Genomic DNA, 72,089 nt, shown 5'->3' on the forward strand with positions numbered 1-72,089 from the left:
GAGATAGAGGATCGGATGAAAGAGATGTATCCATGCTTGTTTTATGATTATTAGTGGATGTACTGGTTGTGTATAATTTCGAGGATGAAATTTTATAAGGTGGGTAGATTGTCACAACCCGTCCCGAATATTTAATTCCGACAATGTGAATTGACTATGATACCCTTGAACGTGAGTGTTGTGGTGTGTATTATGCATGATAGGGGTGGTTCAAACTTGCATTTCTCCTTAATCTTTGGACAAAAATTGGACTAAGTTTATGTGGTTTTGGTTGGTGAACCACGTGGACCACTCACACACACACACCCTTCCTCTCTCTTCTCTCCCGTGCTCTTTCTTCTCTCATGTGCTCTCTCCTCTCTCAGACTCATTCTCTTTCTCCTTCCCTCATGTACGAACAACATCAAATTCAAAAGAAAACTTGCAGATCGAAGGTTTAAAGGACACCATTGTGTTCTTGAGGTCCATACGAGTTGAATGGTACCATTTCTAGGTAAGGACTCATTCAAAAACCCTAGTTTCCTCGTTCTCCGATTATGGAACTATTCATGCAAACGTAAAATCTTATGTTTTTGGGAATTTGGAGCTTATAGGTAGCTAAAGGAGGTCCTCGCGAGGTTAGGAGTTTGTTGGAAGAAATTGGACGTCAGAATAGCGAGAACAGCGAGTTGCAGATTTTGGCCGGAATATCGAAGAGTTTTATGGCATAAAATTGGTATGGGATTTAGGTCCTAAAACTGGTATGGGTTTGTTCTAATTGTTCTAAGCTTCATTTTGACATAAAATTCGTGAAATTTGGTTGAATATCGAGTAAGATATCAAGGTTGCAAGTTTTGCCCAGTTTCTGGCGCCAGCGACGGTCGCCAGAGGTTTGAGGTTAGGGATGACGGAATATTCCGTCAACGTTGACGGAATATTCCATGGCGTCAGTTAACTATAACGATTTCTGTTACTATTTAACAGAATATTCCTAACGGCGTCACTGTTGCCGTTGGTGTGCCGACACGTGCCCGCGCGTGGGTGCGCGTGGGTGGTCAGAAAATTATTCTAAAAATATGGTGATGTTCATGGAGTTATGTAGATCACATTGTTATATTCAAACACCTCATTTGAGCATTGTATGAGAAGTTATTAGCTAGTTTTGCCAATGTGCTTTAAATAACATTTTTATAGATAATTCGCATATAGGTGAGACTTATCCCGAGGACAAGCGCGTTCAAGGGAAACTCGGGGGCTACGACCCTTCGACATACCAGTGAGTGGGCTTTTGGTTTTTAGTATATATTAATATACTTGATATTTTCCCAGAAAATATGTTTAAATAAGAGTATGCCTTAAATGCCATGCATATAAATTTATAATCCATATATGAATTGATATATGATGCATTATATATATAATTGTGGTGATGTGGACGCTCAGGTAAGCTCAGGTGAGTTATGTTTGGTTATGTGAATTATCGATGATGTGATATGTGATTGAATAACGTTGAGCTCATAAAACTGCACCTAGGGTGATAGTGATTTAGCCAGAGATATGGCACAGGCCTGTTTATAATGTCACATCCCGCACCATATGCTCATATTGGATCCAATTTAGATGCACAGTCTTGTCGTATAGACCTTTACTTTGGTTCCGACTCGTAGGTGACTGGCGCTTTATCGCCCAGCTATTATGTGAGAATAGTATTAAGCATAATTATATTACACCCAGTATTGTCGTAGAGACCTTTTCATTTGGTTCCGACTCTTGTGCAGTATAGTGCCGTGTAGGTCATTGTAGTGACTCCGGCTAGATTGACTTTTGAGCTATGAATTTAACCGTACAGACTACCACAGGGGTTCCGGCTAATATATTACATTTCTATGAAATTATTCTCACCTAAATTACTTACTCTGTTATATTTTGGCATGGCATACATATGAATATGATTATGTGAAGCATGATTTGAATTGAGATATTTACATATATATTTATGTATATGCTTATATTCTAATTCTGGGAAAAATTATACATGTTTTACAGCGAGGGGTTAGAAATGTTGATAAATGAATTGGTTTTGTAAAACATTTGTTTTTGCCCACTCACGTTTTCTGTTTGCGCCCCTCCAGGTTTTAGGTAAGCTTGCTGTTGGTGGCCTTGAGGATTTCGGCGGTTCTGACATATCAAAATAATTGTAGGACATCTTATGGTACTGTATAACTAGTATTTGTCCTATTGGACTGCACCTAGACTTTCTATGCTCTGATTAGGTGTACTTACTTTTGTATCTTACTCCTAACACTTCTCGTTTTCTAGTGCACTCTAGTAGTTTCGGTTTTTAATTATTCGTATATTTCTTATCCTTAATGCTTCCACACTGTGCACATGGCTACGTCACCCTCACGTGACAGCCAGCATGCCTTGATCTCGGTCGGGGTGTGTCAGACATCCAGGGTCGAGGTGTGTCAATTGTGACAAAATGACCACATTAATTTGTGACACCCATTTTTAAGGATTACACTGATTGATTTTCAATTTCAAGACCACCTTGATGGGATAGTTCAATTTCAATGACCATTTGTGATAGAAACGGAAATAAAATGATAATCCATGGACATAAACAAATAAAGGTGTGCAATAGGCAAAAAATATGTGCGGAAATCACTTGCAATATCATACAAAATTACCTAATAAAAAACACACATTGTATACATTCATATATGAATATATATATATATATGGCGAATTGGTGTCGATCGGACCCACAAGAAGTAGCCAGCAACAAAAGCGGAAGGGAATTTTGGTATTTGACAATCGAAGGAGTGCTGGTGTGGAAGAATAGCAGTGGGTCAGTGTTGTGGTGGTGCAGTTTGAAAGAATAGTAGTGGTGCGGTTTGGAGGATGTACGACTCCATTGGTCGCCATGGCGGAGATGCCGAGATAGACGAAGGGTTTTGGGTTTTGGATTCTGGATTGGATCTGGGGTTGCAGGAGTTGGGGATTGTGAATGTCGTCTCGCCGGATCTAAGTTGTGAGGGAAGGGATTTCCGAGATGAGTTTCGAGATGGGTTTCGACTATGCAGATGATGTTCTAGGTACTGATATGAAGGTGGCGACGACAGGACGGGGGATGAAGGACGACGGGTCGTTAGACGGGAGAGAGTAAAGAATTTTATTTTATTTTTATGTTTTTCAAAAATTTTAATTATACAAAAAAATTGTTTTTTATTAATTAATCTTTTTTATTTCTTTTTTATTCACATGGTGCAAAATTGGCTGCCACGTCAACACAAATATGGTCTCCATATTATTTCCTGGGGACCCCTCATACTCAAAGACGATGGCCAATGCAGGCTGTAGCGGTGGCGTCTTCACGAAGAAGATGACCATGCAAAGAAGAAAGACAATTTTTCTATTTTTAAGACTTGGCCTATGATGCTTGTTTCGGCCAATTGTTTGATTTCTTTGGTTTGCTGTTTGTTTGCGGGCCTAATCTTTTGCTTACGGTTTTGGTGTGCTGGTTGGTGTGTTGCTTGTCTTCTTGTTTTCAAGGCCCATTTTTTCTTCGTGTAACTTTTTTGGGTCTTTATTTTGTAACTTTTCTTGGTAACTAATGAATTTTACCTTTGTATCATTAACAAAAAATAATAAAAATAAAATAAAACTTGATATTTATATTCATTTTCAAGGGTTTGATAGTAATTTTTCTCAACTGAGGGGGACTAACAATCTTGGTAAAAAAAAATGTGGAAGAAAGGGTTGCATCAAACATTTACATTTGTATATTTGCTTATTCAATTGACTTTTGTTTTACCCATTGCAACTGCTTAAGTGGAGAGCATATTTTTCGCTATGAATATCATTGAAGGTTTACTCTGCAACAAAATGGGGGATCAATGGTTCCATGGAGAGGCCATTTTTTTATCTTTATTATTGGGACCCCCCACTCTAAAATCTTAGATCCGCCACTATATGTGTGTGTATTTCGTATTTTCTCCCTCTACAATTTTAGGGACTACCTCTACATCTACTTCATCAAACACAATGGGTTTGCATTTCCCATCTCTGTTGTGGTAAATAGACCACAACCAAAGATTGCAGTGTACGGAGACCAGATCATTGAATTTTTCCAGCTCTGCTCGGTTGCGTTTCTTGCTGTGCATGCTCTCGAAGGCGGTTCAGTTCCAACAGCACCAATGGGAGCTACATGGTTGGCTCAGTATCCGCACATCTCTGGATTGTAGGGATTTTATAACCATAACCTGCCCATCAATCTCCTGTAAATGTATGATGAAATGTTGGGTACATACCCCACGTTTTTAAACAAATATAGACCAAAATAACAAACACGAGCCGGTCTTTAAAGCTCGTTTGGGACTGTTATAGGAAAAACTTTCGCTTATAAACGCTTTTACGAGAAGTCTTTTTCTTAGAAACAAGTTGAATTTTTTTATTAGGAATTCAAGCTCTTCCTTGAAAAGCACTTGGAAAGTGCTTCTCTATATAGCACTTCTATAAAACAAAAGAATTTTTTTTAAGTCAATGCCATACGTAATCAAAAGCACTTTTTGTTGTTAGATTACGCTTAATATCATTCAAGAAGCATCACAAATAAGCCCTTAAAGGGGAAATGAGAAAGTAAATGTTCAATACTCAAAATGGTCTGTCAAACATGCTTCACTTCAAGCAAAAATGAAAACGAATAACGAAAAACGAAATAGTAATCAAGCAGCCCACGAGCAGCCAAATTGCATTATGTTGGCAACCATAATTATATAGCCAGCACATACTTCAATAGATTTCTACACTTCTCCTTTGACAAAGAATAATGCTCGGGAGATTAAATTTTGGAAACTAAAGGACATGGAAGTTGATGATTAGTTATTACTTAAACGTTGATAAACGTGCTCATTTTTATTAGTGACACATCATTTAGTTTGCAAATTTAGTCTCCAAATTTAGTCTCTTTAGCATTATCCCTTGACAAAAAAGAATGTAAAAATCACTTTCCCTTATAAAATTGAGCTCGAAAAACATTGAGCTTAGAAATATGTGATCCAACTTACTAATGATAACATTGAGATTAGAAATCACTTCCTTTACGATATTTATAGATAGAAATTGGATGCATATGTAGGTGGTTTATTGTAATAATGTTTTAATTTTTGGTGGTGTTTAGCATTTGTTTTAGTTAAGATGGTAAATACAAAATAATGAAAAATTCCAGGTGTCATTGAGTAAGGAGGCAACATTTAGCAACATTTCTTCATTTCAAAAACCACATGTTTCCTGAAAAAAAAAATTAAGGTTAAAACAACTGTTCAACAATTAATTAAGTTAAAGGTATTAAGCTTTAGGTATTGGAGGAATACTAAGTTGATATAAGTACAGTTGGTAGTAAGATTGTGCTTGCAGGATATGGCTGCTTTAGAGTTTTGTAGACATGTAAATTTCATTGCATACAAATGATGCATCACAAAGCTCCACGTGACATATGACTCATCACAAATGGACAAGTCGTCAACGACATGTGGCACAAATCAAGCAAATGAAGCTTAAAACTGCCCAGAATTCGGCCAAAGAGAGAAAACCTCTCTTAAAAAAAAGGGCAAGGTTTCAAAGTGTTCTCAAAACCGGAAAGAAAGTTAAGGCATGTTAATAACATAAGCAAGAATTGAAGATTGCTCACAAAATAGGCAACAAAGACCCTATAATTCAGCCATGGGAGTAAAGATGACTGAAATTAAGAAACAAAACATCCCTAAATTCTCCCATGGACAAATTAGGACATAAAACAAAGCCAAATCCACCCAAAGGTAAGCCTTGAGAAGCCTATAAATACAAGGTCCTCCCACAAGCATAAGGTCAAAAATTCTACATTGAGAAGAACCTCTACACAAATCTTTGCAGACTAATATGCTACCAAAACTCTCTTCGAAGAACGTTCAACCAAAGCCCAAGCTTTCTTTCAACCAAAGCCGAAGCCCTCCCTTGAAGAATCAACAAGCACTTGTGCTGATTCCTTCAAGACTTTGTTGCAAGCTCAAAACTTGTAACAACGTTTGTTTCAAGATCAAGTCGCCAAGACCCTTGAATCAACAAAATCCTGCATCAACATCACCCTTTGCCGTAACTTTGAGGTGAAGACCATCAAACATCATTTCAAGCTTAAAACTTGAAGCAATCGTTATTCCAAGATCAAGCCATCATGACCCTTGGATCAACAACCTACGCATCTACGTCAAATTTGAATACTGAATCAGAGGAAAATTGTAAACATAAATTGTACCTACAAATTCAAATCAATACAAATCTACTTTGTACATGTGTTATCGTTTCATTCGTTACAGATTTTTTATGTTTACAAGCAGGCAGACGCTTTGCAAGGCTTTCTTCAATATCATCTCATATTCTCTTTTCATCTTTCCTATATGATACAATAACCCATTCAAATTCAGATGTAAATAAGAGAATTTGCCATTGTACTATTTCAGTTGCTAATTCTGAACAATAATGCAAGTGCAATTGCTCTTAATCGAGAATTTCATCAAATAAACAATAATAAAATCTAATGTAATCTGTCCAAAAAAAAAAGAAGAGAATTTCATCATTTGAAGGCAACGCAGTGCCTTCACAATCGTACACTTGCAGCATGTAATTGATGCATCTGTTAAATACAATAAATATAATGATATCCACTTTATGAGAAATCATGTAGAAGCAAATGTAAATGATAATGGAATCATGAATGCAAATGAGAAACATAAACTTGGCAAAAAGAAAACCTATTATAGCATGCAAAGATACTCGCTTCGTTTTTTTTAATTTTTTATTGCATCATCCATTTCACAACACATTTAAAAAAGTTTGCTTGAAAAAGCTTTGCTATGATGATTAAGTTTTGTGGAAAAAAAAATAAAGAAACAATTACTGAAAAGACAGAATAATGGCCTAGTAATCACAAAATACACTCATCAACAATGCACACGAACATGTGAGTTGAGATTTTGAAACATTTGACAACAAAAAGAAGGAAGAAAAATTAGAAGAAAAGAAAGATTGCTCTCTAAAAAAAAAAGAAGAAACAATACCAGGCGTATTTCCTTCTGCATCCAGAATTCCATCGTTGACTCCTTCAACCTTAAATGTATTTAAAATATAAAATAGAAAAAACCCAGAAGAAATCATCACATAGAATTAAATCACCCAAGTAAAATTAGGCCATGGACACAAAAAGAAATGAAGGCAATTTAATATGAATTAATCAGTGACTATTGAATAACCTTGGAATCTGTCCTACACATGCGTTTGACTTCAACCCCCATCGTCGTTGCCCCTGTAATATGTAGACATAAAGAAAAAGAAATCAACTTTAAGTTATCAATCAAATCATTTGCTTGGCTAAAAAGGTTAAAATACAATAAATATATTCACATCTATTGCAGTCATATTTAGAATAGGAATGTGATTGTGTAAATCCTAGTGTATCTACGCATATCTTTGAATATTCCATTTGGTAGTTTATATCCTATTAGAGTTGTAATCCTAAAAGGGCAAGGATTTAACCTATTATACTACTAAGGAACTGAAGGATCATATGAGGAGGTTTTCTTCTACAACATTCAAAGGCTTTTATTTGTTTTCTGCCAATCATGTACGCTTAAAATAAAGTAAGATATTTGAAACGTTCATGAAGCATGAAAACATACTTTCAATACACACACACACACACACACACACACACACACATACGTTTCATGCATTACACAATTATTTTGCTATGTGGAATTTCTGAGTCAAAGCATATAAATAAATTAAAAGCAATTTAGGGTTTTTTCAAACCCTAAACATGTCGGAAAAAAAAAAAAATACCAAATCTTGGAATTTTATGCTGCACTGCCGCTGGCACCACCACCGAGCACCATGCTGGCCTGTAGCCTAGCCACATCGATGCACGCCACCACAACAACGTTGTTGTGACGTCTAGACTATGACAGCAGCCTTTTGGGCTTTGTTGTGCCTACACGAACACCAGGCTTCGGCATGGTCAAGGTTACCATGGGCTTGCAACCCTTCCAAGCCCAAAACCAACAACTTTTGAGTTACTTGGCTTTTTCCTTAGTTCCTAGCCCAAACCTTCAACAAACTCGTAGCTTGCTAGGCCCAACCCATGCCCCAAGCTTGCCTGCATCGAGTCCGTGTTGCTTGTTGGGCTTCGTCATCATTCGGCCCACTTGCCTGCAGCTTTTGTTGCTGGGCTTAACCAGCCCCGACCTAAAAACCAAAAACCCAGCTCAACTGGTCTTCCACGTACCAAACCACAGGCTTACACACGTTGGGCTTGCACCCATGTTCTATTTTTAGCCTAAAACCAGCATCTTTTGTTGCTAGGCTCACCCAGACCACACGACCTGAGGTCTGCAACCCTCCCCGATGCCCAATAGCTTGCAACTGACCTACAAGGGCTAGCCTTGTGTTGTTACCAGCCCACTTTTGTCTGGGCCATGTTATTTTTTCAACCCAATGCCAATTTTTGGCATCCCCGTGTTATAAATCATGCCCAAATAATTTTTTTGGGGAACTTTGGTTTACGCTAATTAATTCTAATTTAATTATCACTTGGTTTATCACCAACTGAAGCTAATATGACCCGTCTGTCATTATTTTGCTTCAACGATCGACCCCGTTTGGTCCCAATTTATTGAATTAATTAAAAGTGACCTGAAGTCCATTAATCTAATAATTAATCCAAAATTATTGACCTGAATATCACTTTTGGACATTAACGATTCAATAATTTATTTTTCTACTTTGAACTGTTGACATCCTTTCGTAGTCTCGAAGCTCTCACACTTGAATTTCCGAAGCAACTCAAATTCATTACACTTAAATCAGCATATGCATTCCGTGTTCTTGTAGGAACCTCTCCTTTATGAACTGATCATTAATAAAACAAAATTGAACCCACAGCTTCATATTTAGTGCCTTTGAAACCCAAAGTTTTTCATTCAAAACTTACCACATGAAACCTCTAGCTTTCATGCTTAAATTAAACCAATACATGTCTATAGAACCTGAATATTCTACGATGTATGTCTATAAATTACCATATGACTAATCACATTTTATTGTACCCTCCATTTTAAGGACATGTCAAACTTGAACAAGCTCGTTTTCATCGCTCTGGAAGCATCTAGAAGAAACTACCTGAAGTGAGTTCAGGACGTGAAGGTCCATTTTACTGCAAAGGGTATTAGAGCCACCATCGAGGCACCTATCGATGCCAACCCTATCGATAAAGTTCAGAAAGTTACTACAATGATCTTCATTCGAAGACACATCCATGATTCACTGCAAACCAAGTACCTTGCTGAGGAGGACCTACGCACCCTCTGGCTTGCTCTAGCCAACCATTTCGATCACCAAAAAGACATTTACTTACCTGCAGCAAGACATGACTAGCAGTATCTACACTTCCAAGACTTTCAGTCCGTGAATGAATAAAACTCTGAAGTTTGTAGAATCTGATCACTGCTTAAGTTCTGTAAAGTGGACTTAACAGATGCAGATCTCTTGGAGAAGACCTATTCGACCTTCATGCCACCAATATTATCATGCAGTAACAATATAGGGCATTGAAGTTCACCAAATTTTCATATTTGATCCCCATTTTACTTCTCGCTGAAAAGCAGAACCAGCTTTTGATGAAAAATCATCAAGCTCGACCCACTGGCTCAAACGCCGCACCTAAAGTGCACGTGACCAATTCTAGCAGCCATAAACGACGAAAACACCATCGTGGCTGTGGTAATGGGCGGCAAGCCCAACCACGAGCCCAAAGCCCACCCAAGGGAGGAAATTTGACCTAGAATTGCCAGCTCATTGCCCCCAAAGGCCCCAAACTTCAAGAACAAGGGAAAAGCTACCATTCAATCGACTTCCACTTAAATGGACATGTGCTACCGCTGTGGATCAAAAGATCATTGGTCACATATATGCAGAGCTACCCTCGAGGCCATTGCCAGGTATCATTCCCATCGTGAGTCTAACTTTGCCCATGTGGAACATCCCAAATATGTTACTACATCCACGAAGATATTAGATTTTTTGGAGGCATTAGCTCTTATGGATGAATAAGTTTTATTCTTCTAGATATGTTTTTAGGGAGTTTTTACCCCTAGTGGCCGAACCCATTAGGAGTGGCCGAAGTCCCCCTATTTTTTAGGTTAATGGTTTAATTTTTGGACAATTTTTTCTAAGTATTTGGAATAATTTGTTTGGTTTTGGTTTGTTTTGAATTATGGATAATTATTTTATGGATATTATTCCTCGAATTGATTAATTGAATTAATGGAATTATATTTATGCATATGGCCAACTCAATTAATTTATTTCTAGGTATGACTGGTGAGGAAGTTAGTTGTTTGGCTAATAGTGCTACTACGCACACCATATTGCGTGAGCAACATTTTACTAACTTCATACCTAAGAAAGCACATCTGGCAACCCTCTCAGGCTTATCTAACCTGATTGAAAGATATGAAAAGACTCGTATAATGCTATCTAATGGTACTGTCTTAACCATTAAACAATGCCTCTATTCTCCACGTTCCAGAAGAATGTTGCTGAGTTCTAGAGATATTTGAGATAATCAATTTCATGTCGAAACCACTAAAGAGAATGGTTCTAAATTTCTTTGTATCACTTCTTACGAGTATGGCCAGAAGCGTATTCACAAGAAGCTGGAACATCTCCCGAGTGGGTTATATATCACAACCATTCACGACATAGAGACTCACCATGTGTTTGAGCCCGGATTCCAGAGCACTTTCCTGCTTTGGCATGATCGTATGAGACATCCTGGACGTGACATGATGTGCCGTATCCTCAAATCATCACATGGGCATCATTTACCTCCCTACGTTGGATTCCCGCCATGCAAAGTTTGTTTTTTGGGGAAGTTGAATACTCAACCCTCAATTACAAAGATTATTCACAACCCTCCTAAGTTTCTTCAGAGGATTTAATGGGATATTTGTGGAGATATTTGTGGACTTATCCAACCAAGATGTGGACCATTTAGATACTTTATGGTGTTGGTTGATGCATCAACACATTGGTCACATGTCTGTTTACTGTCCACACACAACTTGTATTTGTGAAACTCTTAGCATAAATTATTAAGCTTAGGGCTCACCACCCTGATTATCCGATCAAGTCAATTTGATTTGATAACGCTAGAGAGTTTACGTTATAGACTTTTAACGACTATTGCATGTCAGTTGGGATTAAAGTCAAACATCATGTGCCCCATGTTCACACCCAAAACGGCCTGGTAAAAGCTTTCATAAAGTGCCTTCAATTGATAGCTTGGACTTTGGTTATGCGAACCAAACTGCCGGTATCTGCCTGGAGTTATGCAATATTGCATGTAGATATGTTGGTCCACCTGAAGCCCACCGCTACCCAACCTCATTCACCGTTATAGTTGGTTACAGGATACGACCCTGACGTCTCGCATTTACGTGTGTTTGGGTGCGCAGTTTATGTGCCAATAGCGCCACCACTACGTACCAGAATGGGTCCTCATAGAAAAACAAGAATCTATGTTGGTTATGATTTGCCATCAATTATTCACTATTTAGAGCCCTTGATAGGAGATTTCTTTACCGCACGTTGTGCGGATTGTCACTTCGATGAGACAGTTTTCCCATCGTTAGAGGGAGATAAGCATGCTAACATTCCTGGAGAATGCCACGAATTGTCGTGGTATGCTCTTACTATGTCTCATTTAGATCCGCGCACTGCTCAATTTGAAACTAAAGTGCGACATATTATAGATCTTCAAAGCATTGCTCAAAGCTTATGTCGGATGCTTTTACTGATCTAGCAAAGGTGACGAGATCACATATACACGCAGCAAACCCAACTGCAAGGATAAACGTACATTGAGTACACCGTAATACCACGTTGGAAGGCTGAACCGTTCCTGAAGGTAGGGGGCCGCACCTTTCACATGACTTGGTACATTGGTGGCTAGCCAATCATCTGCTCCTACCTTAAAGTGTAGCAGACCCCCTGGTTCAAAGGATTCACAAACTGGGAAGAGGAAAAGGGCACAAACTAGTGACCTTAGACTAAACCCGATCATCACTCACTCATCTGTTCCAACGCATGAGGTTATTCTAGATTACGGTGATATCTTAGATAAGACAACCTAACCTCCCGATAATCGCAAAATTTCGATCCACTATGCAGTATTGGTGAGGTTTGGAATCAGAATGAGATGATCGTCGACGATGCATTTGTGTACACAATAGCGACTGACATCATGCTTAGGGATGACATTGAACCACATTCCGTTGATGAATGTCGACGTAGAACAGATTGGTCAAACTGGAAACAAGCAATCCAGGTTGAACTTGATTCGTTTGCGAAATGTAAGGTGTTTGGACCTATAGCTCCTACTCCACCACATGTGAAGCCCATGGGCTACAAGTGGGTTTTCGTGAGGAAGCGTAATGAGAAGAATGCAATGGTGATACAAAGCACACCTCTAGCAGCATTGTTTTACTCATAGAGTGCTGGATCTGATAACCTTGAAGTTGGGATGGAAACCAAAGGAATCTTCTTCTTCAACATAATCCCAAACTTCTTAGAAATATCCAACTTCTCTCCCTCTAGCAATTTCCAGTCAAAAGAATGCAAAAGTGTAGCAAGTGAATGCATCACCATCCTCTCAGCCATTGCAATCCTAGCACATATTCTTATGCCTAACCCAAATGGAAAATAGTTAAAGTCTTTCCCACTGTGTAGTCCTATTTGTTATCCAAGAACCTCTCCGGCTTGAACTCAAACGGGTTTTCCCAAATTGAAAGGTCTCTATGTATAACCCAAATGTTGACGAAAATCCAAGATCTTTTGGGAATGCTGTAGCCTCCCACAATGCAAGTTTCACTTGGGCAATGAGGGACTAAGGTCATCTCCAACCGAAAGAGGACTAAAGGGCCATGCTTAGCCTTATAGCCTTGCAAGAAATTATTTTTTAATAAACAGTGCCTTGCCATATTTTATACCATCTCCAATCGAGGGGGCCAAAGGGCCATAGGCCAAAGCATAGCCATTTGACAAAAAACTCATCTCCAACCAAAAGAGGCTATTTTTTAGCCCCCTAAATAATTTATTATTTTAATTGAATTAATATAGGTAATTGAATTAAACTACCATATTAAAATAAGGTTTTTGGACATTTTAAGTGACACTTCTCGCTAAATTAATAAGCCTTCGAATTTCTTATCTTTATATAATGAAAAGGATGTGAAAAATTGGTGAAGAATTGAAATAAAATGAGGTAAGACAGTATAAAATGGTTAAAATGATGTGAGGAATGGCTTAGGTAGCATGTGTTTGGGCTAAGCTATAGGGCTGGCTGGCTAGCTGCTCTTGGCCAGCCCTTTGGCCGGTTCTCCAATTTTTGGCCGAGTGGGGCCCACAAGCTCTTTGGTCTAGCCCTCAGTTAGAGACGATTTTCATGTCAAAACGGGTTATTTTTTGGCCTATAACCCTTTGGCCAGGTCGATTGGAGATGGCCTAACAGAGGCAGGGCTGGGTGCAAGCGCAAGGTTTCTTTCATCACAGCTTGTAAGTATGGCAATTTGTCGATGTGGAACTCTTCTACAATGTTGTGTTTGCCAACTACATCTTCTAACTCTTTCTGGGTTTTTTCCATCATCTCTAGCTTGTTCATGATTTCTACCAGTGCAAACTTAGTTGTGTTGAAGGAAGTGTTAGTCCCTCCCACCACCATATCCTGTGTAGAGAAAGATTCCACACTATAATGTTACTGGACTAATTTGTGCACTTCATTCATCTTCTTTGTCTCAAATTCAAATCATGTTAAGTACATATACACTTAAGATTACCACACACAAACAAGCCCTTAAAGGGGAACTGAGAAAGTAAATGTTCAATACTCAAAACGATCTGTCAAACATTTTCACTTAACGTAAAAATGAAAGAAAAAAAAAACCAAAAACGAAATAATAATCAAGCAGGCCACATGCAGTCAAATTGCATCATGTTGGCAGCCATAATTATATAACTAGCACATGCTTCAATTTTTTTTTATATTAGTACTATTGTTCAACATAAGCAAACAAGCTCACTCTTTATAGGGATTAGGTACGGATTAGGTCATTTGCTACACCGAACTATTTCGGACTGGACTAGGTTTAGAGATTAAGCTGGACTGGATTGGCCTAGACTAAGCAGGATAAAAATAGTGAAGTGTTTGATGCCATGCTAGACTAAGTCTCGGACTAAATTATTTTTGTCCCAATATTTTAATTTTTTCCATTTTGCAATGGAACTAGACTTCGTAATTTGCCATTATCCTACAAAACATTGTTGCATTACCCTCTTTGTCTCCCTCTTTATAGAAAACATAAACCACAACCTCTGCACATACCAAACTAATTCGAATTTCACCTCCGAGTTGTACACTGCTGATTTGACATCCATGGAGACCTTAAGTGATTGGAGGTAGTTGGCGAAGAGGAGGAGGAGGAACTCAACTTTTGAGGGGTTTGGATCCAGGTACAAAAGATCCGATAGGACGATTTTCGAGACGTTAAAATCCAGGTGGCCTTTGTGGGGTGAACGAACTCATCAAATGGGATTATTGGGCGCCAGCCAAATCAAATTAAGGAGAATCAGATCTCGACGGAGCAGAAAGAGAAGAAAGTGAGGAAAGAGATGAGGAGGGGGGAGGAGAATTGGCAAAGGGGCAACGATGATGGTTGGGTTTGTGAAAACATATAGCAGAGAGAGATGTGAGGGAGTTAGTCACAACAAATCCCTTAGTTCTTGACTGGCCTTGCCAACGAGAGAGTTTTTCCACGCGTGTTACCTTTAGCCCATTTAACTTAGTCCCTGCACTTAACAAACACATGATTACATTAATATATAGTCCAATCCAGTCTAGTCCAATGACAGTTAATGAGGCCAAACAAATGCACGAGATTATGGATGGGAACATAAGAAATAAAACACGTCAAATCACGAGAAAAGAAAACCGTAAAAAGAGGAAGATAAGTTTGAGGTTTCAATAACAAATGCTCTTACACCATCAAAAGAGGAACATAAGTTTGGTATAAATTCAAAGTCAAATTGATTACACAACGTATTTTATTTTGACAAGAGAACATTATTGTAAACATGCGGTTTTCAAGAAATCGCTAAGTGGGTATCATTTATTACAAGTGAAGTATTCCAAGGAATTTGGTAGCAGCATTGTTTTACTCATAGAGTGCTAGATCTGATAACCTTGGAGTTGGGATGGCAACCAAAGGAATCTTCTTCTTCAACACAATCCCAAACTTCTCAGAAAGATCCAACTTCTCTCCCTCTGGCAATTTCCAGTCAAAAGAATGCAAAAGTGTAGCAAGTGAATGCATCACCATCCTCTCAGCCATTGCAATCCCAGCACATATTCTTCTACCTGACCCAAATGGAAAATAGTTGAAGTTTTTCCCACTGTAGTCCCATCTGCTATCCAAGAACCTCTCCGGCTTGAACTCCAACGGGTTTTCCCAAATTGAAGGGTCTCTGTGTATAGCCCAAACGTTGACAAAAATCCGAGATCCTTTGGGAATGGTGTAGCCTCCCACAATGCAATTTTCACTTGGGCAATGAGGGACTAACAGAGGCAGGGCTGGATGCAAGCGCAAAGTTTCTTTCATCACAGCTTGTAAGTATGGCAATTTGTCGATGTGGGACTCTTCTACAATGTTGTGTCTGCCAACTACATCTTCTAACTCTTTCTGGGCTTTTTCCATCATCTCTGGCTTGTTCATGATTTCAGCTAGTGCAAACTCAGTTGTGTTGGAGGAAGTGTCAGTCCCACCCACCACCATATCCTGTGTAGAGAAAGATTCCACTCTATTATGTTACTGGACTAATTTATGCACTCCATCCTTCTTCTTAGTCTCAAATTCAAATCACACTAAGTAAATATACACTTAAGACCTTAATGGACAACGAGTTGTATGCTAAGAAGTCTAAGTGTGATTAAAAGTTCAATCTCAAAGCTTAACTGTCACAACTCCAGTAGCCTTGAATGACTATCTCATGAAAAATACTTGTAACTATAGACAGTTCTCAAACGGAAGAGTAACGATAACAAGTATTCGTAGTGACTCAATATTTGAGCTTTCATCCATGACACAACATTTGGAATTGTGATCATCACCTGACCAACTATTTTAACGTTATGTTCTCATCATACGTCATTCGTGATTTTGTCATACTCATCACATAGCTGGAAGTTATATAGGAATGAGGATAAGTAATAAAAATGTACTGAAAAAAAAAATCCCATTAATTGAACATATCCAAAACTAACAACACAATAAAACGTTGGAATCTTTTAGATTTTTTTTTTTTTATTGAAATAAGTTCGCCAAATTGCAGGCCAATCATCAATCAAGTACAAATAACAAAATCATCGAGATTCTCATGGACCACATGCAATTAATTGGGTAGGCACTGATAAACCGACTCCAATTCAGTCTATGTCTGTTGCACAAATAGACTTCCAGTCTAACAAGGAATCCTCACCGCTTGCTGCAGATCATGTTTTATCCTGATTCAACTGCTTGTAATCCTAGTTCTACACTATAAATATTAATGTACGACGCTCACTCAATTATTGAGTTAAGATTCATAATTATTATCTTTTATGGTGTCAGCGTTCCAACTAGAAATCAGTTATTATGTGATAACTATTTATTTTGAATTTATTTGGAAACTTGTTCGATCACCCCAAATCAAAACTCAGAAATTCAAACTGAAAGTTATTTTTTTTAGTTTTCAAACTTTACCTTTCCATTTTTAGTTAAACGATTCTAGAAACATTTACTAAACAAGTTTTCGGTGAAAAATAGATCAAATTTGTAGATAAAATGATATGTCAGCAATAGAAAATAAACTTGTAGTTATTAATAATAATTATAAAAATAAAAAAAAATAAAAAGTAAAATTGAAAACCATAACTAAAACCTTGCAACAAATTCAGTCAGTCAAAAATTTACTAACCATAAGCAAAGCTTTGAGATGAGACATGGTGAAAGGCGCCTTGGAATCTCCTCCCTCCTCCTTCAACTTCAACAAAAACGTCAAAAAATCCTTATTGTTCTCCTCCTTCTCTCCTTCCTTGTCAAGCCTCAGCCGTTGATCTATTATCTTCTCAAATATCCCATCAAACCTCCGGACCAACCTGCTCATCTGTTTCACCACCCCCTGCAAATCAAACCGGGCCAAACCCGGATAAAAGTCCGAAACATTCGGCTTCCCCAAAAGCTCCGTCATCTCCGACACCACTTCTCGAAACTCCGCCCCGAGCCCCGCCCTCTCGTCTCCCTCCACGGTTCCGCCCCACAGCATGTTCGTAATAACATTCAGCACGTTCAGGAACATCTGCTCCCCCACGTTGACCCGCGACCCGATCCTATCGTAGAAATTCCCGACGGTCTGTCGGAGCTCTTTCCGCCGGAGCGCATACACCGAGTCGACAGTGGTGTTGCTGAGCATTTTCAGCACGCAGACTTTCCTCAACATCCGCCACTCCGGTCCGTACGGAGTCCACACGATGTCGATTCCCCCGTACGTCGCGGCCCGAGCCGCGGCGGGGACGTCGCGGTTGGCGCAGGTGGCGTCATGGTCCTTGAGAATCTCGCGAGCGGAGGAAGGGGAGGTAACCACGACGCCGACGGTGTTGCCGAGGCGGAGTTTGAAGATTGGGCCGTGCGATTGGGCCAGGCCCGCGAAGTAGGAGTGGAGTTCTGGGTCGAGGGAGAGGAGGTTCCCAACCAAGGGCAGGGCCTGCGGACCCGGTGGCAGAGGCGGGATCGGGTTGTTGGATTTTTTGACCAGCCAGAGGTACAGAAAGACGAGGAAAGTGGCGGAGATGAAGGTCAGCAAAGTTTGATCGGATTGAGACCACGGTGAGTACAAATAGCTGGAATGGGAATCGGATGCCATTGCTGCGCACAGTTAACTGTTTGGGAATGGGAGGAGTGGAGGACTGGATTTATATAATATTTACTCGCTTGTCTGGATAATTTAATATTAGATGAAATTGGCACTTAGCTTGCACAACATTGTTATATAACAATTTATTTGGTGAGAGACTCATCCAAAAAATAGACTTAGTATTCTTATCGTGTTTCTCATTTTCGTGTCATACCCGATAGCTTAACAGGTTGTGTTATGTAATACCCGTTAAAATAAACGGGTAATATGATCCAACTCGAAATCAACCCGTTAATATTATCAAGTAATATGACCATACCTATTACCCGTTAAGAAAAATATATTTTAAATCAATATAAATGAAAATGAAAAACATAATTTGACCCCAAAAAAAATGCAAAACATAATCCTAAATTAGTATATACATAATAAATTTTGGAGTTGACCCGTTCATAAAAGTTGTAAAGTTTTTCATTACGAGTGATTACATTTTTCACACTTCTACAATAATTTTTATTAATTTTGCACTCAAATAAAAAAAACATTGTTCATGAGATTTGGAGGGTTTTAAAAATCTAAACGACCATATAACTGACACACCCTGATCTAGATCGAGGCATGCTGGCCGTCACGTGAGGATGACATAGCCATGTGCGCAGTGCGGAAGAATAACAATATAAAGAAATGCGAATAAATAAAAATCAAACTGACTAAAACACTAGATAGGATAAGGTGAAAGACGAGAATAAGTATGACTACACATAACCAGAGTGTAGGTATCCTAAGCACAGTCCATCAGTACAAATAATAATTATACACTACCAAAGATGATCCTACATTGGTGATAATCTGTCAGAACTGCCAACGATTCCTCATAAGCTATCGACAAGCACTCCTAACTAGAACCTGAAGGGGCGGAAAACAGAAAGTGTGAGTGGGCAAAAACAAAGCTTTTCAAAACCATTTCAACATCAAAGATAGTAACCCCTTGCCGTAAAACCTGTATAATTTCCCAAAAAATAGAATATATACATATCTCAAAACCATGCTCATAATAGTAATATTCAAAGGTATTGTAATACCCTGAAAATTTTAAATATATGAAATAGTTATTCATAATTATGAATATGTGGGGAAAATCGAAAATAAATCGATTTATGATTATGGAAATAGAATTGGGAAATTTTAAAGTTTTGTTTCCGAAAATTATTATAAGTTACATAAAGTGTTATCGAGATTTTATGTTCTTCATTGAGAAATTATATTAATTTATTTGAATCTAGTTTTCAATTAAACTAGTTACGAAGTTTAAAGTTTGGACCTTAATTATTTAAAATACGTAGACCTTTCGAGGTCAAAATTTATATTTTTGAATAGAGCTCGACCTTACGAACGCGTAGGCGCAAACTGTTCATGAAACGGAGTTAGAACGAAGAGGTTATTAATGTTTAAAGTCGGGGATAAAATTGTAAATTTATCATTTCTAGAATGCTCCTGATTTTTGGAGCCAAATCTGGAAGGCCACGTGTGTGGCCCAGATTAAAAGTAAGAAAAGTTAAGCGGTGGAGATGGAAAATAAAGGAGAGAAAGGAGCCAATCAGAAAAGGAGGGATGAGAGGTGACCAATGAGAGAAGAGATAAATGAGGAGAAAGGAGAGAAGAGAGACACGGGGAATCGGGACCCGGGTCTTGGTGACCCGACACAGTCGGCGCCATACACGTTTCCGGTGGATTTTCACCCATTTTTCTGGTGAATTGCATCAAACCACCCCTTGGAAACCTCTACACGATATTCCCTCTTCCTATTGCATCCCAAAAATCATGTAATTTGGTCTTCAAATTTGGGAAAGAACACACGGTGCCGTGACTTTCCTTGCTCGAAATCCATCAAAATCTGAAATGTTTTGGTTCAATTACAAAAACCATTAGATTCCCCTTGAGGTCTGGAACAAAGCCCAAACAAGGGTAGGGACGGCGGAGCATCGGAGGTGACGAATCGAGGACACCCATTTATAGGGTTTCCGGCGTGTTCAAGGCAAATTGGAGCCTTTCTAGGCCAAATTGGACTTGGCCACAGGTATAAAGTTTGCTCTACTCTTTGAGATCTTCATTTCTGTAATTTTTGATAATTTTTAGAAATAATTGAATTTTCCGGCCAGTCGGGGCGGCCGACCGCCACTCGCGACGGTGGGTGCGGCGGCGCACGGCCAGGGAGCCGATAATTGTTCTTTATATAAATTTCGTTATCCTAATTATGTTTTTGAGATCAAATTTCTATGGTTTGAATATTAATACGATTTTGGTATATGTTGGATTAATGAAATATATTCTGATTCTGTTTAATTTGGAATATGTGAATTACGAAGGGCTTGATCCCGTTACAGGGTACATAGGCAGTCTGTCACATCCCGGCCTGGGGCGGATCACTTCCAGGGCCCGCTCCACCACCGTAACACGATATTGTCAGCTTTGGGCCCTGACCACGCCCTCACGGTTTTGTTTTTGGGAAGTCACGCCTTGATTCTAGGATTGGGGTGTGTCAAAGTCTAACAGTGTTAGATGCAGCCTTAAATAATCGAGAATTTCACTTTAATTGAGAATTATTCAATTTTTGAGAACTTTGGTCAATTAAAAGAAAATGGAAATATTTTGAGATTATAATTGTGTGGTTGATAAAATATTAATGTTTATGAATCATATTGGAAATGAAGAAATTTTTATAAAGTATAAGAAATAAATTTTAGTACATAAATTTGGTAAGGTAATTATACGTTTTGATATATAATTAATATTGATGGTATTGTATGTGAGTGAGTTATTTAAATAAAGTCTTGTGATTTAAAAATTTGCTAAATAAAGTAGAGTTTAGTTGGGCCTATCAATGTTAATAATATTATTTCTGGAATTAAAGAATTAATTCGGGACGGGGCGTTACAAATTGTATCAGGGCAAATGGTCCTATTCTATGAGATGCACTATTCTTGAGACTTGTTGGTGTGAATTATGGTATACATTATGGTTGCATGACTTCACAATTTTTGTGAATAAAGCGGCATTCATGTTTTATATGTGAAATACATACATATATATATATATAGACACACACACATAAATTGTATTATGCTTATGGTGCAAATTCTTTGGAAATTATGGAAGTTTCGTTAATGGGAATTGTGATTTTCATTTATAATATTTTTTTTCCTAAGTTCATTGAATAATGAGAAAACTATGTGAAATACATACATGTTGAGAATCATCATGAAGTGAAATGAATTGGATTAACATTATGTTATGTATTATAGAATATTATTGAGATGTGGGTGTGAATTATAAATTATATTGATATTGCATTATTTCAGAAGTTCCATGAGTATGACAGAAATTATGTGAAATGCATATGTTGTAAATTATGATGCTTTGAATGGAATTGAGTGTTAAAATGATGGTAGAATGGTGACAAGTAGAGGGAAGAATTGTATTATACCTGTGCCAGTGAGAAATATTGTATGGGCACAAAGACCCAGTGGATGTGTATGGGGCACAATGACCCGTGAATGTGAATTGAATCGGGCACAATGACCCATGGATATGAATTGAATTGGGCACAATGACCCATGGATGTGAATTGGGCACGATGACCCATGAATGTGAAATTGGGCGAAAAATGCCCGTGGATTTGTGAAATTGGGCGAAAAAGGCCCGTGGATGTGTGAATTGGGCAAAAAGGCATGTGGATATGTGAAAAAAAAAGTGTGATGTGTGTTGGCCAGGTATATTACAATATTTTCCAGTCTACTAATCACTGTTTGGAATCAAGGAAAAAAACTGATGAAATCATTGTTCTGTTAATAATGATTATGAATAGAGATTTTAAAACCTTATAACCAAGGATTACCATGGTTGAGGATTTTAATAGTTACGAAAGTGGTGATTAGTGTGGGAGGTGTAGCTCACTAATTTACGCGAGCGATGGCTATATTTTAAAGCAATTTAAAAGAGAACAAATTGAAAGGAAGAAAAAGATAAAGTTTTTAAATTTACTATGGGTAATTTTGTTTAATGGTGTATATGTATTAGTTGTGTTATTGTTTCATTAAAGGATAATTCTCTGTGGTCCTTATGACCAAGAAAGAATTTTTTAACTATGGGGTGCATCATGTTATTATCAAAGCTATTACTGCTCTGAACTTTGGTTTTTCTAACATATGTTACTTCTAAGCAGTTTAGAGCATATTTTCGTAGTTGGACTTCCTAGCAGTGGATGTAAATGGTTGATGTGGTTTGATGTTTGGTATTTATCTAGCCAACGAGACTTATGCCTTAAGGTTGATATTATTTTTCCAATGAATGTGGTGGTGAAATTTGTGATAATCGTTTTAATAGTGATGTGTATGTTATGTTTATGATGCAAGTCGTTATTTTAGGTCATGAGAATTGTGGTTCGAGGTGGATATTTATTTTGCCAACGAATGTGGCTAGAAATTTTGAGGAAAAATCGTGGTTACGGTTACGTGTAGCCAATGATGGTGGATGGTTCACCAATGATTGTGATTATTAAGTTAGTATCCATATAACCAATAGTAAATGTGGTCTGATAATTTGATAATTATTTTAAGTTATGAGGACTGTGGCTTGATGTAAGTTCTTATTTTGCCCATGGGAATGACTAAATTTTTTATATTTATTATGTTAATAAATGTGACTTGAAACCTGAGACTATGAGTAAGCATCACGATTACTATTCGTTGGTTTAATTATTTGTGGAGCTTGAATAAAATTGTAGAATGAGATTATAATTATATTCACCATAAAAGAAATAGTGGAATTAGTTTTAACTTCTTTTCGTAACTTGGTGGTTGAAATCTCGGGGACGAGATTTATTTTAACCTGGGGTGAATGTAATACCTTGAAAAATTTAAATATATGAAATAGTTATTCATAATTATGAATATGTGGGGAAAATCGAAAATAAATCGATATATGATTATGGAAATGGAATTAGGAAATTTTAAAGTTTTGTTTCTGAAAATTATTATAAGTTACGTAAAGTGTTATTGAGATTTTATGTTATTCATTGAGAAATTATATTAATTTATTTGAATCTAGTTTTCAATTAAACTAGTTACGAAGTTTAAAGTTTGGACCTTAATTATTTAAAATACGTAGACCTTTTGAGGTCAAAATTTATATTTTTGAATAGAGTTCAACCTCACGAACGTGTAGGCGCAAACCGTTCATGAAACGGAGTTAGAACGAAGAGGTTATTAACGTTTAAAGTCGGGGATAAAATTGTAAATTTATCATTTCTAGAATGCTCCAGATTTTTGGAGCCAATAAGAAAAGTTAGGCCATGGAGATGGAAAATAAAGGAGAGAAATGAGGGAGAGAGGAGCCAATTAGAAAAGGAGGGATGAGAGGTGACCAATGAGAGAAGAGAGAAAGGAGGAGAAAGGAGAGAAGAGAGACACGGGGGATCGAGACCCAGGTCTTGGTGACCCGACTCGGTCGGCGCCATACACGTTTTCGGTAGATTTTCACCCTTTTTCTGGTGAATTGCATCAAACCACCCCTTGGAAACCTCTCCACGATCTTCCCTCTTCCTATTGCATCCCAAAAATCATGTAATTTGGTCTTGAAATTTGGGAAAGAACACACGGTGCCGCGACTTTCCTGGCTCAAAATCCATCAAAATCTGAAATGTTTTGGTTCAATTACAACCACTATTAGACTCCCCTTGAGGTCTGGAACACAGCCTAAACAAGGGTAGGGACGGCGGAGCATCGGAGGTGATGAATTAAGGATACCTGTTTATAGGGTTTCTGGCGGGTTCAAGGAAAATTAGAGCCTTTCTAGGCCAAATTGGACTTGGCCACAGGTATAAAGTTTGCTCTACTCTTTGAGATCTTCATTTCTGTAATTTTTGTGAGAATTTTTAGGAATAATTGAATTTTCTGGCGAGTCGGGGCGGCCGACCGCCACATGCGGTGGTGGGTACGGCGGCGCACGGCCAGGGAGCCGACAATTGTTCTTTATGCGAATTTCGTTAATTATGTTTTTGAGATCAAATTTCTGTGGTTTGAATATTAATACGATTTTGGTATATGTTGGATTAACGAAATATATTCCGATTCTGTTTAATTTTGGAATATGTAAACTACGAAAGGCTTGATCCTGTTACAGGGTACGTAGGCAGTCTAACAGTGTTAGATGCAGCCTTAAATAATCGAGAATTTCACTTTAATTGAGAATTATTCAATTTTTGAGAACTTTGGTCAATTAAAAGAAAATGGAAATATTTTGAGATTATAATTGTGTGGTTGATAAAATATTAATGTTTATGAATCATATTGGAAACGAAGAAATTTTTATAAAGTATAAGAAATAAATTTTAGTACATAAATTTGGTAAGGTAATTATACGTTTTGATATATAATTAATATTGATGGTATTGTATGTGAGTGAGTTATTTAAATAAAGTCTTGTGATTTAAAAATATGCTAAATAAAGTAGAGTTTAGTTGGGCCTATCAATGTTAATAATATTATTTCTGGAATTAAAGAATTAATTCGGGGCGGGGCGTTACAAGTATGTCATGCCAAATATCTCAAAATAATTGAATAAGTAACTCGGGTGGATTAACTCATGACAATTAACATATCAGCCGGATCCACCTAAAGTGGCCTATACGGGTGAATCTATAGCTCAAAAAGTATGTTTGCACGCGAGTCGGAACCACCTAATGTGGTCTGTAAGACAGGCTAGGTGTAAATAAATACGCTCAAGTGCTACGATCACGTGAAGGCTGTGTGAAGTATCACAAGTCACCTACGAGTTAGAACCACCTAATGTGGTCTGTACGATAGGCTGGCACCTGCCTTGGATCTAAGGTGAGCGTGTGGTGCAGGAGGTGAACGATCACATGAAGGCTAGGCCCTAAACTCAGGCAGCGCACTAACACCGGAGTGCAGGTTTATGAGCTCTCAACACATCTCACATAATCATCAATTCACAATAACAATCTACAACTCACTTGGTACTTACCTGAGCGTCCACATCATCAAATCACATTTATACATACTATACTAATTCATAGTCTAAGCATAAATCAATAGGCATGGCATTTCAAAACATAATTTCATTTAAACATATTTCTAAGAAAAATACCAAGTATATAAGTATATACTGAAAACCAAAAACCCACTCACTGATATGTAGAAGGGTCGTAGCCCCCGAGTCTCACTTGACTACGCTCGTCCTCTGGATAGGTCTCACCTATATGCGAAACAACTCCTGAGCTTGCTAGGAGTCCAAAAACACCAACTACAACCTCGATCTGTAACTGGTGAAGCTCGGTTAGAAGTTGTCCGTATAGTTGTACGGAAAATGGGAAAAATTCGAGATAGAGGAGAGAAAGAGTGAGTCAATGGGTGTATGTGTGGTCCAGGTTTTGTCACCAAACAAAACGAACAAATGTCTTAAGTTCCAAATGCTTAGGAGTAAAAAGGATAGGTCCAAATCCAAAGCTTAAACCACACAACACAACTCAACGATTAAAGGGTAAAATCATCATTTTCACGCCTTCAGGCATAAAATAGATTATATTTCGGGACGGACTATCACATAACCATCGTTTAAGCGTTGAGGATGTAATTATGAACGTTTATTATGCTTTCACATCTTTCAAACTTATACATTAATGATTATGAATTTTGTTTATTTTGAACTCCTTTACAAATACTATTCATCAGAGTTTGTATGGTTTTAAAAATTCAAATGATCATATATCCATCGTCAAAGCATAAAGGATGCGACTATGAGCGTTTGCATATTTTTTCATATTTTTCGCACATGTAAATTAATTATTATAATTTTTTGTGTTTGGTATTTTTAAATTACTTGATATTTTTAATTTTAATGTGTTTTATGATTTTTAATCTCAATCTTTGCCTATAATTGATGCGAAAATTAACTTAACATACAAATTAAACCCTCTTGTTGTCAAATTGTAGTATAAATGCAAGTAGGGATCGTTCTAAACCGGGGATTAGGAGGGCTTGCTAAAACCTCTAAACTGACTTAAAAACATATAAACAAAGTTAAAAACACTAAACTAGACTCAAAGAACTTAAAACAAACTCAAAGGACTCAAAACAAGCTAAAAACGCTCAAATCTGCCTAAAAACACAAACTGGGCAGATTTGGACTCTAACACACTTTTGGGACACCTAAAAACACAAATCAAAACATATTTTGACTAATAAAACACTTTAAAGTAAAGGAGGTTTTGGTTTTGATGAATTTGAAAACAAAACAAGTAAATGAAAGAACTAATGAAATCTGCACGAATTTGAGTAAATTGAATGGATGGAAGGCTAGCTAGGAGGTTCTTCTCCACACATGACATACTTGCACATAAACCAATTTTCAGTTGTTCTTTCGATCAATCATGATACTCAACACCCCAGGTTAATTAAGTCCGTTTAAATTAACCTTTAAGTTCTCCTTAAGTTATTGAATTGGATGGGAAAGCACATACAACAATTCAAGCATTCTTCAAAAGTTCTTTACGTGAACAGCACAATAAAGATACAATCAAAGATCATTAAGCATTATGAAAACTATAAGTATTGACGAGGCATTCGTTACTATGATGAGCATGAAACTCCTGCCAAGAATTTATTTAACGCGATTGTTTATAAGCGACCTCCACTACTTGTGAATATAAGTTTGTAACTATTAGGTGAAACTCCCTTATACTCTAGCATCATATTCATGCATGCAAACTAAGTGTGCACTCTTAATAAACATACATGAATAAGTTATCAATCAAGCAGTTAAACAAATTGAATTCACAACTTATGAAATCATAACTGAAGGTAATCAAATCATATTGCAAGCATGAACATGGTTTCGAATTCCCCCCTAGCTAAGGGGGGTTTAGTTCCTCATACTCACAAAGCAAAGATAAACAAATTTAGACATTGAAAACAAAAGAATGAAAACACCTAAAAACATTCCAACAATCCAACTTGAATGGCAAGCACGTCCAAGGGTCCTCCTTCTTCTCTTTGTTGCGGCACAAGGTATGGTTTGATAGATGAGTGGTAAATTATGGTGGTGGATGGATATAGGTGAGTTATGGTGAAGGGTGGATGGGTGGATTGTGTTCTCCCGGCCAAGGAATGAAAGTGTAAGTGTATGGAGTTGTGAGATGTGAATGTAGTGTCTTTTGATGGATCTTTTCTCCCCCTTTTGTTACGGTGAAGGGTGGATGTATTTATAGGCTAGGGAGATGACCACCATCTAATTAAGGTGGTAGTGGTGTATGTTGTGATAATGAGTGGATGTAATGGGTGTAGTGGGTGAGTGTTTGGTAATGAGTGGATGTAATGGGTGTAGTGGATGGATGTTTGGTAATGAGTGTAATGGGTGTAGTGGGTGAGTGTTTGGTAATGAGTGGATGTAATAGGTGTAGTGGGTGAGTGTTTGGTAATGAGTGGATGTAATGGGTGTAGTGGGTGAGTGTTTGATAATGAGTGGATGTAATGGGTGTAGTGGGTGAGTGTTTGATAATGAGTGGATGTAATAGGTGTAGTGGATGGATGTTTGTAGTTGTAGGGCAACACACTTGCACACACACATGCTGATTTCTAGCCTTCTAATCTTCAAAAACGTCAATCCTCATGTCTCCATGCTTGCACTATCCAATCTTGGCCCAAAAATGCTTCAAAATGCTCCAAATAGCACTTTGTTGCCAACTTTGTTATTTGAATCTACAAACACACGAAAATAGCTTAAAGTACTAAAATAACTAGAATTAAACTAAGTAAATGCCAAGAAACAAGCTAACTAAGTTGCATAAATATGCACCTATCAATAATATACTATAAAAATAAATAAATAAATAAATAAAACTTAAATTTTAAAATATATATAGAATAATAATTAATAAACAATATATACATATTCATTATATCTATTGTATTTTATAGTAAGTTTTTTTTAATAGTTTAAAAAATTAAAATCATCAAAATAACTTTTTTTTTTATCGTATCGAAACAGGTTACCCACACTCTCATGTAAACCTATTAAGAACCCGTTATTAACGGGTTATTATCGTATGACCCGATTAGTTATCGTGTTGACTTGATACCCGTTATTTTCATGTCGTTTATGTATCGTGTTAACGGGTCGTGTAAGAAATTGTCAGGTCTACAAAAGAGGGACACATACATAATTATTGAATAGCCACCCCATGCACAATGCTATTTTTTTATGACCATTAATAAATAAAAAGGTTTCTATCACAAATAATTTTTGAAATTCACTCGCCCTATTGAGATGATTATTAAAATTGAAAATCCAATCAATATAGTTCTAAAAATGATTGTTGTAAATTAATATGGTCATTCCATCATAATTTATTAAAAATTCTATTCATTCCTTATGTGCACATACTGGGTCCTACAAGTCTAATTATGTGACAACCCGTCTCTAATTTTACGATTTTATAAATTTTAAAAGTGTGATTTTATGAAAATACCTAGGGCTGGAAAAAAATCCCAAAAATCCCAAACCAAACCGAAAAAATCCCGAACCCAAACCGAAAAATCCCAAACCAAAATTATCCCGAAGATCGGTAATCCCGTCCCGAAAAATACCGAAGTAATCGGTATGGGATTGGTTTCCAAATCCCATTTTTTCGGTATTCCCGAAATCCCGAAATGTTTTTTTTCTTTAGCTTTCGGTTCCCACTTCCTAAGTCAAAAGCAGGAGCCTTTGGGCTTCCACTCACAGAAGGCACCAAAATATTATTAAAAAAATGGGAAAGGCACAAATTGGCTTTGGGTTTCGGTTCAGACTTCCCACCTCAAAAGCAGGAGCCTTTTGGCTCCCACTAACAGAAGGCGCAGAGAGCAGCACTTGAGGCAGAGAGCATCACTCATGGGGCAGAGAACATCACTCTTCATGTTGAGAAGCAAAGAGGAGAAGAGAGAGGAAGGAGCTACTGCCGAAAGCTCTTGAGTTTGGTTTTGACTCTTGAGGCAGAGAGCAGCACTCTTCGTCTTGAGAAGCAGAGAGAGCAAAGAGCTACTAAGCTCTCTCAAATCTTCGAAGCTCGACCCATATCTTTCTCTTTCCTCTCTGAAGCTTTCTCTAAATTAGGGTTCGAATGAGGATTTATAAATTAGGAATTTACGATTTAGAGCTTTTGATTGTTTTGATTTGGATTTGGATTTCTTGATTAATTTTCTGGGGATTTCTGGATTAATTTTATGTGGATTTGGTTGATTTGGATTTATGGATTTCCATGGTCAATTTCTCCTTTGCATGTTCGATTTCTTTTCTGCTTTGCATGCTCAATATGCAGGTTTGAATCTTTTCTGCTTTGCATGCTCGATCTGCAGGTTTGAATTGAATTGAATTTAATTTATCAGCTTCTTCCATTAACAAGAAGCCAAATGTTTTTTGAATTGAAAACCGAAACCATACCAACATCCCGAAAATATTTCGGGATCCCGAAATTCAGGAATACCGAAATTTCGGTTTAGGATCGGGATTCGGATTTTCATCCCAAAAAGGATCGGTTTGGGATTTGGGATACCATTTTTGGGACGGGATCCCATACTGATCCAGCCCTAAAAATACCCTAGAGGTGAAGTTTTTTTTTGGCTTTCATTGATCAACGTATAGCGAGACATACGAAATTCTTTTAGCGTATTCATGAAGTACTCGACGATATAGACGTGTAAGAACAAGCAACAGTGAATTTGGAGTTACAGTTAAAGTTTTACGGAAACTACAAATCCGAAAAGTCCGTGGGTAAGGACACTATTTATTATTTTATATTTTATACATTTCTCATAATTATATTGTTTTTATTTTAATTTTGTTGATAGAAAATTTGGAGGGAAGAGAGAATCATGGATGAGGAAAAACGAAGGAGATATAGAGAGATGGAGAGAGATAGAGAGTGAGAGGGAGAGAAAGCCTTATGGATTGGGGGAAACATAATGAATCAGGAAGGAGAGAAGAGTGGAGGGCCAATCTGAGAGGAGGAAAATGAGGGAAAGGAGAGGAGAAGAGAGGCAGCAAATTGGGTTCTTGACAACCCATCTTGTCGACCCTACTGCAGACCCGATTTTGGGTAGCTAAATCCGGCGTTCCTCATCTATTTTTCTGAAAAATTCTACCTGACCCTTACCTGCTTATGAAATCCTAACCTCCATTCTCTCATTTCTACTTAAAAATTCGAGGGTTTGACCTCTATTTCGCGAGGAACGAAACCGACGGCTTCAAGGACACCCGGTGGTAATTCGTCGTATTCTGCAACCTTTCCCGTCGATCTCCACCATCAAATAGCTTCTATGAAGTTCAGGAACATAACCCAGGCAATGATGGAGGCGTTGGAACACGTACGAAGGTCGAATTGAAGCACACCATTTATAAGGTTTTCGGCGGGGTTGAGTGAAATTGGAGCCTTTCTTGGCCAAATTGGACTTGTTCACAGATATAAAACTTGCTCTACTCTTGGAGATCTTCATTTCTGTAAAATTTGGGAATTTTTGAAAATAGTTGGATTTTCCGGCGAGTCGAGGCGGTCGACTGCCACCCACGGCGGCCCGTGCAGTGGTGCGTGGCCAGGGGGTCATCAATGTTATTCTTAGGCTAAATTAGATGCCTTAAATTCAGTTCTGACAATAGTATGATGCAGGTTGATCGTTAGAACTTAAATTTTCTACAATACGTGATTAAGTCATTATATGAATTGACAATCTGATCATTGGATCGTCATCAAACTTTAATAGGTTATTGTTCATAATAATTGAGGATTATAGGAACTTATGGATCGGGAATCCGTCAGACGGATCTTTCCAAATTGGATTTGTAAGTTCGTAAAATAAACCGTTAACCGCCACTTGGTTTTGGCAATTGGCAAAGATCTGACCATTGGATCGTTCTGAAACTTTAAGATATTGTTCTAGAAGTATAATGTGGATCTTTGGAAATTACAGATCGGAAATCTGTGATGCGGATCTTCCGGATCGAGTTATCTAGGGTTGGAGACCCTACCGTCGATCTTTGACCGACGATTGATTTTTAGTCAATGGGTCTTAAATCATTCTAGAATGTCATTGAGGATGTGTTTTATGTAAGTTATGTGTTATATCGATAAGAATTCTGAGACGTTAATTGATAATTGTTCCAGGCGACGATGGTTTGTGATGCCTTGATATTCGGGTTAGAGAATTGTAGCGCGGATTTCAGGTGAGGGGGTCTTTTTCTTTTTATTGTATATATGATAACTCCACAATTGCTTTTCAATTGTTCTATGCATTTTATGCCATGTTATATATATATATATATATATGTTAAAATACTATGGTATGGTTGAGGTTTAGATTGCATTATGGTATATCTATATGCATATTACCGACATATAATTATTGTAAATGCTTTAAAGTACTAAGTTGAACTACGAATGGCTTGATCTCGTTTGAGGGTACATAGGCAGTCTAACAAGACAATTAGATGCAACCATAAAACAATCCGAATTTAACATGGTACTTGATTTCTTTAAGGTAAGAAGTTATGATGATTAACAGCGTAGAGATTAACCATGATTTTTTTTCTGGCCTATCACTGGGTATAGTTCTGATTAAGAATGTTGGGATGTTAAAGTGGTTATGCCAAATGACGTTACGGATGCCAGGTAAGCTTCAGGTGAGTACATGTTGATGGTAGTGACTGTAGTGGGTATGATTGTGTTGTGAGGTATTTAGAGCTTATTGTCTTGCACCCCGGTGTTAGTGCTCCGCCCGAGGACAGGGCCTAGCCTTCACGTGATCGTTCACCTCCCGCATCACACGTTTACCTTGGATCCAAGGTAGGTACCAGCCTGTCGTATAGGCCACATTAGGTGGTTTCGACTCGTATTTGACTTGTGATACTTCGCACAACCTTCACATGATCGTAGCACTTGAGTGTATTTCTTTACACCCAGCCTGTCGTACAAACCACTTTAGGTGGTTTCGATTCATGTACAGGAATTGATTGATGAGATATGGGTGAGTCGTACATTTCACTATAGGTGACTTCGACTTACGTGCTAGCATTGATTGATGATATATGGGTGAGTCATACAGGTCACTATAGGTGACTTCGACTTACATTGATTGATGAGATATGGGTGAGTTGTATAAGTCACTATAGGTGACTCCAACTTACGTGCTAGCATTGATTGATGAGATATGGGTGAGTCGTACAGGTCACTATAGGTGACTCTGACTTATGTGTTAACGTTGATTAATGAGATATGGGTGCAGTCATACAGGTCACATCAGGTGACTCTGACTTGCGTGCTAGTATGGATTATTAAGCACTTGATTATTTATATTATTAATGAGATGCAGTGTCGTGGTATACTTCTGGTTTTACTGTTAGTATAGAATTCATACTTATACGTAGTATTATTTTCTGGAAACTAAACAGGTGTTACATCGATGAGTTATAACGTTTAGAAATCTTTATTATAACTTTGTTTTCAGACCCACTCACTCTAGTTTGTTTTTCATCCCTCCAAGTTTTATTAGTTGAGCTTTCTTTTCGACGAGGATTCGTGGCAAATCTTGGTATTAGAGATTATCTTCATTGGAATGATCCTCAATCCACTCTAATGTACTTTACTTATGCTCTGACATCACATGTGAAATGGGTTCATTCCCACTCCCAGCGCACTCTTGTATTTAGGCACTTTTAGGTTTAAAATTTATTCACATTTTTCCTCATCACTACACTTTATGGCTTCGTCACCTTCCAGGTGTCGGCCAGCACAGTTCGATTCGGAGTCCTACTGGACTTTCCGGAGTGTGTCAAATTAAATATTTTCATATAGATAAAAAAAAATTAAATAATAAAAAAACGATTTTATCTCTGGCATAATTAAAAACTTAAAAAAGAAAAAATAAAATAAAATCGTGTTTTAGTGGGCCCACCTGGTACCGGCGAGGTTGGGACGCCGTTGTATTTTTGTATAATGAAAAACAAATTTACAGAAAATAATTTTCGTAAAGTAGATATGTATATGGATTTCATGCTATTAAGATAGAGAATGTAGTACCAATATTGGGCATAGTGACTAACCCGCAGGATTTTAACCCTGCCATCAACGAAGATAAATTTTAATAAATCGTCCCTCTATGTTTTTGAAGAATACTACTAATCAGATCTGAAATGATATTGTCAATATTATTCAAATCCAGCACAAAACTACAATTGGGAAATACTTAAGAATTAATAACATCATATGTTAGAAAGATCCTAGGAATACAAAGGATATAATGTTAAGAATAAAAAATAAACTAGCGGGAAAGCCAATACCCTCTCTAAAGCTGGTAGAGCAAATCTTAAGCAGAAATATTTGAGGCGGGAATGCTTTATGGAGGCAAAGGTTAGACAAAATCAATCTGCAGCCTGAAAAGGAATTCTGAATGCAAGATCCATTATTGAAGGGATGAGATGGATCGTGGGAAATAGGAGGAACATTTTGTTCTGGACTCATAATTGGGTTTTTCGAACGCGGCGGCTGGCTTCATCATCAGGAATGAACACGGTGACCCGGTGATTGCTGGCGCCAGATCCTTAGGCGGAATGCCATTTGGATTGCTAGGAGTAGAGGCCGTCGGAAGATCGTCGTGGTGGAGGGTGATTCTGCCTCCCCACCTCATCTATCTCATCAATGAACACAATACCCGGCGCTTTCAACTTGGCCTTCTCGAACAAGTCCAGCACTCTCGACGCCCTCACTTCCCACAAACAACTCCCAACTCTGAAGCCGCGCACGAGAAAAACATTGTCTTAGCCTCGCCGGCCACGGCACGAGTCAGAAGACAATTTTAATTTTTTTTTTCAAGTTTTTAACTATAAAAAGACAAGATAAAATTGTTTTTTTTTATTATTTAATTTTTTTAATCCACCTGACGGAAGAACCACATTAATTGACGACACTTATTTTCAAGGACTACATTGATTAATTTTTAATTTCAGAGACCATCTTAATAGAATAAGTCAATTTCATGGACCATTTGTTGTTAAAACCTTATATAAATGATAATCCATGGACATAAACAAATAAAGTGTGCGGAAATCACTGACAATATCATACAAAATTACCTAATCAAAAACACATATTATATACATGCGTATATGAATATACATATATATAGTACTTCGCTTTTTCTCCCTCAACAATTTTAGGGACTACCTCTACATTCAAGGGGTAAGTTGTCGAGCCATGAATCATCCAAAAGTGGGGCAGAAGAATCCAACTCAGTAGGCCATTGAGAACTTACATCTACTTCATCAAACACAATGGGTTTGCATTTCTCATCTCTGTGGTGATAAATAGACTGCAACCAAAGGTTGCAGTGTACGAAAACCAGATCATTGAAAATTTCCAGCTCTCGTCGGTTGCGTTTCTTGCTGTGCATGCTCTCGAAGGTGGTCCAGTTCCAACAGCACCAATGGGAGCTACATGGTTGGCTCAGTATCCGTATCGCACATCTCTGGATTGTGGGAATTTCATAACCATAACCTGCCCACCAATCTCCTGTAAATGTATGACGAAATGTTAGATACATACCCCACGTTTTTGAACAAATATAGACCAAAATAACAAAGAAGAGCTCCTGTCCTAAGACAGATGATTGGAGAAGAAAAGGACCATTAATCAGTCTTAAAGCTCGTTTGGGACTGTTATGGGAAACACTAGTGCTTATAAATGCTTTTACAAGAAGTCCTTTTCTTAGAAACAAGTTGATTTTTTGAAAAGCACTTGGAAAGTGCTTCTCTATAAAGCGATTCTATAAAACAAAAGAATTTTTTTAGTCTTTATACCAAACGTAATCAAAAGCACTTTGTTTTGTTAGATGAAGCTTAACGCCATTCTAGAAGCATCACGAACTAGCCCTTAAAGGGGAACTGAGAAAGTAAATGTTCAGTACTCAAAATTGGTCTGTCAGACCTGTTTCACTTAACACAGAAATAAAAACAAATAACAAAAAACGAAATAGTAATCAAGTAGGCCATAAGTAGTCAAATTGCATTATGTTGGCAACCATAATTATATAACCAGAACATGCTTCAAATATTTTTTGTTTTATTAGTACTTTGATAATAATTGCAAGTTTACAGACCTGGGGAATTCAGTGTCCTTCCCATGATTGCAAAATCCGTCCCAAAAGCACCTTGTGCATTAACATACATAGGATGTTCTTTTGTTACTTCCATTCTATCGTCATGTGTGGTAGCCATCCTCAACATAGTTTCTTGAAACCCATTTCTCATCCTTAAATCAATCTTAAAGTTTGGACTGTAGAATACCGAAGGGTTAAGGGAGGCTGCCGCTGCATGCAAGGACGAGTGAAGCTGCATATTCCATCTCTGATCAATTATATCCCAGATCAGCATATATTTCTCTTCGATACCCTTATAATGGGTCCTTATTGCAACTTTTGCCCTCTCTATTCCTTCAAACATGTACCCCATAGCTGGCATATCCCCGTCAACAACCCTAAGGATTTTAAGTAGCGGTTCAGAAATACTCACAGCTTCTCGTGCATGCTTCCAAAATCTCTCTAAATACAACAACGACTTAATAGCTTGAGCCTCGGGGTGTCTACTATATACTGAAGACAAGGAAAACATGTGCTTTAGATTGTCCTCCTGAATCACAATGGACCTCAAGGTGAGGAAATTAGTCACGAATCTAGTAATTTTTGGCCTTAGCAATTCCATTCCACCAGTGAATTTTCTCATCGTACTCAAAGTCCATGGATGACTGTATATGAACCTAGCGATGGTCTTTGCCTCTTCCAGAACTGTAGCCACCCACTCCTGTTTACCGATATCCTCCAGCATCTTATTAATACAATAAGACGCACAAGGAGACCAAAACAATGAGTTGTACTTGGCCATAAGAAGTCTTCCTGCGTAAACATAACTGGCAGTAGTATTCGTTATAACTTGCACAACATTCTCAACACCAACCTCCAAGACAACAGACTCAATTAGCTCAAACAAGTAAGTAGCATCGTCTTCATGACCCGATACATCAACTGACTTCAGAAACAGAGTTCCCTTCGGATATGTAACCGAGAATATTACAAGTGATTTGTTCCTACCATCAGACCAGCTATCACATAATATAGTGCACCCTGTTTCTTTCCATTCATCTCTGTATTTCTTGCAGCAATCATGTATATCACCTTTGACTTTTTCCAGAAGAGAAGATCGTAGGCTTTCGTAGCTTGGGGCTTTGTAGTCCACCCCACACTCTGCTACAGCATCCACCATTTCCTGATAATATATGGATTTAGCAGCACTAAAAGGGACAGAATTGTGGAAGAAAAAAACAGCAATTTTTTTATCAGCAACATCCTTCTTTTGCTTTTGAGCATCACCCACTTCTAGGTGTGCCGCTGGTGAAGGGCAGGGAAACAACAAAGACGGGGATGTGCTTCCGTTCTGTCCGCTAGTCCCATCGTTAGGATGGAAGCCACCACTAGCAGAGGAGCTATTCTGTTGACCATTGGCTGCAAGTGCCTTATCAACCCTTGGTTTCTTGGGAGTTTTCTGTTTCTTGGGAGTGCTTATTATGCTTAAAATGTTATCTCGCACATCAGTCGGAACTTCTGTGCAGGGGACTATATCTTTGTTTTTAATTTGAGCTAAGTGAAACTTCATCCTGTATACGCCTCCACTGAACTCCCGTTGACAATAATTACACCTAACCTTCTGCTTTGTTGCATCAACCAGGACACAGTGTTCCCAACATGCATCTCTTCCACGAACCATTATCTTTGACAACAAAAATCCAATAACTATTATTTCCATTGAAATGAATACATATGTTACAATACATTGCAGTAATTGTCCTATAAAGGCAATAATTTGATGCAAGAGAAGAAGAAAACAATTAGTTTGAAATGTCTTCCAGAATGACATTCTATATTCAAACACCTACTTGCCGTTACCTAGATCTCCCGACAATTGTTTATCAATCATTGTTACATGGTAAAAGGAAAGCACCTAAGCATGCTAAATTGCTAATTCAATCCAAGTATCCATTTATACCTAAGGTTTCACTAACTTTACAACCTCATTCCTCGTTTCCATTATCTAAGTTTGAACTGAAACACCACTGATAGCAAATGCAATCTTCGCAACTTTTTGTTTGTTTGTTCATTTATTTTCTGTATAAGCAACTAAAACAAGAAATTCACATGGAAGAAGTCCCACCTCTGTACCATATCCATACAAACGAAGTCAAGTAATAGAGTACAATGCCAGTTAAATATGCGCAATTTGTTACACATTCTTTTGTCACAATGATTAACTTGGGAACTCTAATATCTCACTCAGTTACAATCCATCCCAATAAAACAAACTCTGCATTTCAATGAAGTACTTACCCTGAATCTTTAGGCATCAAATTCTTCAATTTCATGCCGCAGAATTCTACACATTATAGGCAACACATATCCTCTCTTCTTTTTTTTTTTTTTTAGTACAAAGATAAATTTTGCACTAAGGGGAGATAGAGTTCGGCTAAGCCACACAATGAGCAACCTAATTTGATATCAAATTTGTTATCCACGAGATTCGATTCCAAAACCTCTCACTTAAAGAGGAATACCACCAAACCATAGTACCGAGTGGCAACATACATCCTCTTTTAGTTTTTCTAACTTATTCAAATTCTATAGCACAAGCTTACATTCAAATATTAAGGGTACAAGTCAGCAATACAGTTAGAAATATAGTTAGAGTTGTTAGGCTTACTACTATAAAAACAAAGTGTGTAATCTTTTCTGGTGGCACTGTTGGAATCAGGTCGTTACATTTCTTTGTTTCTTGAATTCTGCACATAAAGTGTTTGTGTTTTTGGGTCAATGAAATTTTATGCAGTGTTGGTGTGAATTCTATATGATCTGTTTGGGGTTCATGTCTCAGATTAAACAATGGCAGCAATATTTGCAACAGAGAGAAAATTGCATGATAGGGGGTCAGCTGTCAAAACAAGCAGGTATGCGACTGCTGGAGCAGCATGGCTAAATGGTGTTTTTGGTAAGGGGGCAAAGGCAGGACAGGTTGCAGGTACAAAAACCAGAGGAAAGTTCCATATGGCTATCTCAAACTTGCAAGATTGCAGATGGTTCAACTCTCTGTTCTGTTTTCTGGTTTCATAGCAGTGATCGCAGATGTTCTTCCAATCTCAAACTGGGTTTCCCCGGTTGAGATTGAGGGGGAGTATTAAGGGTACAAGTCAGCAATATGGTTAGAATTATAGTTAGCAAGTTTGTTAGTATTTGGTTAGAGTTGTTAGGCTTACTAGTAAAAAAACAAAGTGTGTAATCTTCATTCTCTCAGTTAATACAAATCATATTTCTCTCTCTAAACTGCCTCTTTCTAAGATCTCTGTGTTCATCCTTCTGTTCATCGTTTCTTCTTGATTTTCTCCTCAATTCCCAAACATGTCAATGTAGTTAACATCAAATTGGGTTCATGTCTTTTGTTTATTACAAGCGATATTCTACACTAATATACATTAAGGAGGCTTTGAACAAGGGACGCAGTACATTGAACAGAAGACCCTAACCGCCAGGGGTCTGGGCCGCAGTGGATTCATGTCTTTTTCTTTCAGCTATATCTTCCTCTATACGTTAATTTTCCCAGTAACTCACAAAATCATTCGTTCCAACCGACCAATATGTTAATCCAAAACAGCAACCTAACTTGTAAATAAGTATTCAAAAGTTCAGTATCTAAATAAACATTTATTTATTTTTATTGAGCTTAAGCAACTAAGTTATATTAGTTCATCTTGTTAATCGGAATTTAGACTTAGAGAGAGAGAGAAGAGAGAGAGGAGAGAGAGGGCACCTGGTTGTATAATATGGTCTGAAAGCGAGAAGACCGGAGCGGTCGGAACCTGCAAACTGGGATCGGCGATTTTGGAGGGAAGGATGCAGGAAGAGTGCCGAGGAAATGAAAAACCACGGCGATAAATCAGTGGTCTTCGCTTGGCCCTTGACCGAGGAAAAGGCATAGAACTAACACCGTTGCACATGATTTGCTCGTGTCCTTCATTTTCTCACAGTTGTACTCTGAAGTTTGAACTGTGAAAACATTTCTACCTTTCTATTTCTTTGCTATTTTTTTCTTTCTTTTTTTTTCTTTTTTTTTTTTCAATTCTTTTGAAGATGTATTTCGTGGTTTTTCCTACGAACTTGTATAGAGCTGTCAACTTCCATCTTGAACTTTAATTTTAGACGATTACCCTTCTGAACTTTTATAAATAGCCAATTTTTCCTCTGAACTTTAACTTTAGCCGGTTAGCCCTCATAAAATTTTATAAATAACAATTTCCACCCTAGCATTTTCCATTGATTTTAAAAAATTTCATCAATCGAATTTTCCATTCTTTTTGTCCCCATATAGTTGTCATGTATTGTCCGTGTGATCAAAATAGATGAAAAATGGGATGAAAGTTTTTAAAATCTACGGTGAAGGGGGGAACTGGCTATTTATGAAAGTTCATGGGGTAATTAGTTGATGTTAAAGTTTAATGGGGAAATTGGCTAATTATAAAAGAGTGGAAGAAAGCACGAGAGGGCACTAAGATTGAGCAGGCAACCAACACCAAATGGGTTTTTAGAATGATGATTGAGTGGCTCTGAATAAGGAAGAGTGGATTTCATCCTACTCGGATAAAATTGGACAGCATACGTCCTATAAACGGCTGAATCGGTAGATGTTACCATACACAATTGATGAGCTATCCATGCTCAGTATCAAGATCCAGTATACCTTTCACACGATCTTAACGCGGGGAAGAATGCTTGATTTGAATACAAAAACTTGTAAATTTGTGATAGACATGTCTAAAATCGTGGACATTTCACTTGTTCTCGTGAATTAGCAGCAGTTTCGGCATATGTAAAGTTGAAGAATCAACAGAAATGTGATGACAGTACAAGAACATGGCACTAATTAGTGTTTGGTTTATTTTGTAATACCAAAATCTTGGAAATCGGCTTGCAATCGAGTATATGACCTGAAAATCTCTATACTTAATTACTTCTCTGCTGAACCCACTTGCTGCCTAATTCTGCGAGCGCAATTTTCAAAACTTGTAACAACACCGGCACATTTCAGAGGGTTGTCGGCATGCTCCTTGTAGCAAGACAAGCAAGCATCTTTTTCATTTGAGCAGGGCATAGGCTTCTGGAATGGAAGCTTGAACTCCTTATCACGAAGTTCCTTGGCTTTTTGTGTCACTTCCTGCAGCATGTTCTCCTCCTGCTTCTGCAACTGCTCCACAACCCTCTCGCTCTCTTGCAGAACAGATCTGATGGCATCAAGCTCCTCATAGGGTGACTGTGAAGGAGGCGTTACAGGCACGAATAGAGGAGACTGAAAAGGCCATCCTTTAGCACCTGGCCCCTTGAGTGTTTCAGAGTCATCAGAACCCTGCTTCTGAGTTATCTTCGCTTGGGGCTGTGGACGCTCTCGTGTTGCCTTTTTAGTTCTTCTAGGTTTCCTCTTTGACTTCTCAGCATCCTCAACAAGCTTATTAACCAGATTGGAGCTAATCTGAATACTAAAATTATCCATGGTGGGACAGTTCCCTGATAGGATTCCTGGAAGGCTGGAAATATTTATGCAATTGTGCCCAATTAGAACCTAAATAAAATGACTATCGAAAGAGAGCCAATAACTGTGAAACATTGCTGCAACAAACTCTAGAATTTGAGAGATGAAGATGAGTTCTGTCAGAAATTGAAAAGGAAAACAACAATTTAAATTAAGAACTAGCAGAAATGTACATATTCTGGCCTTGGGCCCACATTCATGTGTGAAGATAGCAAGAGATTTTGACCAATAGGGTCGGATAAGGATATTAGAATCCAACACAACTCCCGCATACTTGGAATTTCAAATGTGAAACACTAACCCTCGGATAAGGATATTAGAATCGAACACAACTCCTGCATACTTGAAATTTCAAATGTGAAACACTAACCCTATATTTTTTTTCAAATCTTATATATATCTGGGTTGGTCAGCCAGCTGAGTGATTTCATTGGTCGAAAACTTTAAGTTGTTTGAAAGATACACAAATCGTACATTTTATAGCTATGTAATTCCCTTCACCTCACAAATGCTAAGGACAATGGCAGTAGGATACTAGTAATTGAGGACCCTCAGCCCCATGCTTGGATGAAATTCAACAGCCAGTTGTGCACACACATTATTATAAAACACCAGAGAAAAAATGACAAACTTATTAAAGTTCAAATGTAACTATACCATTGCAATTCAAGGTATCTCTAAACCTGCACAAATTATGCTGCACGCATAACAAATATTGAAATTTAAAATCCAAGATCAAATTCAAGAGAATAAAGCGAATTCAACAAAGTAAAACAAGAAATCAGTTGCCGAATTTTAATGGTTATAGCTTCATTGGCCAGACAGATGTATTATGACATGATACATACAATGGATTTCCGTGGATTTTGAAGAAATCCCATCTCTGAAATCTCTAAGCAATCCTAAGTCGTGGCGTCTTAGTTCATACACTTTCCAGCAGACAAGGTTTACTTCAACTGTTTATTGCCGATATAGAGATTACGTACTCCAATGTCCTCCTAAAGTTTGAAAAGACTCTTTTATAAAGATATCTTATTTACATATAGAAGATATTCAACCTCAAGTTCTGATAACATTAGACTCATTTGGGGGGTTTAATCAACAAAAAGTTACAAATGAAAAAGAAACCTATCACCACAATAACATATCTTATCCACGGCATGTAATGACATCAACTTAAGTTTATATACAAGTGCAAGTGAGACAACAAAAGACAAAATACACACAACTCAAACAGAACAAACTATTTGACATCTTGTTAACTTTTTTCCTCCTTTTCAAATTTCCAAGCGTAATATTACAAACAAAAACAGTATAGCTTGAGCAAATATATCTATGACAAACGAAATAATTATACTTGAAGAGTACTAACATGCAAGTATGGAAGACTAAAATACAATAGAGAACAAATCTTGACAGTTAAAACTTTCTATCCCAATCTTTTTGGGCACTTATTAATTCATAATGGGTAACCAATAGGTTTCAAACTCCCTAAACTGTAACTGGTTTCAAACTCAGGAAGCAAAACACGGGTAAAGATAAGGTGGACCATATCACTTTTGTTCAACTGAATTCAAGTCGCATTAATATGGGTAAGCCAGTCCCTGCATTTCCCGAATAAGAAAACTAGTCGTCTACATTCACCTGTTTCCTATGAGAATTATGATTTGTATAACCACAAACATCAATATGGCCACCCAGTAATGCTTAATACTAGTCGAGAAGTGAAATCAGAGACCACAATTTCCGTAAGCCTCAAGGGCCCTAAAAGCAACTATATTTCAACCCCGAAAATTTTACAAACAATTGCAGCGCAAACAACAGACAGCCCTAGTATATACGTATCGACCCAAAATCTCCACAGCATCAAATTCATGTCAAAAATTGCCACAACATTACACACATTTTACGAAAAGCAATTAAAAACTAAACCCACAGAAATTTCAACAGACCAAAAAGGAGCAAAAAAACCCAACTGATTCGTCAGATACTTCTTTGAGGCATTTAATCAAACAGCTTGCAGGCCAAATATGCAAAACCCTAAACGAACGATCCCAGAACAAACTGTGAAGCGACAAAAAACCCTAAATCGACGAAAGATTGATCCACGAAAGGAAGAAAGAAGAAGAAGGCGAACCTGGCTGTGCCTCTGGAGGAAGACAATACGACGAAGGGCGCTCTATAGGCGCTTTGGACCGCACTTTCTTCTGCTCGATACGGGCATCGGTGAAACAACAGACCTCGCGGAGAGTAAGAGAGTGGGCGGAATTGTAACTACGCGTCAAGTTTTGGGGAGGAACTGTAAATTCCTGTAAATTTTGAGCGGGCAGAATAGAGTACAGGGCCTGGATTTGGAGGCTGGCCCAATTTGACTGAAGTAATTTTGGGTTGGGCTGGATCAAATAACAAGCCCGGATTAATTCATGGGTACGCCTATTTACTTCGATTTTTTGTTTCAAAACTGTTATTGGCAAATCCAAAAGCATTATTATTTACTTCAAATTAATGAAATCGCAAGTGAACATTTGCATACGAAGGAATGCTGATGAAATTTTGGTGGTACATGTTTGATAACCAGTATGTTAGGCTTTTTTTTTTTTTTTTTTTTTTTTTTTTTTTTTTTTTTTGGATTGAGATATGAAGAATGTATATTTGAGAAATGAGGGATGAAGAAGGATGATGGGATACAAGGGAAGAATAAGGAGGAATCAATCAAAACAAAATCTTGAAAGTGAAAACATCTTAAAATAAATTTTGGTTTTTAGTTTTCATGTGTGTACTTGTACATATTTTCAGCAACTTTCCTATTGTCCATCATCCACTCTTCTTCATCACTAACACATAAGTGAAAAAAAATAAAAAATAAAACAAAAAACAAAAAGGCATCATACGTGTCGAATATGTGTAGAAACCAAGCTCCTTATAAGCACATATAAGATTCCTTGATTTCTCGATGTGAGATTCACCACTCTCAATGCGTCTCATCACGCTTGAGGTCATTTAAGCATAACACATACTTGATGATGTGGTAGCACATGGGTCGTTGGGCTCAACACGTTAGTTAACCTACTTTGATGCTATAAAGGAAGTTGAGGTTCCACCACAGCATGAGTAGTATCCTAACTCATTATAAGTATGTGTAACGTCCCATAATGTTGGATTTACACTACTTACAATCAAATAGGTAAACTGAAACAATGCATGTACCCGCCTACTTATATTGATTTAGGCCTAGGCTGAGCTACCTAGATAGAGAGATTTGGTGATACGGATTTTCTATGGTTCCCTGAAGTATGCCATATTCTAGGAATTTTAACCGCTAGATCTTTATTTAAAAATAAATAATAAATTAAGGATCAACAGTTAAAAGGTCTGTAGTATCTAGTATCCCTAGCATCATAGATTTACTATTTTTCTTACTTGAAATGATTTAGATTGAATCATAACAAAATCATATAGATAATTAGTAAGATGATTTAGTCAAAGGTCAATATAATCTTTACTAATTAGCCATGTATCATTGCCAATTTTTGTCTTTTTTTTTTTTTTAACATAATCAATGAAATATGGGGGAACATGATATTCTAGGCCGGAGTAAGACGGATCAGAATACAATACCTCAGAAGTCTAGTCATGAACTCAACAACTCCAATTAGATTGAGTTGATCAAACAAGCCAGTGATGCCACCACATCCAGCTAAGCTCCAAAAAAGTAGGCAACTTGATTTGATTGGGGATCATACTAGTTTCCAATATTCTTGGAGATTCTTATAATTTAGAGATTGGCATGTGCCGCCAGTAATCATACTCTAAAGAGAACACAATATCTAATCTTAAATATCCTCTTGGATTCTCCTAGTTTAATACGGATTTCATATCCTAAAAGGCCTCTATCTCGACTAGTATAAATACACTTATCTAAGGTTCATCTATGGTAATGCAATTATCACATACTCTATTCTCTTGCCTACTATTTGAGTCTTATATTGCTTACTAACTTAACTGTCGGAGATTCTTTGGCCAGTACCTCACGTGTACGCAAATTTTATCTTTGTTGTTTGTTCTTTTACAAGTAGTCGGATTTGTGTAACTCCTCTGTTTGCGGTGGTATGTGAATTTGATTCCAAGAATTGGTACTTTAGATAGTTCAATGAATGCTAGTACCTCATATTTCCCCGTCCTAATCACTCTACCACATCATGTCTAGTTCAAATAGTTTATATAGTTTAGTGAATGCAGGTACCAATTCCTATTGAGGAAGCAATCAAGATCCGTACACTTTTGTCACACTAGGAGACAACAAGGCCTTGACAATGAAGTTACCCCTATCATGCACTAGATTTTTGAAGCTTGATGAGGATCAATACCTCTGTCAACAAACTTTGTGAGATCTCGATGGCTTTTCGGGTGGAGAATTGATCAAAACTTGTCAACAAACTTTGCGTGGAAGCTCTAAAAGATGCTGTTTTCATATTTGAGGACCTGAATACCACAATTCCAGAAGAACAACCAGCTGTGACAAAACTCATGTTGACCCAAACGAAAATTGCTGACCCCAAACCTATGAGAAACGACATGGCCGGACTTCCAAAACTTCTCGTAAAAAGCCTAGACATGATCTGAAATAGTATGATAACCAAAGGTCGGTGAAGAAACGAACACTAAATGTCAACTGCATCTACGAAAAGCAAAAACATTTGACAATACCAGAAATGAGAGAAAGACCGCATGCAAAAAACCGAGGATGCTAGCTTCCATCAACAAACTTTTTCCGATTGAGTCCAACATCTTGATGTTCTTCGATCAAGATTTGGAAGATGTGCATTCAGATCTCAAACGCAATGGTCAACCGAGTGCTAATAGATAACAGATCTAGAGTTAGCTTCGTCATTAAAGAAACAACTGGGAAGATAAAAAGAGTAAGACTACTTTACATACCTTTAATAGCGCTTCGGCTCGATCTCTCAGAATTTTGAAACTGGCGATTCAGGCGTAACGCTACAACAACCTGGTAGTTTTTCATCTTATGCACCAATGAATCATCAACATGCAGAAAAACTCAATAAGGCTAAGGAAACAAAGTATACCTTATAGTAACAATAGATTACTTCTCTAAATGATTCGAAGCAAAGCCTTTGTCTCGGTACTAGTGCAGTGGTCAAATCTTTTGTTCGGAAAAATTTCAACTACTGATTCAACATTTCACACACCATTCTCCAACAATGATTTGCAAAGTCACAGACTGGTACAAAGAACTCAAAATCCTCCATCTTAGTTCCACTACGCGATACTCTTGGAGTAATGGCCAAGTGGAAGCTTCAGACAAAACGATCATCCAATGCTTGGAGAAAAGACTTAAGCAAAAGAAGGGTAAGTAGACAGAGGAATTGTCTTGAGTTCTATGGACATATCACATTACCGAGTGGGAATCAACTGGAGAAACTCCATTTTCCATGCCTTACGGAACTAAAGCCATCATCTTGGTCTAGGTCATAACAATGCCAAACTTGTATACTAAAGAACATACTAAATTGGAAAATGCTGGAATCCTCAAATCCAAACTACTTTGCGGAAAAGCACAAGGAATGTGCCTAAGTCCAACTTGTCGCCTATCAAGAACAGATCGAGTCATAGTATAATAAAGGGGTTGAACTTTTTTTTTTTTTTTTTATAGAAAAAGGAATTAAATTAAAGAGAAAAGCCCATAGGGTAACCAGTGTACAATCAAACAGAAAAGCCTGGGAGGCTTCCATAGGAAAAGACTTATCCCAAATATGAAAATTAGCTGAAACCCAACTCTATCAACCAGAAAATTCACTTCCCTAAAGACATGATTCCAGCTAGTCTCCAAGAACGATTTAGCCAGCTAACGAATATCTTCAAGAATGGTGTTTAGTCTCCAAGAAAGGTTATGGTTATCCTTAATAGCCTCAATCACCAATTTTGAATCACCTTTCACCATGATACAAGACACACCTTCGGCCTTAGCCAACCAAAGGCCATCTCGCAGAGTAAGGCATTCCGCAACAGAAATCGTGTTTTTGCTAGTAAATCTAGCCGTTGTAGCAATAGGATCCCCCGCCTCATTCCTAATCACAAAACCAAAAGCTGCACCTTGGCCCATCACAGAGCCATCAAAGTTGAGCTTAACAAAACCTTCATTAGGAGGTCGCCATCGAATATTAGAACAATAGGGAGATGTGTTACCATTTTGACTTACAGGGCTTAAATTATTAGCTTCAAGAAACTCTTTTCTAAGATTAACCGCAGCCTTAACAATCCAGGAATGGTTTGGCACTTTATTCTGAAATATCACTTGGTTTCGTTTCTTCCAGATTTGCCAACAAATGAGTAAAGCTTTACTAAGATCACACATACCTACATCAATCTTAGCCTCAAGATCATTATGCCAATCAATAAAATGGAGATTTTGATTTAACCTTATAGAGTTAGGAATAACTTGACCATTCCAGATTAATCTTGCAAAGTTACAGTTCAAGAATAAATGGGCTCTATTCTCTTCCTCATCATTGCACATAGGGCAAGTGGAAGGAATATTGTTGACAAACCTGGATAATTTATCTCTTGTATGCAATCTTCCTAAAATAAGAAACCAACTAAACATCTTAACTTTATGAGGGATCTTAAGCTTCCATATTTCTTAAGAAGCCCACTAACATTATTATTATTAAAATTTCCATTTTGGATCCACGCTACCGACTTAAACGAAAACTTACCATTTGCATTAGGGCCCCAACAAAACACATCATCTTGAGGCATCATAGGGAGAGGAATGTTGCATATCTTAATGATGTGAAATATTCTAACACTCAAATTAAAACCCTATGATTGTAGTATATGAAAGTAGGGATCGTTTTAGGCGGGGGATTAGAAGGGCTGATAATCTACACAAATTAAACTCTAAAACACTAAACTAGACGCTTATGACTCAAAATAGAACAAACTGACTTAAAACAACACAATATTAGCAATTAGACTCAAAACAAACTCTAGGGAGTTATTTGGATGAATTTAAGACTAGTAAGATTCAAAACACTAAATTGGACAGATTTGAACACGTTTCTAACTAATCTAACACACTTAATTGAAGGCGGAATTGTTTTGGACGAAATTAACTAAACTGAACAGATTGCAAAGCAAAGTAAATTAGGTACGAAATTAGGTGATTTGAATGGTGAAAAACTAGCTAGATGGTCCTTCTCCACACATTAAACATATGCATACAAATTGATTTCCAGTATTGTTTCTTTAAACCATGAATGACAATGCCCCAAATTAATTGTGAATGCACTAACTAACTTTCAGATTTTCCTAAGTTCATTGAATTGGATGGATAGTGCATCGCAACCAAATTATTCTTCTCAAGTTCTATATGAACAACATGATAAAGATAATATCAAAGATCACTAAGTTCTATGAAAATCATAAGCATTGACAAGACATTCGTAACTATGAACTGCATGATACTCCTGCCAAGAATTTATTTAACACGATTGTGACTATCAATCTCCACTACTTATAAATAAGTTCATAACGATTAGGTGAAATTCCCTTATATTCTAGCATCAAATCCCTACATGCAAACTAAGTATGCATCCTTAATAAACACACAAGAATAAGTTCTCAATAACGCAGATAAGTAAATCACATTCATGTTTTACGAAACAATAACTGGAGGTAATCAAGTCATATAAAACATATGTCCATGACTTCGAATTCACCTCTAACTAAAAATGAATTAGTTCCTCATGTTCATAATAATTGAAAAGCAAAGTAAAATAAACATGGAAACGAAACGAGGGAAGAAAGAACTCTGAAAGTCTCTAATGGTTGCAGGTGGCTTGCGGCACAACCCTCATTTTCTCCAATGGAAGCCACGACAAAGTCTTCTCTCCTCCAAGGATGCGGCAAAAGGTGTTGATTTCTTATTTTAGGCTCTTATGTGTGTAGTTTGTGGTGTACAAAAATATAAGGGGTGGTGATGAATTATGCGGCATAAATATATATTTATAGAGCTAGGGTTTACGGCACCAATTCCTTGGAGAACAAGGTTAGGGCACGGCCCAATCCAAGAGGGAAAATAATTAGGGTTTTTGACAGATTTTAGGGCTTCTAGAAGAAGAGGGATGCAACACTCTTTTAGGGATTCTTTGGCAGGTTCCCAAGCTTCTAGAAGAGGGAAGAGGCCCCACCTTTCTAGGGGTTCTACGGCATATGTGTAGGCCTTCTAGAAATCAGGTATTTAGGTCCACTTGCAGCTGGATTTAAGGTAAAAATAGGATAAGGTTAGTTTGGATAAGGTTGGTTAAGATAAAGTTCCTTCTTGTTTGCACTCCTTGACTTTAGCTGATTCCTTAACTTCCAATTCTTGAATTAATTTCTCCATCTCTTGAACATATTCCTAGCCTCATTTGATTTTCAAAAACGTCCATTCCTTATGCTCTACATGTATTCAATCCATTCCAGCCCAAAATTGCTCTAAAATGCTCCAAAATGCACTTTCTTGCCAACTTTGCCAATTGGACCTACAAACATACGAAGATAATTTAAAACACTCTAATAAGCAGAAAATAACCAAGTAAATGCAAAGAAACAAGCTAATTAAGTTGCACAAATATGCTCTTATCACTTAACCACAATGTCATTATCAAGTAACTGGCTCAGCCAACTCCTATCTCATTGACCATTAGTGATGAAATAACTAACTTTCAAGTTTGAATCAACATTAACCAAGTTATTAGGCATAATCAAGTTGGATAGAGGGAAAGGAAAAACCCAATTATGGGTACAGAAGCAGATGCTCTCACCATTTCCCACAATCCACCGCATCCTCAATTAATGATATTCCTAGACTTAAGAATACATTTCCAGGCACACGAGTGGTGTTGTCCGACTTTAGCTTTAAGGAACTCCTCTCTTTTTAGATATTTATTCTTTACAAGTTGAACCCACCAATTTTGATTATCCGTTAAAATTTTCTATCCAAGCTTAGCTAGACAAGCATTATTGAAATGGCTACATTTCTTAATGCCTGAACCTCCACTATCTTTAGGGCTGCACACTTTATTCGGGGCCACAGGGACAAGCTTACTATCTTTTCCCCACAGGAACCTCCTACTTTCTCTATCTAAAGTTTCAGAAACTTTCTCAGGACATTTAAAACAAGACATAGTATGATTGGGAACACCTAGCAGGTTAGCCTTGATAAGAGTTAGTCTTCCAGCTTTAGAGAGAGTATTTGTTTTCCAGCCAACTAACTTATTCTTTATTTTGAAAATAAGCTCTTTGGAATTAACTTGGTCCTTCCAGAAAATAATATTAAGGATACCCAAATACCTGTCAATCGTGGTTTTATGTTGAATAGCAAGAATATTAACAATGTCATTCCTAATGTTGTTAGGGGTGTTGTTAGAAAAATAAAGAGAAGACTTAGGAATGTTTAGCTTTTGGCAAGAAGTTTGGGCAAAATTATAAATAACTCTAGCTATATTCCTAGCCGCAATGCCAGTAGCATGAGAAAAAAAAAATCAAACAACCATCTGTAAACATAAAATTAGAAATTCTATAACAAATAGGCTATTAGAATTAGGGTTATTCATAATCTCTTCCTGCACTTTATTTAAATCCCACAACAGACTTTTCTTTCTCTCGAATAAATTTCCAAATACCTCTTTATTCCAGTTTTGACTAGAAATCTAAAAGTCTCTAAACAACCTCACACCCACTGCCAGTAAAAGTCTGATCCTAAGCCTTCCCAACAACACTTTTAAACCCTGGATGAGAGAGCCACATGGCCTCAAATTTAAAGGTGATAACTAGACCTGTAAACTAGTCGGGTTTATCTGGTTTGGGTCGGGTTCAATCCAACTCGTTAAGTTAACGGGTTACCCGAATCCGACCCGTTAAGTTAACGGGTCACCCGTTTCTCCCGTTAACAATTATTATTATTATTATTATTATTATTATTTTGCATAGAGTTTATTTTTTGTTGTTAAGACTTTACTAAAATTACTAAAACATCCTCAACTAACAGGTTGACCCAAAGTGACCCGTTATTTAACGGGTTGTTAACGGGTTCACCCGTTAGAGACCCGACCCGTTAAGCATCCACCTAAATACTAATATTAATGGGTTGGGTCCAAAATGCCAGGTTTAGTGATAACCCCCAGAGTGTTACCACTTCTGAGATTATTGGTATTAAGAAGAATGAGACTATGGTCAGACCCAAAGATAGGGTAGTTATGAAGATTATCATCTGAAAATGTATTAATCCAATTCATATTAGCAATGGCTTTGTCCAGTCTTTCAAAGATAATAGTATTATCCTTATGACCATTACACCAAGTAAACGGCACCCCAGTAGCAGAGATTGAAATTAAATTTCCCTCATTAAGAAAATTATTAAAGTTTACCATATGCTCACTGACATTCTTATCACCCAAAACTTTTCTTCCAAGTAAACAATGTTATTAGAATTGCCTATCAGCAACCAGGGAGGAAGAACATTATTACTAAGAAATAAACATATAATTTCGTTCCAAAGTTGGGGTTGGAGACTTTTCTGGGGGTATGCATAGACACAAGTACATAAGAATTGCTTAGTGAAGCATTTTTCAGTGACTTCACAGTGAATAAATCTAGAATTATGGGCAAGAACATTAATATTAATATTGAAAATGTTCCAACATAAACAAAGACCACTAGCCTTACCATCTCTTCTGGCAAAAAACATATTACTGAACCATTTAGACAATTTAGCACTCAGACCTCTATCCAGGTCAGACTTCGATTCTTCTAAACAAAAAACATCTAAAATATTTAAACTACAGAGGAAATTAAACTGGCTGGCAAAATGGGGCCTGCCCCAACCCTACAATTCCAATGCATCAACTTCATCAATCAACTTTGTTGATGCACAAAATCAGCGAAGACTTTGGTACAACAGAAAGTGTCAGGTTTTGTGACCTTCGCTTGGTTGCTTCGGTCACTAGTGAGGATAAGTACGTAAATGAATAGAGACAGAGAAGCAAACACAGGATGTACGTGGTTCACCCAGATTGGCTACGTCCACGGAGTAGAGGAGTTCTTATTAGTAGTGAAGGGCTTACACAAGTACAAAGGATCAAGCTCTCAATTTAGTGAGTTCTTGTGAATGATTTAACACAAATGGCATTAGCCAATATTGTGGGGGAATGACCCCTATTTATAGAAAAACTTGTAGCTTTGTCACATTGACATGTGTCATGTTATGATTGGTTCTTGATGTCGACACGTGCTGCGCTCTGATTGGCTTCTAATCTTGACACGTGTCGAGTAGTGATTGGCCTCCTGGTCGGAGGGGAACTCTTCTGGGTCCTTGACAGTATAGCGTTGGCCGGTGCTCGGTAGTTTCGGGATTGGTCAAGTATGGTACAAACAGTGCTCCCCTAAGTTCCCGAGTGAGGGAAACTCCTCGGTTGGGGACTTGCAAGATCCAATCCCTTGAGTAATCACGAAACTTCTAAGTACCGAAGTGTGGTCTGATCTTCATCTGCCCTTCTCTGGAAGTACCTTTCCTCCATCCGGGAATGGTGTATTTAGCTGATGTTGACGCACAAGGTAATGTATCAATTTCACTTGAAGCTTAGTTGTAGTTTCGGGCTTAGTCAAGTGTGATACAAACCCTATAGTAGGAGTCCCCCAAGTCGCCGAGCTAAGAGATCTGCCGAAAGAGGTGACAGACAAGGTAAGCAGTCAAACTTCCAAGTAAGCAACCCAGGATCAGAGGTTTGACTTCGGCTTCCGGTTGATTGTTCTCCTTCTCCTTGTCTCTCATTCAACTGCCAGGATAAGGAGAAGCAAATGGATAAGAGATGATATGAGATACTTTTGCTTTTGAAGAAGTAACTTTCCACAGGCTTATTCTTGAACTGTGCTGGAGGGTTTTCTGGTGCCCTTCAGAGTATAAGGCCGACTCAAAAATTTGAGGGTCAAAACAAGTCCATCAAATCTAGAGTACGTTCGACCTTGATGATATGAGATACTTTTGCTGTTGACGGAATAATGAATGTGGTATGGAAAGGTGTCGTGCTGTAGTGATCTGTTTCAGCTCACCGTTGAACCTTCTGCTTCAATCTTTTGCATGGCAGAAGTGGTGTGCAACCTTTGCATTTAAATGGTCCTTCAGAACATTCCTTCATAGTGACTCATCCACGCTTGGCAGCTTCAGTGTAAAGAGCCAATATCTGATCAACTGTCATGAGGTATTTGCCGGTGGAATTCGTGACCTTGACAGCAGTTGAGGATGAGTACTCGAGAGCAATGCTAAGTAAGCAACCAGGCAAAGGCTCCAGGCAGTCAGTTCCAAATTGGAGGTTTGATTTCAGGTTCCGACTGACTGCTCTCTTTCTCCTTGTCCTGCAGGTGTGGACAAGGACAAAGACAAAGATAGGGAGAAAGCATGATATGGGATACTCTTGCTTTCGACCCTGATGATATGAGATACTCTTGTTCTTGGTGTGGCTTATTTGCTGAGGTATTATCGGGGGGAAATAAAGCTGAGTATTTCGAGAGGTTATGTTGAGGGTGCCTTTTCGAATGCGAGAAAGGGTTGAGCATTTTTGCAGGTTTGCCTGTCCGTTGAGGAGGGAGGTCAATGTATATAGGGATTTCCCAATAACAAGTAGTAATGCTATTCCTTTACCCTTCTTGCCAGCTTCACGTGTTTTAATTGTGTCAGAGCACTTTGAAAAAGTGGTATGTGGTATCTGGAAAGCTGATATTACGTGTGAAGATTACAGACAAGCTTTATCTAAGGAAATCTGGCTCTCGAAGTTCTGAGAGTTGTGCCTCTTCGGTTTTCGAACAAGCAATCCCGTCGAGGATCTGACTCTCGAGATTCGGAAAGCGGTGCTACTCCGGTTTTTGAGAAAGTAATTATGTTGGGAGTCTTTTCTCGAATGTGAGTAAAGGTTGGACGTTCTTGCCAACCTGTCTTGCCGCAAAACACGGAGGTCGACACACATAGGGACTTTCCAGTTGTCAAGCAGTAGTGCTGTTCCTTTACCCTTATGGGTAATAGTAGGGTAGCTGGAACTTCGAAATTCTCGTGCCTAAACTTTGTCAGAGATCTTTGACAAAGTTATATGTGGTACCCGAGGAGTTGATGGTGCATATGGAGAGCGGTGATTGAACAGTAAGATTCACGTGCTTTTTACTTCACCAGAAATCTTCGACAGATTGCCCGTGATTTCCGCAAAGCTGATTGTGCATGTGACAGGTGCTGACGAGGCTGAAAAAGCAGGTGCTTCTTCGATTTCTGAGATCGGCCCTCATGGTCTCTGAGCAGCCCAGCTTTTGAGAAAGCAAACGCCTCTTCGATTTCTGAGATCGGCCCTCGTGGTCTCTGAGCAGCCCAGCTTTTGAGAAAGCAAACGCCTCTTCGATTTCTGAAGCTCCGTCGAGTGCAGATTTTTATAGAGGCTGGCATTAAGTTCCACAGCACACCTGAATCTCTACCAGTAAAAGCTCATTTCTTGGACTTCTAAGATCTTGATTTGTCTGACCTCTTCCCTCTTCAACACATTTGAAAATGTCTGGACCCTCCGACCGTCGTTTTGACCTGAACCTTGGAGAAGAGACAGCCACGCCTTCTCCAGACAACATATGGCGCCCATCCTTCATATCCCCTACTGGTCCTCTTACCGTTGGGGATTCTGTGATGAAGAATGATATGATCGCTGCAGTGGTGGCCAAGAACCTTCTCACTCCCAAAGATAACAGACTACTTTCCAAACGGTCTGATGAGTTGGCTGTTAAGGACTCTCTGGCTCTTAGTGTTCAGTGTGCAGGTTCTGTGTCTAATATGGCCCAACGCCTATTTGCTAGAACCCACCAAGTTGAATCATTGGCTGCTGAAGTGATGAGTCTCAAACAGGAGATTAGAGGGCTCAAGCATGAGAATAAGCAGTTGCACCGGCTCGCCCATGACTATGCTACAAACATGAAGAGGAAGCTTGACCAGATGAAGGAATCTGATGGTAAGGTTTTACTTGATCATCAGCGGTTTGTGGGTTTGTTCCAAAGGCATTTATTGCCTTCGTCCTCTGGGGCTGTACCTGGTAATGAAGCTTCAAATGATGAACCTCCAATGCCTCATCCTTCTGGGGTTTTGTCAAGTACTGAGGCTCCGGATAACCACCCTCCGGTGCTTTCTCTTTCTGGGGCTCTACCGACTGCTGAGACTTCCCCTAAGCAACCTTTGTGAAGGCTCCCTTTTGTTTGTTTATTTTGACTCATGTATATGTACATATTTGTGGCTTATCGAAAATATTAATAAATAAGCTTTGCTTCATTTCAATATATTATGTTAAATACACCAAAGCCTTCTTCATAAAGTTCTTTGAATTTTTGCTTTTGTTGAAACCTGTATTGTTGAAGCTTTGTGAGTGAAGCATGTAGTTTGAGGTAGTGTTCCCTTAATTTCCCGAGTGAGGAAAACTTCTCGGTTGGAGACTTGAAAAATCCAAGTCACTGAGTGGTTGTGAGACTGCCGAGTATTAAGGTGCAGTAGCATATGGTGGGAGTCCCCCAAGTCTTCAGGCGAAGAGAGTTGCCGAATGAGGTGTCTCGCTTGTTACTAATTTGTCAAAGTAACGAATCCTTGTTTCGATGTCACACATTCGCATATGCCTTATCTAAAAATATTTCCAACTTTTGTGTGTTTGATGCTGCATGCTATTGACTAGACAAGATCAAGTGCAATTAGTAGCTTTTCTCTCTTTTTCATCTTTTCTTTGGTGGAATTGCTTTTCGTTTCCACTAATCAGCCTGAGTGGATGCAAGATAACACCATTCTCTATAGCTCAGATCGCAAAGTCGTCTTCATGAAAGTTGTTCCTTATCTTGTGAACTACAACATCTCCAAATTTGAGATCCATCGGAGTAGTACAACTCCAGAAATTCAGGTATGATGAGTAACTGTTCATCAATTTTCTGTTAACCCGTCAGACTTGTTGTGAGCTTCTAAACTCCATTTTTTCTTGTTCATCTCAACATACTTTCTTCATCGAAGTTGTTCCTCACCTTGTCAGCTACAACATATCCAAATTTGAGATCCATCGGAGCAGTACAAATCCAGAAATTCAGGTATGATGAGTGACTGTTCATCATTTTTCTGTCAACCTGTCAGACTTGTTGTGAGCTTCAAAACTCCATTTTCTCTTGTTCAGATCAACATACTTTCTTCATCGAAGTTGTTCCTTAACTTGTGAACTACAACATATCCAAATTTGAGGTTCCTCGGAGCAGTATAACTCCAGAAATCCAGGTATGATGAGTGACTGTTTATCATTTGTCTGTCAACCCGTCAGATTTGTTGTGAGCTTCGAAACTCCATTTTCTATTGTTCAGATCAGCATGCTTTCTTCATTGAAGTTGTGCCTCATCGTCTCTTTCATAACATATCAAAAATTCAGAATGAACTAATGGTTAAATATTTCCAGATCTTCGAAACATCATAGCAGCTTCGAAATCTGCAAGAATCCGACTGTCATGTTTGGAGCTTCAACACTTTAATTTCCGTCGCTCAAACAGAAATGGTTCCTTCTTGAAAGTTGTTCATATGCTCAAAAACTATAGGGTGTCCAAAATTCAGCTCCATTGGAGAAGAGCAGAGGTTGCAGAAATTTGATAGATGAAAGGAGGTGGAAGAGGGAGAGAGAGAAAAAGTCTCTTGGGTTGGATTTCTATTTTGGGGCAGATTCCAAGTTTTGTAGCACCTTCATTATTGATGAATTGCTTGTACTTTTGTCCATTATGAAACTTGGGACTTTGGCTTGTTGTTGGATCTATTATAATATGTTTGGAAACATATACATAATTGCTTGTTTGGTTATGACAGGGATGTTGTGGGTGTAGAACAAAACAAATGTTTGTGTTGACCTGTGTTTTTGTACAAGTTCAAGGGCATCTTGGGTTTTGTGAACAAAATTTGTTTATTTGGAGCAAGGTTTTGTGTTGAAGCTTTGTAGGTGAAGCTTTGGTGTTGAAGCTTTCTAGGTGAATCTTTGATGGTGAAGCTTTCTGGGTGAAGCTATGTAGGTGAAGCTTTCTAGGTGAAGCTTTTTTAGGTGAAGCTTTGTAGGTGAAGCTTTTTTAAGTGAAGCTTTTCGGGTGAAGTTTTTTGGGTGAAGCTTTGTGGGTGAAGCTTTTTAGGTGAAGCTTTGTGGGTGAAGCTTTTTTAGGTGAAGCTGTTTGGGTGAAGCTTTTTGGAGGTGAAGTTTTTTTTGGGTGAAGCTTTTTTAGGTGAAGCTTTTTGGGTGAAGCTTTGATGGTGAAGCTTTGTAGATGAAGCTTTCGAGGTGAAGCTTTGATGGTGAAGCTTTGTAGGTGAAAGTATGTAGAGGGAGCTTTCTAGGTGAAGCTTTTTTAGGTGAAGCTGTGTAGGTGAAGCTTTTTTAAGTGAAGCTTTTCGGGTGAAGTTTTTTGGGTGAAGCTTTGTGGGTGAAGCTTTTTAGGTGAAGCTTTGTGGGGGAAGCTTTTTTAGGTGAAGCTGTTTGGGTGAAGCTTTTTGGAGGTGAAGTTTTTTTTTTTTTTTTTTTTTTTTTTGGGTGAAGCTTTTTTAGGTGAAGCTTTTTGGGTGAAACTTTTTGGATGAAGCTTTTTGGGTGAAGTTTTGGAGGTGAAGCTTTTTGGGTGAAGCTTTGTGGGTGAAGCTTTTTAGGTGAAGCTTTGTGGGTGAAGCTTTTTTAGGTGAAGCTGTTTGGGTGAAGCTTTTTGGAGGTGAAGTTTTTTTTTGGGTGAAGCTTTTTTAGGTGAAGCTTTTTGGGTGAAACTTTTTGGATGAAGCTTTTTGGGTGAAGTTTTGGAGGTGAAGCTTTTCGGGTGAAGCTTTTTGGATGAAGCTGTTTTTTTTTTTTTTTTTTTTTTTTTTTTTTTTTTTTTGGCGCTTGACACGGTCTTCATTTGCTTGTTTGGTAGTGACTGTGGAAGACGGATTGCTTTCTGATTGAGAAGGGTTCCGGCATCGCTTTGCACCATCTTCATGTGGGTAATATAGGAACTTCCTTATGTTTTGATCATGCATGTAGTGATAGAATTTGTTTCTTCTTATTGTAGATGTCAGAGCCTGGAAGTTCTAGTGATGAGGGCTCTTCTAGCTTTAGCTCTAAGTCTGAGTCTGCAATGTCGGAGTCTTCAGGGTCTTTGTTAGAGTCCTGTACTAGAGAAACATTGGATGATCTTCCCAACCGTCAAACTTTAGCTATTGCTAGTTCTTCCTCCATGGCGTTGGGTGAGGGGGTTTCTCCTGATATGTCTTTGCCTCGGCGGAGGCATGGTTATAAGTCTGCGCCATCACCTCAGAGTAAGTCTTCCAAGTATTGGCATTGATCATGTATTTAAAGAAACAATCACGTAGGCCTGCCGTGAAGGCTTTGAGGGCAGTCTTGTCGTCTGCCTCGGCACACCGGGAGTATTCATGGCTGAAGCGGCCAGCATACATACGTAATGACTCGTCTGGCCTCTGGCGGATAGTGTACAGGTCATCTGCAGAGTGCAAGCGATCGGTTTGGAAAATGTGTTGGGAAACAAATAGTTTCCTCAATTCCTCAAATGAGTCTACCGTCTCAGGTGTAAGACGACAATACCAATTTAGAGCTCCGCCAGAGAGGGTGGAGGGGAAGAGAAGACATCGCTCTTCGTCGGTGTGCATCCGGTATGCCATGGTGGACTCAAAGAGGTTAAGGTGCTCAATCGGGTCCTCTTTTCCAGTATAAAGTTGCAAGCCAAGCTTCTGCTTTGTCTTTGCTTGAAGGGGGGTGTTGAGGATCCTCCTTGTAAGAGAGCCAGGCCTGGGTTGGTTCCAGTCAGGTATTTCAGCCTGACGTTCAGCCTTCAACTTGTTTACTTCCTCAAGAAGTTGTAGGACAAGGGGGTCCTGAGCGGAGTTATGTGCCACTGGAGCTTTCTTTCGTAAATCTCCATCTCCTCTTGGAATTAGGAAGGTTTGATCAAGGGCATGTGATTTTTCCCTGGACTCGCTGTACTGGCTTCCAGGGTATGTCTGTCGGAACACCTCTGAGTCCCCTGTACCCTCATGTCTCTCTAGGACTTGTTGCACCTTCCCCAAGTTGGTGGCCGGCTCGGGCCGTGGCAGGGGACCGAGTCTTTCAGAAATCCTTGGGTCATTAATCTTTGAGCTTATATGGATAGAATTCTCTCGACGTTGCTTCAGGAAATCCCGACAATCGCGAAAGACGGCTTTCGATCCTTCTGCCCCTTCAGCAAAGAGGTGTCTCCCTCCGCTTCTCATGGTTCGGGTCGAAGCAACTGGGTTAAGAGAAGCCTCATGTTGATTATCAAATCGAGGGGTAATTTGTTCCCTATCAGGGATATCTATGTCGAATGCATGTGACCCTCCATGTTGGAGGGCACCCAGTTGATGGTTGACTTCCACGGAGGCAACAAGCTCGCGTGTCTGAGCTTGCCTAGCTTCGTGGAGTGTCTCGAAGAGCTTCTCATATTGCTCCTGGAGGACCTTATTCCTCATTGCTATCTTGTTGTTCTGAGCTTCCAACTCATCGACTTTAGCTTGAAGAAGAACTCGTTTTCCTTCCTTCTTTCGTTGTTTCGCACTATGTGCAAGGGGGGTGTCATTCTGTGTGTTGTGGCTTCCTTCGCTTCCCATGCTGGAGAGGGATGCCTGATCAAAAGAAAGTGTACGAATGATAGAAACCAGCTTGACACAGCTGAAGAGAGTAGGAATAAGTGTCGTTTCCCACAGACGGCGCCAAATGTTGATGCACAAAATCAGCGAAGACTTTGGTACAACAGAAAGTGTCAGGTTTTGTGACCTTCGCTTGGTTGCTTCGGTCACTAGTGAGGATAAGTACGTAAATGAATAGAGACAGAGAAGCAAACACAGGATGTACGTGGTTCACCCAGATTGGCTACGTCCACGGAGTAGAGGAGTTCTTATTAGTAGTGAAGGGCTTACACAAGTACAAAGGATCAAGCTCTCAATTTAGTGAGTTCTTGTGAATGATTTAACACAAATGGCATTAGCCAATATTGTGGGGGAATGACCCCTATTTATAGAAAAACTTGTAGCTTTGTCACATTGACATGTGTCATGTTATGATTGGTTCTTGATGTCGACACGTGCTGCGCTCTGATTGGCTTCTAATCTTGACACGTGTCGAGTAGTGATTGGCCTCCTGGTCGGAGGGGAACTCTTCTGGGTCCTTGACAGTATAGCGTTGGCCGGTGCTCGGTAGTTTCGGGATTGGTCAAGTATGGTACAAACAAACTTCATCCAGGTTATAGCTCAGACCCTCTTCATCTTTAGCTTCACTTCTTATCCTCTTCCCATTTCCCCCCATTTGAACTTGCTCAAGCACACCATCTTCTGTTTTCATGAAAACATCATCTTCGCCCTCAAGATTGGTGACCTCTTTCACACTTTTTCCCTTGCTACTACTACCATTACCCAACTCATCAACAACACTTTTGCCACTAACGGTACCAGACTTAGACCCTCCATCAGCCACCAAGCACTACTTATACACCAAGTAAGCCCTCGAGACCTAAGTTCTATTGCCCCTAACAACATTATCATAACTTTTCACATCCCTACGAGAGGAGCTTTTACCCTACTGCTGTTTCTACCTCTTCTTACAGGAACCTCAGACCATCTATCATTTTCCTCACACTGCTCTTAAATATTTTCCCCTCGAGACATACCATCACCCTTTGAATGACCAAACTTGTCCACCAAGGTAGGTTGAGGAAACAACAGCATAACCCCCTCCTGAAGGTCATTCTTAGTTTCATCACTGACTGGGAAGTTTTCTAGGCAAATCATTAGCTCATCCCTAAAAATCCTATCCACTAGCAAGCATCTATCATTATCAAAATCCGCAGGACATGAGTGCCTTTTAGAGGGCATCCGTCCACAATAAAACATATTTCAAAGAACTTCTCATAACTTAACAGAAGCAGACATTCCTCATCATCATTCACCACAATTAATCTCTTAAGAGGCAATCGAATGTCCACTTATAGAAAAACATATACAAATAAGCCATTCAAACCAGATAGGGTAATCTCACCAGCCCTAATAAAGCTTCCAACAGGTTGAGTAATAACCTCCAGAATTTCCGCATCCTTATATTGGATTGGCACCTTTGGAATTCTTACCCTAACTCTCAGGTTGGATATAAAATCAATATCATGAAAATGGATACTCCACATTTCCAAATGAAATATTTGCCCTCTCACATACCAGTGCCTATGGTCCAGCACAAATTCCAATTCTTCCTCATCCTTAAACTCAATAGCATACCACCGGTGCCCAAAGTGGTCAAGATTAAAAAGGTTTTTAACTCTATCCCCTCAAGTTAGACCAAGCTTTCACTTAATAGTCTTAACATCCAACTGCTTACCCACGAGTTTACCCATCAGGACTCTACTCTCCATGTACTCCATATTGAGGTTAAAGAAGAGGCTAGTAAAGACCCGAGTAACCCCATTCTCCAAAGTGAATGTTCCACGAGCCCCTTCCACCACGACATGAGGTTGACCAGGCAACAGGTTGGCAAACTTATTTGCCCAAGATAGGATCTTAGGGCTAGTAGGAATGCGAGCATGCCTAGAGGATGAGGCTTTAAGTTGAGAGACGATTGTCATGGCTAAACTGAGGACACTTAAGCATGGAGGATTAAAGGTTTGGGTGGTCATTGCAGCTAACTCCCACCATCTATAAATACTACCCTGGAGCATGCATCAGATACTCACCACGAGAAGATCAATAGATGCACCTAAGCACTCAACCTCAATAAATATTAAAATACTAATCGGCCTAAAACAAACTCTACAATAGGCTTGCTGAGCCTCGGGCCGCCTAAAATTAACCCAAGCACACACGAAAACACTAATAATTACCCTTTCGAAATCATAAAAATAGCAACCCTTTAGTTTCCATCTAGCATCATAATTAACATTCTTGCAATACAACCAATCGAAAGGAGTACTTACCATGCACACCCAAATTGGAGATCTTGTCTTAAGGGAAGTTTAAGAACACCAAGGTACCTGAAGAAGGCAAGCTAGGGGCTAACTGGGAAGGTCTATACAAAGTCATTAGAGTACGAGGCAAAGGAATATACACCTTGCACACATGGATGAAACTTTGATCACCAAAAGATATCAAACTTCGACAAAATTACTAAGAACTTCCAACACCATCCGTCTACGCTTAGATTTGGAGAAACAACTCAAAAGCTTGTGTAACGACCCAAAATTTCTAATTCGGAAGCTAATTACTAAGATAGGCCCCATATTTCTTTTCTTAGCTAAATTTCAAGAAAAGATTAAACTCAGTTATTTTATTATGGCTGCATCTAACCTTCTCGTTAGGTTGCCTACGTACCCTACTAAGGGATCAAGACATTCGTAGTTCACATTACGCTTCTAGAACAACATACTAGAATTTCATTTCGATCCAATGGTTGGATCTCCGCCAATCACAACATTCAAGTGGCGATCAACGTTTTAATTTACTAATTTGCAAATCCAATTTAGATAGATCCATACGTCGGATTCCCAATCCGTAAATTCATAAGGTCTTCAAATATTATGTACAATAATGTCTCAAAGTTTGGTGATGATCTAACATTGGATTGTTGATTCCTAAATTAATCAAGCACTGCATCAAAATGAAATTTAGGTTCATCCGATCAACCTACATCATACGATTTTCAAATTTAGACCCAATACATGTGATTTGGCTTAAAATAATATTTACAGCCCTCTGGCCATACACCGCCACTGGCGGCAGTCGGTCGTCCCGACTCGTCGGAAAATTTCAACTATTTTTAAAAATTCTCAAAAATTATAGAAATGAAGATCTCAGTGTGTAGAGAAAACTTTATACATGTGGCCATGTCCAATTTGGTTGGCCAAACCTCTAATTTGTCTCGAAAACCCGCTGGAACCCTAGAAATTTGGGGGCCTCGATCCACCACCTTTGGTGCTTTGCCGCCCCATCCAAGACTTGGGACCTGTTCCTGGGTTCATAAGGAGTCGACCCATGGTGGTGGTCGATGATGATGGCTGCACGAACGGTGGATCGTCACTGTGACACCTACAAACTCTGTTTCAAGGCCAAATTCACTCAAATTTGAGGTGGAACTTGAAGAAAGGAGGCCGTCGAGTTGTTTTTAGGTGGTGGCAATGGTTGTTTCGCAGGGAAAACACTGGAATCAGCATTAGAGTGTTTCAAATACAGGTCGAGTCGATGGAAGAGGACCGGGTCATGAGGGATCCGGTGTTTCTCCCCCTTCTCTCATTTTTCCTCCCTCTTCCTTTTCTGATTGGACAATGCCCCATTTCTCTCTCCCATAGCCCTCCATGTGGCACCTCAAAATTATCTGGAGAAATCTAGATTATGGCCAAATGACCATTTCACCCCTAACTTTGCTCGTTTATAACTTTTTCTGTATAACTCCGTTTTACGAACAGTTTGCACCTACGCGTTTGTGAGATTGAGCTCTATCCAAATATGTCAAGAAACATGACAAAATATATGAGGATCAAATACGTCCTTGAAAAATTACATTTAGTCCCCTAGTGCATTTTCGTCATTTCCACTTATCGAAAAAAAAATTCAACACAATCACATGTTTTAAATTTTTCAGGGTATTACAGCTTGCCTAAGCCAAGACACCTTCTTCAAAGATGAACCCCAATGTAAACACCCATTGTATCATCTTTTCTTAGAGCTACACCAGCAATTTGATTCTCTTTCTTAGAGATATGTAAGCAGTTCGATCTGGATTTAACCACACTCCATCAAACCTTCATTCTTTAATAATAAGAATTTAGTTTGATTATCACATGAATTTTGTTTGTTTGTTTGTTTCTTCTTTTTTTCTTTTATTTTTTGCGGTACCGAGAATCCCCCAATATCCCAAATATCACACAACTTTGAAACTCTGCCAAATTGCAAGTTAAACAAAAATCTAAGTGGTAGTGGTAAAAAAGACTCTTATGATAAAGCCCATTCCCATGGTATTATGTTTAGCAGCTTGGGAGACTCAACTCATATTGAGCGCATTTACGTTAGGAAGATTACGAACATTGGGACATGGCCACGTTGTCCAGAAGCTTATAATACACCATATGGCTTCTAGAAAGTTTATGCAACCTAAGGGTTGTGGGTTACACATTGGCTCTGCCCATTCGAGGAAATAATTGAAAAGGGCGAACCAAACTCAATCGAGTGGTGGCTCTAAACTCTGACCTCGAAGTACGATTACTTCTATCTAAGACTAGCGTACTAAGTCAAGTGCGTTATGTCATGAACTCGTGCCTAAAGTAGGTCAGATTAAGGTATCTAAACTTGGAAATCCACCGAAAGAAATTTTATTCCAATGGAGCTCTAATTCGCAGAAGTAACTTAGCAATATCAGTTAAGTGCAATCCAATAAAAAAACTCTCAGGTGTGATGCATATAGGGTCTGACAAAAGAATTCAGAAGGTATTTTTGATCTTACATGCAAGCGACCGAATCCCTAATGAACATTTTGTTTAAGGTTCACTAGAGACAAATACGCATTCGGTTTAAGAGGAAGTTCTAGGTTACAAGTTATGATTATTAAAATCCTCATACTGGAGTAGGGCAAGGTGAACGAATAATGGATTCAAGGTCATGCTCAAAATATCTCGCAACACTTTGATTAATCTTTTGCAAGTGTAAGCTAATGTTATTTAGCTAGCAAGGCAATCGAAACATGCCAGATTGACATTAAGATCCATAGGTCATTCCAGACAAAAAACTATCACTTTATCATCCTCAATCCTATCAATGCACCAAAGCAAGTTTTAGAGCAAGAAATTTTCCATAGCTCTTGGACCTAATGTTAGTGTAAGGTGGTGTTCGAATTATTGCAGCGGGAAACTTTATAAACAATAAGTGTAGGGTATAGCATTTTTTATGCAATGTTATCAAGGGGGTCTAAAGGGCACCTAAGGCTGCAAACATATATGTGTTTAATTCCGTTACTTATTAACTCCGAGTTTAGCTAACTCCAAAAATTAATTGAATTAAATTATATTCCACTTCAAGGAAGCAAAGGATGAAAAGTTCTAATTATTTTTACTCTAACAAGATTAATGACTTGAGTAAAACTAATTATATTCCACTTCAAGGAAGCAAAGGATGAAAAGTTCTAATTATTTTTGCTCTAACAAGATTAATGACTTGAGTAAAACTCCTTGGTAAATATGTGCAAAAAAAATATTCATTGCATATAAAAAAACATTCCAAGTCCCATGAATAGGGCAAAAAGACAATTTTTACGAAGACAAAACTTGGCCCTTAGTGAAAATTGTTCAAACACCTAAAGGAATACACTTAGCAAATATATGCAGGAAATACACTTAGCGATAGTTATGCCACGTTATTACTTGACGGAAAAATTAAAGGAATTATTAAAGTGTCAGAAAAATCAAAGTTTAGGTATGAAATAAGCTTTCAAAGTCCCATAAATAGGGTAAAAGGATACAATTTTTGGGAAGACAAGCCTTGGTCCCTAGCGAAAATTCAACACCTAAGGAAATACGCTTAACAAGAATATGCAAGATACACTTTTAAAAAAAGTTTTACCATGTCATCACTTAATGAAGAAAAACTTGACAAAAAGATTAACGAAAGTATTAAAGTGTAAAAAAAAAGTCAAAGTTTAGGGATGAAATAAACATCCAAATTCCCATGAATAGGGCAAAAGAGCACAATTTTTAGGAAGACAAGCCCTAGCCCTTAGCGAAAATTGTTCAATACCTAAGGGAAATACACTTAGTAAACATATGCAGGAAATACACTTATCGAAAGTTATGTCATGTCATCACTTAATGAGAGGTTAATAGAAGTATTAAAGTATCAGAAAAATCAAAGTTAGGTATGAAATAAACATTCAAAGCCCATGAATAAGGCAAAAGATGAAAAAGAGTATAATTTTTTGGGAAGACAAGACCTCACCCTCAGTGAAAATTGTTTGACACTTAGGAATACACCTAGCAAACATATGCAGAAAATACACTTAGCGAAAGTTATGTCACACCATATTTGCCAAAGTTATTTCACATCATTACTTAATGGAGAACTTGACGGAAAGACAAATGGAAGAGTTAAAGTATCAGAAAAATCAAAATTTAGATATGAAACTGAGACAAAAAAAACCTAAGGATAACAAGTGTGAACTTTACGATACTTGAGGGTAATAAAGTGAGAATTACCCTATTATCAATATCATAACATTTTATTGGTTTTATAAAAAATTACCCTAATTAGTAATACCACCTTTTTGGTATATTATAAATTAATAATTCAAGGTTAAAATTGAGAAAAAAAATCCAACTATAGAAGAAAAAGAAACAGCTATGATTTATAGTGTTTGTATGGAACTTAAATTAGTTTAGGCTTGTTGAATATTCAAAATGGGTATTTAGAGTGTTTTTTAATAAATTGTGTAAGCATGAAAGGCTAATTACGATTAACTTAAAATTATTATTTTCAACTAAACCCATTTTTGTTCATGTCTAATACTTTTTTTTAAAATTTTTTTATTTTATATATAAGCGATATTGAAAAAGAGGAGAATATGTTAGGGCTTGTTGGTAATTTACTTGAATCTAACTTTTTAAACTCAAAAACACTTTTTAAGTTTTTAAGTGTTGAAAACTTGTTTGGTATTTGACAAAAAAAACTTGTTTGGTAGGACTCATTAAAAATTGGACTCAAAACTAATTTAAAAATTAGCCTTTTTCTTAAAAACAAGAGTTTTTAAATTTAAAGCACCATCTTTCTCTTTTCCCTTTCCTCTCACACCTAATTCCTTATCTTCTAACTCTATTATTTCTCTCTCCTCTCCAATCTTCCCTCTCCTTACCCTCCCCAATTTCCCTTTGCTTTTTCTCCTTCTCTTTCTTTGTATCTCTCTCCTCTGATCATCTCTCCTTTTTCTTTCTGCTCTCTCCTCTCCTCTGATGCTCTCTCATCTTTCCCTCTGTTGAATTTAGAAGTTTTTGGTGTAGGATGACATTTTATTTCTTGAAAAATAATTGTGAATTTCATACCAAACAAGTTTTTGAATTATAAAGAAAATTGTTGTGAATTTCATACCAAACAAGTTTTTGAATTATAAAGAAAATTGTTCTCAAGAAATGTTCTTAAAAATTGTTTTGTGAAATGATGAAAATTTTGTAATATGATACCAAACAGGCCCTTAAGATATCAGATGTAAGAGTCAATGCTTTTTGGTTATAATTTTCATCACACAATCATTGTGTATAGGATTTGCCATTGAAGTCAAACTACGTATTCTCACATTTTGATCATCCAATTGCTTTGAACTTTAGGTGGTCTTATGTACACATCAAAGGAGCTCACTTATGACTTTATCCTCCTACATATAAGCTAATTTTATAGGCCACACGAGTTACCTCGTTTTTCAAAGTCACCAAAAATATTCAAGCATCACGTAGGGGGCACTTGAAAACATGGTCCTTTTTTCAATTTAACAACACCACAAGTGATTGAGCTTTCCACTAAACAATCATTCCTTGTTGAGGCCGGCCACCATGACCATGAGCACTCGATCGATCGATGAGGATTGATGAGATTCTTAGGTGTTGGGTCTCTCTCGCCTCGCTTGTATTTCCTTTTTGTTTTTACACTTTGATGTGTATTTAAATTATTTAATTATTTGTTGTGGCATCATGGATGCGAACTATTTTCATCACATTCACATTGGTATATATATTCTCAATTCTGGACTTGTTTGGATGTGCTTTTAAAATGACTGAAAGCGCTTTTATAGAACATGTTTTTGGGTTTCAAAAGCACTTTAAGTGTTTTTTATAAGAAGCACCAGTTATGTGTTTCTTCCAGGAAACACTTTAGGTGCTTTTTTAGGATTTACTACTATTTTTACTAAAGATTATTTTAAAAAATATTTTCATTAAAAGCGCTTTCAGTCATTTTAAAAACACATCCAAACAAGCCCTCTGTTAATTAGAGATGATCTCCTTTGCGCTTGTATCTCCCTTTTGTTTTTACAATTTGATGTGTATTTTAATTATTTAATTATTTGTTGTGGCATCATGGGTGCGAACTATTTTCTTCACATTCACATTAGTATATATATTCTCAATTCTCTTAATTAGAGATGATCTCCTTTTCTACTTCTGATGAGAAAAGTGGCTCAATTCCTTATAATTGTGCAAGGTTTCGTAAGTTTTTGAAGTAAGATGATTTTCCATGTCCTCACATGCCTCATTTGTGATGAAATTTCAAGCTAAACTTAACACATAAATAATTTAACCGAATAATATAAACCCATGCGAACTATTTTCATCACATTCACATTGGTATATATATTCTCAATTCTGTTAATTAGAGATGATCTCCTTCGCGCTTGTATCTCCCTTTTGTTTTTACACTTTGATGTGTATTTTAATTATTTAATTATTTGTTGTGGCATCATGGGTGCGAACTATTTTCTTCCCATTCACATTAGTATATATATTCTCAATTCTCTTAATTAGAGATGATCTCCTTTTCTACTTCTGTTGATAAAAGTGGCTCTATTCCTTATAATTGTGCAAGGTTTCGTAAGTTTTTGAAGTAAGATGATTTTCCAATTCCTCACATGCCTTATTTGTGATGAAATTTCAAGCTAGACTTAACACACAAATAATTTAACCGAATAATATAAACCCTATATAATTATAAATTTCACACGTAAGTTAACCTAAACAGATACCATAAAGTTAAAATTCCACTCCAAAATTAATGAGAAGAACCAACTTCTTATAAAACTTCTTGCAAGACTTTTTGATTACTACCACTTCAAACCTATAGGTGGCTCTCCCCATATACTGATGGTATGATTACTTTTACTATACTAGCGTTATATTCACTTTAACTTGTTTCTCAAGAAACTGATTCACGTTGACATCATGATTATGTAAGAGATATATTGTAAATTCTTGTAAATACCAACTTGTTGAAATGGGATACACAGACATGTGTGTTTCGTGTTTTCAATCAGGTCTAAAACATATGATGATTAGCGCTTAATGACAAGTGCTTATGTTGAATGTAAGGAGTAATCGTTAGCTATCTCCCTAGTCATGAGTGGTGATAGATAAGACCAATCTAATTTTGTTATATAAAAAAGATGACCAGTCTTAATCATAATCTATTATGTACGTACAGCAATCTAATTACATGGTAATACAGATATATATGGTGTGTGTGTGTGTGTGTGTAGAGTACTATATTCGGTAATCCAGGGGCTAAAAGTTGTGAATCATTTTGATTCGGAAAATGTTAGAGATATCATATTTTTGTACCACATTTATGTGGCAAGTGATGTGCATGTCACATCAATTAATGAACTTCTTGAAAACGAGACCCTTTTTTTTTCGTCTTGTCGAAGAACCCGGAAGTATTGTTCTTTTTTATTTTCAAATCCTACACTTATATTCTATTTAGTTCTCTCTAACATTAACATAATACCCTATACAATATTAAGAAGAAGATCTTATTTCAATAAACATGTCTTTAAATTGAATGCTTATTACCAAATACATTAAGGTGCATATATGGCAGCATAAAAAGTACAAAATTATTATGTCTGCTTGAAATAAAAACTAGCTAAGGTATATTAAGTAACTTTTGAAATAATCAACCTAAAGGGTTTTAGTTTTGAGAATTTTTTTATAACATATAGTGTACCGACTCGTATTTCAGGTACATAGAAAAATATCTCATAACATTGTGTATTTTTTTTACTTATTCCTTCTTTTTTCCCCTTGAAGATCTTCTCAATGATGATAGGGTGACAATGCTTTAAAAGGGAACTCCAATGAATAAATTGACTAGTGCGCACTCAAGTTTTATCATCTCCGTATAATTTATCAAAACCTAGCTGATTGTAACACTGCAAAGGTGTGCTCAGGATTTTATCATATATCGACATGATTTTCTGGCCACTTGGGAAGTGGCTAATTGGATTTCAGCTATAAACTCTAAACCCTAAAGTGTAGTGGTGGCATGCTATGTAAACACCTTCATTTTAGTTTTTAGCACCAAAACACAGAAAAGAAAATTCATGATGCAGGACAGATCAAGGGTCTGGATCCATTCACATTCTTTGCAAAGGCTAATTAACATATTAATTTGGGAATAGGATGAATGATTTTTCCTCCTTTTTTTTCCCATCATGTATTACTTGTGGCGATTGTGCATGATTTATCTCAAATTAAGCATGCATGGTTCATATGCAAATTTATAATTCAGTTCTCATATATGGATGTAGTACATATGAACTCACTTTTTAATTTCGCCCAATCTTCTATTTTATTTAGATAAAATAAAATCTCTAGTCTATAAACAAACACAATCGAATGTAATAAATTAACCTTTTGTTTTATTTAATTTCAGCATAAATATTGAAGAACATAATTGATGTACAGAAGTTTCATCTTAGCAAAACCCAGCAGTACTACGAATACTTTTACAATATTATCCAACTCCCTAACATATACTTTTACGTAAGATATATCACAACATGTACATTTTATTAGGTAATTGGTATCGCTGTTTCTTTGGTTGGTGAGAAAACCTCTTAAGAAGCGGGTCTAATCCTCGACCTTCCAAGAATATTGTATAACGTAATAGATAAAATTCAACACCAAGAACTTAATAAAAAGTGAGGCAGCAGACATGGTACTTTGTAACATGTTAGCACATTTGAATTTTGACTACTACTCTCTCTTCACTAATACATTAATAAAGATTAACTGCATGCTTTCTATTTAATTAATTTATTTTAGTGCTTAATTTTCCCCCCACCTCTAGTGTTTTGTTACCATTTACTTCCACATCATTGAAGCAATCCATACCAAAATCATGAATACCAAAGTCTTGGCAGTCCAAAAGCCATGCACAATTGTCCTCCCAATTAGATTGGAATCCCATTCCATTATTCTCAATGATATTGTAATCGATCCCTCCTTGATCAAGTTCTACTTGATTGTTGTCGTTCCACAATGCATCAATCAGAGGTGTTTCATCCATCCACAGGCTGTTCATTAACGAATCGTCATTGCAAATGTTGTCTAACAACGCCGATTCAGCGCCTGTGGAGGAGTTTTCGGTTGATGAGTTTATGTCCTCCGATCCTGATGAATTCACCACGCTTTGATCATTTTCTTGTGAATTGTGAAGATCATTTGTAGACTGATCAGCTGGCAAATTATTGTTATGATCATCATGATCATGGGAAGATGATGATGATGAGTTAGTTCCCTTAATATTGGACGGCAACTCTTCTTCTTTGTGAAGGGGTTCATGTGTGACAGGATCAATTCCCATCCTAAGCAGCTTTTTCTTGATATGGGTGTTCCAATGATTCTTGATCTCATTATCTGTTCTCCCTGGCAATCTGCCTGCAATCTTGGACCACCTATATGTCCAAAACAAGCAGAAAACCATATATATTAGTTAGTAAACTTGTATTAGTGATCATAAGCTTAATGCTTCTCATAAGTTACCAACTAATTAACATAGGATGCATGTAATTAGCACTAGAGTAAACTTAAACTTATAAGGAAGCAAAATCTTGAGGGGTAAAATACTCTTGAGCCTTATGCATACAATATGCTATGAAGACGTTAGAACTAATGCATACATTCCTATGTCAGAGATGTGATCCATAATATGGTTAGTAAATATGATACACGTAAAAAAAAAAAACAAAATCGAAACCAAGAAATTGAAGGTCATTTCTCTTAAACGTGCCAACCTTAATTTCTTTGTCTTGTTGAACACATTAATTCCACAGTCACATTTTCAGCTTTATGGAGAAAAGAAAGTTTGAAACCAAGCTTGTAACTCAAGAAAGAAGAAAAAGAAGAAGAAGAAATATTGACATCTTTTATAATATACACTAAAATTAAGATGAAGGTGAAACAACCTTTTTCACCACCAACCACCATTATTTAATAAAACCATTAACATGTACGGATCCATGCTCCCAAACACAAATGTAATGAATGATTGATATGTACATGTATATGAATCATGCACACAGAAACATGAATATTAAAGGGTGACCTATTTCCAAGACGAGCGTGGAGATCGATAACCAACTGTTCTTCAGCTTCAGTGAGAAGGCCTCTCTTCAAGTCGGGGCGGAGATAATTCGTCCAACGGAGCCTGCAACTCTTACCACACCGGCGAAGGCCAGCGAGTTTAGGCACAGCCCTCCAACAACACTGGCCATTGGTGATAA

General features: G+C 37.8%; 4 protein-coding genes across 5 annotated transcripts in view; all 4 read right to left on the reverse strand.

Annotated features, from left to right (window-relative positions):
* Positions 1–15,114: 15,114 nt before the first annotated feature.
* On the reverse strand, positions 15,115–18,278 carry LOC103433075 (flavonoid 3'-monooxygenase CYP75B137-like). The gene is made up of 2 exons (XM_008371293.4): positions 17,077–18,278; positions 15,115–15,899 (listed from the first exon to the last, which is right to left on the reverse strand). The coding sequence occupies exons 1-2, from the start codon at positions 18,019–18,021 to the stop codon at positions 15,279–15,281; spliced, it is 1,566 nt and encodes a 521-aa protein (XP_008369515.1). The 5' UTR covers positions 18,022–18,278; the 3' UTR covers positions 15,115–15,278.
* A 15,818-nt stretch (positions 18,279–34,096) lies between these two features.
* Positions 34,097–39,179, reverse strand: LOC103433073 (uncharacterized). The gene is made up of 3 exons (XM_008371292.4): positions 38,956–39,179; positions 35,208–36,870; positions 34,097–34,621 (listed from the first exon to the last, which is right to left on the reverse strand). Exons 2-3 carry the CDS (start codon positions 36,865–36,867, stop codon positions 34,266–34,268), a joined length of 2,016 nt encoding a protein of 671 aa, XP_008369514.2. The 5' UTR covers positions 36,868–36,870; positions 38,956–39,179; the 3' UTR covers positions 34,097–34,265.
* A 739-nt stretch (positions 39,180–39,918) lies between these two features.
* Positions 39,919–43,021, reverse strand: LOC103433072 (uncharacterized). Of its 2 annotated transcripts, none has more exons than XM_008371290.4 (2): positions 42,866–43,021; positions 39,919–40,723 (listed from the first exon to the last, which is right to left on the reverse strand). In XM_008371290.4, the coding sequence occupies exon 2, from the start codon at positions 40,687–40,689 to the stop codon at positions 40,150–40,152; it is 540 nt and encodes a 179-aa protein (XP_008369512.1). In that variant the 5' UTR covers positions 40,690–40,723; positions 42,866–43,021; the 3' UTR covers positions 39,919–40,149. The 2 variants fall into 2 exon arrangements, with proteins under 2 accessions (XP_008369512.1, XP_028956877.1); XM_029101044.2 differs by having other exon boundaries at positions 42,705–42,880.
* Positions 43,022–70,201: 27,180 nt separating this feature from the next.
* The window catches only part of LOC103433071 (MYB-like transcription factor ODO1), a 2,177-nt gene continuing 289 nt past the window's right edge, over positions 70,202–72,089 (reverse strand). Inside the window, exons 1-2 of the mRNA XM_008371289.4 lie at positions 71,912–72,089; positions 70,202–71,261 (exon numbers count right to left, since the gene is read on the reverse strand). The exon at positions 71,912–72,089 is cut by the window's right edge and continues 289 nt beyond it. Coding sequence (XP_008369511.1) covers positions 70,616–71,261; positions 71,912–72,089 — 824 coding nt within the window. The 3' untranslated portion in view covers positions 70,202–70,615. The remainder of the gene's footprint in view (positions 71,262–71,911) is intronic.

The sequence above is a fragment of the Malus domestica genome, chromosome 04 (genome assembly GCF_042453785.1).
Source record: "Malus domestica chromosome 04, GDT2T_hap1".
NCBI lineage: Eukaryota > Viridiplantae > Streptophyta > Magnoliopsida > Rosales > Rosaceae > Malus > Malus domestica.

Coding starts and splice junctions, on each gene's coding strand:
- LOC103433072 (XM_008371290.4), bottom strand. CDS start 40,689: ATGGATAATTTTAGTATTCAGATTAGCTCCAATCTGGTTAATAAGCTT.
- LOC103433073 (XM_008371292.4), bottom strand. CDS start 36,867: ATGGTTCGTGGAAGAGATGCATGTTGGGAACACTGTGTCCTGGTTGAT. Junction 34,622..35,207: donor AAGGACACTGAATTCCCCAG/GTCTGTAAACTT, acceptor ATACATTTACAG/GAGATTGGTGGGCAGGTTAT.
- LOC103433075 (XM_008371293.4), bottom strand. CDS start 18,021: ATGGCATCCGATTCCCATTCCAGCTATTTGTACTCACCGTGGTCTCAA. Junction 15,900..17,076: donor ATCTCAAAGCTTTGCTTATG/GTTAGTAAATTT, acceptor TTCTCTACACAG/GATATGGTGGTGGGTGGGAC.